Source organism: Podarcis filfolensis, assembly GCF_964270895.1.
Source record: "Podarcis filfolensis genome assembly, chromosome: 6".
NCBI lineage: Eukaryota > Metazoa > Chordata > Lepidosauria > Squamata > Lacertidae > Podarcis > Podarcis filfolensis.
Window position 1 is genome coordinate 80068100 of NC_139609.1, and position 72089 is coordinate 80140188.

Sequence of the window (72089 nt, forward strand, 5' to 3'; positions counted from 1 at the left end):
AATATTAGTTTATCTCTACATCCATTTTCAAGGGGCCTGGAAAAGATGCAAGCTGGATTGCAATACAGTCTCTCTTGAACACTGAGATGTCACAATAAAATGTGGCATGTGCATTAGCTTAATTCCATGAAGACTGCAAAGCAGCTCGGCCTCTGTATGAGATTGGTCTGGGTTTAATGAAACTATTGTATCTGAGGTTTCTGTAACATTGTGATTTACTGCTAACAATTTTACTAAGCTTTGGACATAGTAGCTCATGGTACTGTATTTGACATGGGCAAATGTTAAGGTTAGTTTTTATGGTCTGAAAGTAACCGTATCATGAATTTAAGGCAGCACTTTGTTAAGTAACCCACAGAAGAATCATGTATTTCCCAAAAGAGATTCTGGAATTATAAGAACAAAGAACACCTGGCTCACGATCCTGGAGAAAATTACCCAGGCCACTTCTCTGAACAATAAGGGGCAGTAAGAGTGTGCACATGTTCTTTCTAACAGAAACAGGTTGGCCGTCTTCAGTGATTATAATGTTCAAAGTTCAGATGCTATCTCATGGAATGTAATGCGGGGGTGGGGGTGGAGAAGATTGAAAAAAGTTGACTTTTAAAAAATAGCTATCTGGCAAGTTGTTTCAACTAAACTGTACATTTAAGGCTTGTCTGTGGTTTGTGCTACATAGAACCTGCAGGTTAAACATTGTTTTGATAAATAATGTGACATCAATAGTCTCTTGGTTCTTGAATATGTATTCTTTTTACTGAAAAAATCATTCATAAATTAACATACAAAAATGTACAAACACATGGGTAAATAAATGTAATGACACAAAGGATTGCTTTGCTGAAAATTGTGTGTGTTTTAAAACACTATAGATTTCAGTGCAAAAATGTACCCCTGGCACCTCATAGAAAACATAAGAGCAAGCTCAAACAATAGGATGGAAGGAAGCTACATGTTGTTCAATGCTACCTTTTCCGAGCAGGTGTTTGGAAATGCATGGTGGTTGCTCAGCTGGTAAACTCTTTCAAGAAGAGGAGCTGTTTTTACAAAATGTGGTGGCTTTAAAACAAATGTTTTAGCAAATAAAGACCCACATGGCTCATACAAAAAAAAATAACACGCATTTTTATCATAGTGTTCTGCCCCCAGCAGTGTTAGCCAACCGTGCTGATAGAGATGGGGAGCACTGGCCTTGTTGAAATTTCAGCTGCCAAAGTATGTACAGTTTTTAAAATGATTTTCTTTTACACTATAACATCACATGCGCTTGACATTTATGTTTTCAACAATTACATTTACTATATAGTATTTGACTTAGCTGATAAGAATAACAGTGCACATTTCAAAGATATTCCACATTTTAAAAGAGGAAAATAAAACAACTTGATTGGAAAGAACAAAATAAACCAAAAGCCATTGATTAAGGAGTAAAACTGACCCTTTCATGCTAATCTTTAATGCCTTTCTGAGCAGAGGTAATTCCTTTTCTTGTTCAAGAATAGGGGTTCTAGAGGGATGGCAATCTACTCAAAAGCTTGAGGATTTGAAATGCCACACAGACCAATATCTATTCGGGTATATGTAGATGTGATGGTGAATTCAGACATTTTGAAAATACATTCCTCAACTGAAGCACCATTAAATAAAGATGTTGTTTTCTAGATTAAAAAAAAAAGAAAGACAAGCAAGAAAAGGGTATGTGTCTTATCCACATCTGAAAAAAGTCAAAATTTAGAAGTCTTTATTGCTATATGTGCCATAAAAAAATAAAAAGACACGCAAATCCTTACCTCTGCAGCAGCCATGAAGGGTTCCCCTTATGAAATATTTTAAAGCACACTTACCAGCATTCTCAAGAGCAGACTTGCTGCCTTTCATATGGGCTGATAAGACAGACACAAACACACGTGCGAGCACGCACACACACACACACACACACACTTTCATAACTCTTTTGAGACGTAAGAAAATAGGCTTGGTCAGTCACACCCACAACAAATGTATATGGGGATCATACATCCACCGAACCAAAGAAACTAAGTGTAAACTATGCAAGTTAAACAAATTGAAGGCAACAATGCAATAAAAGAAATTAAAGTACTTCTCAGGTTAAGTACTCACAATCTGCGTCTATAAATATATATTAGAGCAATCCAAGAAGACATTTACCAGGGTTATAAGCCCTAGTAAAAAAAAAAAAAAGTTTGTACATACAGTATGAACAGGTGGATTAGTTTTTGAAAAATGAAACAAAAAGGCACAAATCTAAGATGCCCATTTAAACAAAAACCACATCTGTGAAACTGAATGAAGGATATGGACCAAGCACCTGTGTCACAGAGACTCACAATCTGCCCCCCTGAACTAATCTCAATGCCCTTCATTCTTTTAATTATGATTTGGAGTCTGGATATATTTATCACAGTATTTGTACTTGTGCAACACCTTCTCAGTTAACTGTAATAACCAAGAGTTCTAACCTACAATTTTAACCTAGATTAGTTCAGTGTACAGTTTCATTTACACAATAAATATATCAAAATACTATAACTTCCCCACGCCCAAAGTTCAATTACAGGAATCACTGTAGACTTTGCAAACTTAGTCTGAACCAAAAATGTGTGGATATGAGGGGTGAGTGACGACCTACAACTTTTTGGAGAACCTGTCCCTTGCAAAGGCGAAGCTGATTTAGAAGCATTTCTTCCTGTGTTTAGCTTCCACTATGAGATATATGGCAGAATGTGATCAATCAGCATAAAATTTGGAAAGGCTATCCAACCACAAAATGCACGAGACTGGTCTTTGTTCATTAATGAATGGAATCCCTACTTCCAAAGTCAGATTCCACCCCCCAAATAAGCACTGCTATGGCTTCCATTTGTTAAGCTTCGTAACTTACTAGCAGAGTCCCAAACCTGCAAACAGACAGGTAAGTAGCTCTGAAGAAAATTACTCACATGAATGTCATCTGATGTTCTGAAGTGTTTGCACAGGTGGGGGCTTACATAAATTATCTTATGTTGTAAACCTTCAGCTTCAGTTCGGGATCATAAAATAGTTATAAAAAACGCAATTTCTACAAGCTTATTTACACCTGCACTTCTTTAAGAAGTGATTCTGTTGTGTGTGTATGTATATATATTTATATACAGTATATAGTCTTCAAGCAGTTCAGTTAAAAAAAACCAATAGAAACACAAATGTAGAAGAATGATATCATTGTTAAGTAGCAGTTCATCTCCCATTAGGGTCATTGCCTCCAGGTAAGCTTCTGGCACCCAAAGTCAAAAAGCCAATGGCGTCACAGTTTGGTATTGAAGATTAAGGAGATGGAATGCTGGAACAAAAGCAGCAGGTCACATCACTGTTCTTTAAAAAGAGAAATCAAAAAGCAAGTGAAGTCCAAGCTCGCTGCACAGTCTTGAGTGAGTTTATAATCTGACGATCTGTGTGCGTGGAGTATTATTCTTCAAAATTACTGTGATCCTTCATTAGACACAAGATTTTTCTTGTCCAAGAGATACCTACAAAATAATATGTTTTCTTCTTTTCATCTTCTCAGTATTCATTCACCAGAGCCAGCTCTGGCGTCAGGTTGACAGTTATGTTTTTATACAAGGCGTCATATGTAACATTTGGAAAGTAGTTCAAGTTATTGAGGCCATCTAATTCTTGCCTCTCTTTGGACTTCCTCAGCAGTGCATACCTATTGGAATAAAAAGTTGGGAGACATTAAGGTAAATATTCAAAATTGAAGAGAGAAATTAGTGTATTTCTACTAATAGGATGCTTAGTACGATAGACTTCTGTCCCTAAACATATTAAAACCATTCAGAAAGTAATGATCATAAGTAGGAAACTGGGATTTCAAAAAGCACACTGAGAAATATTTTTAATTTGCAATTAGATTTGCATCAGACATATTGTGGCATGAAATGCAACATAATTTATTTTCAAGCCTAACCTCCTAAAAAAATCTATTCTGCACAACTGCAAGACTGCTGCTTTCCATTTTTCTATATTGTGTACAGGGCTGCCACAAATACCAGGCCCAGAGCCCTATGTTCTTAGCTTTCATTTAGAAAAAGTAAGTCAATCTGACATACCTAAAGAAAGTTATAAAACAGTGCAGAGATACATCTCTAGGGCTTTGACCTAGACAGCACTATTTTGACCAGGCAGCACTTTGACTAGACAGCACTATTTTGACCAGGCAGCACTATTGCTAAAGACAGTAAAAATACTTCATCGCTGTTGTTAAGCAATCAGATGAAAGAATGTTGACTACCCCCACCTAGGACTTGTGATTGAACGATTTGGCTATGCTCCTCCAAACACCTCTTTGAACCATGCTGCAGATTTGTTAATTGGGGCAAATCCTCATGAGAGTTTAATATAGCCTGGGGCTATTTTCAAGGCCAGGGCTTAGCTCTGAAGTCATGTGCAGAGCGGCCACTCTCCAATGGGCTTCCCATAGGCATCATGGTGAGAAACAGGAACTTGAACTAGATGGGCTTCTGGACTGATCGAGCTGGACTTCAGTGACGCTCTGTCCCACATATTTGGAGTTAGAGAGGAAAGGCTGCTAAGTTGAGGGACATTACCTGCAGGCAGGTTTAATTCATGGCTACTCTGACTTTAAATGTTACACACAATCTCTGCCTGCCAACTGCAGCAGCAGAATGAAAGCTGGGAAGTTAAGTGAAATAATGCATCAAATGGCTCATCAAGGCAAAGGAGAGATTGGAAAACAGCCCAGAACATGCACTGCAGACTCATTCTATGCTTGAGTGTGCAGTTAATTTAGAGAGCATGCTGCAATACACATACAATATGTGTGTGTGTGTGCTTTATGCAGGACTGCCCTTGTATCTGATCTGGAAGCTGCAAGAAGTGCAGAATGCAATGGACACGCCTACACACAGGAGCAGGTTACCAACAATATGCCACTCATTTGCTGAAAGAACTGTACTAGTTGCCTATTTGCTACCAGGCCAAGATTCTTGTGTTAATTCACATAGCCATTAAAAAAACAAAACAAAAAAACCCTTAGGCCCCAAGTACAGGCAACTGCCCATTTACTCAGGAGTTGCATTCCGAGGAACCACACGTTTCTGCAGGATGTAAGCCCCCCTGCCCTGCCAAAAATGTTGGGTGTGTCAGTGGTCGTACATGTGTCAATTGCACACCAATGGGGAGTTGCCTGTACCTTAAGGACTTCCCGATCCCTTACACTCCATCTCTATCACAGAGATCTTCTGTTAGGACACATTTGGTTGTCCCCCATCATCTTTATGTTCAGCCAGCCTTCACCAGGGACTGAGCCTTTAGTGTGGCAGGCTCTGCCCTTTGGAACTCCTTGCCAACGGTCTGGCAGATGTCATTCCTATTTTGGAACTTGAAGTTTTTACCTTGAATTGACATGCTATTTGTGTTTTTATTGTAATTTTTGTTAGGAAACTGGCATTTATTATTCAAATAAATAAATTATACACACACAAACTGTATAACACTTAAAAATTTCCTGTTTACTTCTTTATCACAATTTCTGTTATTTAATAGCAATTGGCATTATCCTGCAAGAATAGCCACTACCGACAAAGTTGCCAAGTCATCCTCAACATCTTTTTCTTAAAGCAAATGTACAAAATATCTAGCTGCCTGTTTGTGGAAAGGGGTGGGGAAAGCCTCATTCAAGTGGAGAATACTGAACTCATCAAGTTATTTACATTTAAGTGCTTGGATCGCTTTTAGATTTCTGAATGTCATGGTTCAGAATAAAGTAGCAGAGGCATGTTTTAGAATAAAATAAGAGAAACATATTTCCCAAGTGAAAGCATTAGTAAATCCTCATTTGTGGCAAGCCTTGCTAAGGCAGAGAAAACCATATGAGCCTCTGTCAAGTATTGCAATGGCTGCTGGGTTTGTACCCATGAAGCTGCCTTGTACAGAATCAGACCATTGGTCCATCTAGCTTAATACTATCTATACCAACTGGCAGCAGCTCTCCAGGGTTTCAGACAATGGGTGTCTCCCAGACTTACACGGAGATGCTGGGGATTGAAAATTATACGTCTACATGCAAATCAGATGCTCCATTGAGCTATTAGCCTTCAATATAAATTAGTCAATATAAATTAGTGTGTCAGCTTCTTCTGCCCAAGTCCCATGCAATGAATATGTATAGCAAAATAATGGCATAGCTATATTTCAGTGAGGCGTGGGGGAAAAAAATCACGTGGATTGTCCATGATCAGAAGTTGCATTTTATACATGCACAGCTGAAATTAATTTTATTGCAGCTGGCATACTGACGTTTCTGGTGATGTTACAGGGCTGGTTGAGCTCTGCACAAGAATCCAGAATCTTCAATCTTGGTAATCCAATTGAAATATTGGGCAGGTTTGGGCAAGGGCTGAGCAAGGTATTTTTATTCTATTTACATTAATTGGGCAACCAATGTGATTTCTGGAATTGAGACACAAGGTAATTGTATATGAATGTCTGGGTTGGTAGGTTTGATCCAGCACAATGGAAGTTCCTAGTGCCACTACATATATTTCTGTGATAGACATAACACGTCAGCTATATGCTAAAATCATCTGCATCTCTCAGGATGGCTAAGCATGGATTCAAATGCTAAGGAATCACAGAGGTGCAAGCCAATATAATCTGTAACACCAGACAACGAAGCTTCAGATCCACATACATTTCTGAAGAAGTGTGATTATACCAAGCTTAACTATGGTGCTGGAGAATGATGTTGAAGAATGTAAGCAACAACACCCCATATATGGTTTAAAGTATCACACTAGAAGCTTTTAAGTCACTTGACTCCACCCTTAGTTTTTAAGGTGGCAGAGTTTTAGTGTTTGAGATCAGACAGGTTAGCAACAGACACATGCGTGAAGTGCCAGGAAATCTGTACTATCATGAGTATTTCTCTGATAAAATTTGACTTGCCTTCCTAAAAACTGCACTTCTCCTCTGTGATGATGAGGAATAGACTTGTATTTCCCTGTATCTCCTTCTGGCCGAGTCACCAAGTAGCCTGCATAGTGCACTCTGGAGGGGAAAGAGGAAAGAGAAAAACTTTTTAGCATTTTTGACTTCAACATTTGCCAGGACTGCACGATCTGAGCAATAACCCCCACAATATGGTTTGTAAGCTAGTGCTCCTGACAATCTTATGTAACCAAAATGATCATATTTACACCATGTGCAGGTCAAACACTTAACTGCACATCATACTTTAGTTAGGAAATACAATGGGCAATCGGGGGAGGGGGGAGAGAAGCAAGCGTGTGACCCTGAGACAGAGCAGCCCACCACCCCATCCAGAACTGCTAAGTAAAGAAAACCCATCCCACAGGATATAAAAATGTTACAGATCCTGGAAGATCTTCCTTAAAATTCATGCAGAGGGGGGTGGGAGTTGTCTAAATGTTACTCTGAAAGACTGGAAGTCACGGGAACATGGCCAAATTACACAGAAGGGAAATGGGCAATGCCTATGGGCAGCTTATACTGCCAAGATAGGTGTGTGTCCCAGAAGAAGAGTCACCAATCCTCAAACATTCCAAAGCTAAGCCAGCCCTAACCCCCATGCCACAATATTTTATATCATAATTCTTGTTATTTATCTGGCACAGTGGGAATTGGATAGCCTATGGGGGAGTCATAACACAATTAGAACTTGCATGTAATGCACCCCCTCCCACCTATTTTGCATGCAGTTTACCTGTTCCAAAGGTCATCATCTTCTCCGCCCCAGCCCCAGAAGGCATTTGGAAAGCCATTGATTTTTTTAAACTGTTCCACTGTTAAGCCACTCACTCCTCCAAAGAACTCATTGTAAGGGAGGCTGTATAAAAAGAAGTTTCAGTCAAGGTTACTATGAACAGAACTTAATACAGGTAAGAACAAATTTGGCTTCCTTTTCATTGCCTGTCATAAATAGCACTTTTCTAGGATGCAAACTGACACAGAAGTGTCTGCCTCTGCTTACTTTAACCATTTTAACTTGAAAAGTAAAGCACATGATTGTAGTTACTTACAGATACATATATTTATCCAGCTTTGCTGCAAAGTGTCTTGGCATCTGCCCACATCCATAATAGTTACGGTCATTTTCAGGTATATGGTCCACATCATGGAAGATTAAACAATCCCAGTCCAAGTCCTTCATTGCTTCCCGAAAGCCAACATTGAAGAGCATGGCGCGGTTAAAGGGTTGGTTACCAGCCTGAGAGAGAATCCCAACAAATTAATTACATGTGTTCATTCATTTGTTTACAACACTAGAGATGGAGAATTCTGGTTCACATTTAAGTGCTGACCTAATTCATATCACTTAGTATAATGCATGGATCAGAATACAGATTCTCAAAATTTTGCAACGGTTTTCAGCTCAAAAAAAATGAAACATGTAAAAAAAAGGTGGGTGTTTTGGGATAAAATTAGAAATGCGTATATTGAGATAAATATATTTAAATATGTTGCAAAAGAATACATATTTATGGATTTAATACAATTTTAAATACATATTTTTCTTTTCTTTTTTAAATCACAGATTGTGCAAAAAGTGAACAGACTTCCACATGTACATGTGTGAAATCGACATTGACTGGAAAAAACCCTGATGTGTCCATCCCTACCAGGAACTTTAGGGATGCAAATCCTATGTTGTACCACTCAGCTATATCTCATCAATTGCCAGTGTGAGGACTACAGCAAATTGGCAGAGTTCATGCTTTACAAGGTTTCAGGTTCAATCCCAATCATCTCCAGTGAATAGAAATTCAGGGACTAGGTGTTGGTAAATACTTCTGACTGAGATCCTGGAAATCTGCTGCACACTAGGACAATTTTGAGCTAAATAAACCAACCATGTGGCTCAGGCTGACAGAAAATTTTGTTAGAAAAACACAATGAGTAGCTAGGGATAAGTAACTGTCTCTCTTTTTCATAGAATAACTGCTTAGAACTAATTTCAGGAAAGACCTGAAGAAAAATACAATGTAAATCAAGGCAGAAAAATATTTAGAAGGTATACAAAAGATGTAAGGGCTTTTGGAATTAACTTGCAACACTGCTTGAACAGGTTAGGTTTCTTCTATATCCCATTTGCCCAATACTACACAGACTGGCCAGTTTGGATTTGTGGCCTGGTCATTTTCTGCAGCCTGGGGGCTAGAAGCTCTACAGGTCTCATAAATACACTACAGATATATATACTTACTTTCTAACAGTTAATTACCTCCCAGATTGGATGAACAACTAGAGTAACTGCAATTTACTTCAGCTTGACAATTACTTCGACAATTTTCTTCCTTTTCTTGCCTCCCCAATAAATTCTGCTTGCTAAATAAACATGGGGCAATTTATCACACTTGTCTTTTTCAGTCGCATAGGCTAAGAACTACTAGTGCCAAGCCCTGAGGAGTTCACATGCACCTTTAAGGGCAGCATGGCAAATAAAAAATGGTATCTCAGTTACTTGCAGAGAGTTTAGTTATAGGAGCATTTCACTGCTGCACAGCAATTTAATATGAAAAGTTCATTTCAAAACCAAGGCCAAAATCAGCAATATCAGCTAAAAAGAACTTACGGGATGATTACATCAGTTTTCAGAGCAAAGTGTGACACCAGAAAATAATTTAAGTTTAATGGTACATGTTTCGAGAGGTTTCATAAAAACCTGCTGGACTGATTACAGGGTAAAGTGAAGTAGTATTTGGGTCCCAACTGCTGATCACAGAAAGAGGACATTCACTACCACACGGGGAAAGCTAACATGGCATGTATTTTGGCATCACTAACTGCAGGCACATTCTAGGCACATTTTAGGGATTTAATACAGTATGCAAGAGCCCTATGGAAAGCACAGTTTACTGTCTTTCTCTCAATGCATATTTTGGAAACAAAACCATTACTAGGTCATCTTATTTCAATGTATGTTCTTCTGAAGAGAAATTAGATGGGGGGCAACAATACACACAAACTAACTTACTTGCTCAATAACATAAAATGCAAACTGTAAACGTTGGTGTTGCAGCATTGGAATAAGGTGTCTAAAGAGGACTGGCAGATGCTCATAACGGTTGCGGAATGGGATAAGGATTGCCACCTAGAGACAAAAAAAAAATGACCATTAGTTCTTTCTAGATCTTGGAAGCAACCTAAACTTTATCGGTTCACAGGCTACCAGCACAAAACACCAAGGACATGTAATAATAATAATAATAATAATAATAATAATAATAATAATAATAATAACTTTTATTTATATCCCGCCCTCCCCAGCCGAAGCTGGGCTCAAGGCGGCTAACAACAATCAAATAATCAAACAATCAAATAATCCAACATTCTAAAAACATTTCATTATAAAAATTAATTAAAATCAAATTAATGGCAACCATTAAGCAAAATTCTGTGCAGGTTGCCAGAGGAGGGAGTCAGGCTGGACCCTGACCAAAGGCCTGGTGGAACAACTCTGTCTTGCAGGCCTTGCGGAAAGATGTCAGGTCCCGCAGGGCCCTAGTCTCTTGTGACAGAACGTTCCACCAGATTGGAGCCGCAGCCGAGAAAGCCCTGGCTTTAGTTGAGGCCAGCCTAACCTCTCTGAGGCCTGGGACCTTCAGGATGTTTTTATTTGCAGACTGTAGGTTCCTCCGTGGGGCATACCAGGAGAGGCGGTCCCGTAGGTACGAGGGTCCTAGGCCGTATAGGGATTTAAAGGTTAAAACCAGCACCTTAAACCTGATCCTGTACTCTACCGGGAGCCAGTGCAGCTGGTATAGTACTGGATGAATGTGATCTCACAGCGAAGACCCCATAAGGAGTCTCACCGCGGCATTCTGCACCCGCTGGAGTTTCTGGGTCAGTCTCAAGGGCAGCCCCACGTAGAGCGAGTTACAATAATCCAGTCTGGAGGTGACCGTTGCGTGGATCACAGTGGCTAGGTCAGGGCGAGAGAGATAAGGAGCCAACTGCTTAGCTTGGCGGAGATGAAAAAATGCCGCCTTTGTTATAGCTGTAATCTGCGCCTCCATAGAGAGGGAGGTATCGAAGATTACACCCAAACTCTTAACGGACGGTGCTGGCACTAATTGCACCCCCGCAAGAGATGGGAGTTGCCCCCCCAATCCCATATCGTCCCGTCCCAGCCAGAGGACCTCTGTCTTCGAAGGATTTAACTTCAACCGGCTCCCACGTAACCATCCAGCCACAGCTTCCAAACATCTGGTCAGTGTGTCTGGGGCCGAGTCAGGATGGCCATCCATCAACAGATAGAGTTGGGTGTCATTGGCATACTGATGGCAACCCAGCCCAAAACTCCGGACAAGCTGGGCGAGGGGGCACATAAAGATGTTAAAAAGCATCGGGGAGAGTATCGCACCCTGAGGCACTCCACACACCAAGGAGTGGCGCGGTGACAATTCCCCCCCCCAAGCGCCACCCTCTGTCCCCGACCAGAGAGAAACGAGCGCAGCCATTGAAGGACTGTGCCCTGGATCCCCACGTTGGCAAGGCGGTGGTCCAGGAATTCGTGATCAACCATGTCGAAGGCTGCTGACAGGTCTAGAAGAATCAGCAGCCCCGACCCGCCTCGATCCAGCTGCCTGCGGAGATCATCTGTTAGGGCGACCAGAGCCGTCTCGGTCCCATGACCAGTGCGGAAGCCGGACTGGAATGGATCCAGAGCCGATGTTTCATCCAGATACCTACCAAGCTGTTCAGCAACCTCTCTCTCAATCACCTTACCCAGGAATGGAAGATTCGAAACCGGGCGGTAATTGGATAGATCTAAGGGATCTAATGATGTTTTCTTTAAGAGCGGGCGCACCACTGCCTCCTTCAATTCCACTGGAAATATCCTGGTGCCAAGGGACAAATTGATGATATCCCCCAGGGGGGCCCGCACCTCGTCTGGACACGCTCTAATCAGCCAAGACGGGCACAGGTCAAGAGGACAGGTGGTGGGCTTTCCAGCTCGGAGGAGTCTGTCCACATCGGCTGGGGATATCTGGTCAAAGTGGTCCAATACTGGACCAGAGGACAGTCGAGGGGCCTCCAGTTCCTTTATTGTATCCAAATTGGCAGGGAGGTCATGGCGGAGCAACAGGACCTTCTCCGCAAAAAAGCTCGCAAATGCCTCACAGCTGTGTGTCAGATTGTTATTTAAATTTGGCTGTCCTTCATGGGACGTTAAAGACCTAATTATACTAAATAATTGCGCTGGGCGAGAGCTAGCGGAGGCAATGGAGGCCGAGAAGTAAGACTTCTTAGCGGCCTTCACTGCCATCTCATAGGTTTTCATAAAAACCCTATAAGATGTTCTTGAGGCTCCGTCACGGCCACCCCGCCATACTCGCTCTAGCCGTCTGAGGTCCCACTTCATTTTCCGAAGCTCCGCAGTAAACCAGGGAGCCCGGTTTCTGCGGGGTCGCAGAGGGCGCTTAGGTGTGATCTCATCGATGGCTACCAGGAGCTGGATATTCCAGCCCTCAACAAGCTCAGTCAATGTGTTGCCAGGGGGAGCAAGGTCCCGCAAGGCTTGACGGAATCTATCAGGGTCCATCAGCCTCTGCGGGCGAGCCCAAATTGGCTCGACATCTAAGCAGGGTGGGGGTGGAAAGTCAATCCTGGCTTTCAGAGCGTAGTGATCAGACCATGGCACCTTCATCGAAGGAGACATGATCACATCTATACCAAAGATCTATGCCAAAGATCAAATCCAGCGTGTGGCCTGCTTGATGTGTGGGGCCTGAAACAAACTGGGAGAGCCCTAGTGTCGCCATGGAAGACACCAGGTCCAGAGCCTGTGAGGAGGGAGTGGCATCAGCATGGATGTTGATGTCCCCCAATACCAATAGGTTAGGGTATGTAAATCAAATGGATACAATCTTCAATAATAAAATCTGCAAGAATGGGCAACTGGCTAAACTATCCTCATCCCTTGAGAATTTGAACCAGGATTTCATAATCCTTCTAGCGTTTTAAAGCCTGCTGCAATTCAAACTTTTGTTATGTACAGTCTTACCTCTGGATACGAATGGGATCCGTTCCGGAGCCCCGTTTGCATCCAGAAGCAAATATAACTAGCGATGGCACGTCTGCATGTGCACACATCGCTTTTCGTCGCTTCTGCGCATGCACGTGACGTCATTTTGAGCGTCTGCACATGTGCAAGCGGTGAAACCCAGATCCGTTACTTCCGGGTTGCCGCGGAGCGCAACTCGAACGCACTCAACCCGAAGCGCATCCAACCCGAGGTATGACTGTACTCAAGAGTTACAAACAGGGATTTCAGAATATTAAAGACATGACCAGACAGCTCCATGTTAGGGAGCAGGATGGTCTGAACCTATTTAATTCTTTTACACAACAACAGAAAGCTTCAGCTGCCACAGGTACACATTTAACAACATAGACCAGGCTAGACTGTGCAATTCATATAACCCGAGAAAGAGAAAGTTTGTACGGGTGTGCACCCACCAGAATATCTATAGCTGTGGAAAACAGTCCTTTCTAAACTAATTTCTTCTTCAGGACTAAATTAGATGTGTTAAAAAGGAGGCTCTTTTCCCCATCCCCCGTTACTATAATGGGGAATGTAAAATGGCTACAACTTGTTTTCTTTTCACAGAAGTAGATTAAATGTGCAAGCTCAACAGTCCCTCCAGAGTGTATTAAGCCTCCCAAAACTGGGGGCAGATACATCTGAGGGATTTTGTGCAGGCACTTTGGAAGTCTGTTTCTTTAAAAAACAAAGGGAAAAGTATTTTTCATTTTCTGCAGGAATTGGATGTAAGTTAGCTATGCAAGCCTATTATTTTCCTTATGGTATAATAATACTATTGTTTGGGAAAGATAAGCTTCAGCTTTCCCTGTCTTTAGATTACCTTCCAACGAGGCAAACAGTCTTTAGGCTTCCAGTGGCCTCCTAGTTTGATAGCAGGGTCTTGAGAGAAGAATTGGTGGATCTCTTCCATACTGATTTCACTCATATTTACATCAATAGGGCCCTCTGCGTACATAGTTAAAAAGCAGGTTATGAGAAAAAACAAGTACAGCTCCGATTGAGAATATGCTTTTACAATTCTTGAATTTCTTTACCCCATTATATTGCTGCACAATTCAATTCTTACATTTTCATAACTCCCAGTATGTCAAAAGCAATTGATTTCTATATATATATGGGGTTATAATTGATTTTGAGGTGTGCTTAATATGTTTTGTAGAACGTTGACTTCTCATAGTAAAGGAATGATGCAGCTGAAGTTCAACACTTTGAATCAGGGGTCAGCAAACCTTTTCAGCAAGGGTCCGGTCCACTGTCCCTCAGACCTTGTGGAGGGCCGGACTAATTTTTTTGTGGGGGGGGGGGGAATGAACGAATTCCTATGCCCCACAAATAACCCAAAGAAGCATTTTAAATAAAAGCACACATCTACTCATGTAAAAACACCAGGCAGGCCCCACAAATAACCCAGAGATGCATTTTAAATAAAACACGCTGATTCCCGGACCATCCACGGGCCAGATTTAGAAGGCAATTGGGCCGGATCCGCCCCCCCGGCCTTAGTTTGCCTACCCATGCTTTGAATTTGGTCTTCATTGAATTCAACTGTAAAGTGTTAAACAGATAGACTGTCTCATCAGGTTTAGGGTAACAACATGGGAGGCACTTATCATGGTTACAATCCTTATCCCTCTCATGGCTTGTTGGTATGTTTTAAACAGATTTTATATATGTATATGTATATAGTTTAAATTCTATCTCTGTTTAATTGTATTTTAATGATACATTTTTCTGTGTTTTTAGCTGTACTTGTTTTTATCTGTAAGCCATCTTGAATCTCATTAGGGAAAAAGGTGGGGTAATAATAATAATAATAATAATAATAATAATAATAATAATAATAGCAGCAGCTTGCATTTAAAGTTTTTAAGAGACTCACATAGCAAATGTTCAATGTGGTATCTAACCTGGTCCATCTAACCTGGTCCTTCAACATCATTATCTGAGTTCATGTCTGAATCTGAGTATTTTAAGACCAGCAATACATGGAACATGCTATCTCATCTTTGGACTGAATTAGTGTTACAATCTTCTCAATCGCTCAACCAGTGAAGGACTCATTACTACTAGAAAATTGAGAATTCTTGAAGAACAATGAAGACTTCAAATACACCAGGAAAATAAAGAGTACCTCCTACTTACTCATCCAACTGGCTCTGAAGCCCATAAGGATGATGAGGGGCTACGAAATGAAAGGAGTGATGAGAAAGTAAGGCAAATTGTTCTGCAAGTCCTTTGGTACTTACTCATAGAAGGGAGTCTTTCAGGGCAGGTATGGTTTGGAAAGTATGTAAAGTCTTCGGGAAGAAAGGTTGTTGTTTGCAGAAATGTTTCACTGTGGTTCAAATCAAGAGGATAATCTGGGAGGTGGGAGGAGAGAAAAGAAGAGTGCTATTTAGGCTATTAACTTTGCAGTCTCTTTTATTCATCAACAATATCTGTCGCTAACCACAACATTTAGAGCAGGGGTGAGCAAACCTTTTCAGCAGGGGCCGGTCCACTGTCCCTCGGACCTTGTGGGAGGCTGGACTATATTTTTTTTGGGGGGGGGAATGAACAAATTCCTATGCCCCACAAATAACCCAGAGATGCATTTTAAATAAAAGGACACGTTCTACTCATGTAAAAACATGCTGATTCCCGGACCATCTGCAGGCTGGATTGAGAAGGCGATTGGGCCACATCCGGCCCCTGGGATTTAGTTTGCCTACCCATGATTTAGAGTACTTCGCTTCTTCACCATCAAGTGCTATACAACACAAATAAGCATGTTCCTAGCATTTAATTCTATATTAAGCAATAAAACTATGGAATTATTAATGGGTTACAAATCTATAAAGCAACTAAGGCACTGCTGACAGTGTTTTCCCAGAGAAGCCATACAGTTCTCTCATACATTTGAAAAATTCCAGCCACTCATTCTAAGGTTTGTCATGCTGCATCTCTCATTTTGTACAACCTCAGTGCCTTGAAAAATAAGTTTTCATTATTAGTTTTAAAAAATGTGATGCACAGAGTTAATTAATTCAACTATGTAATAACTGTTCTGGCTGTTATCCTTTGCCCAAATCTAATCTGGTCAGGTAGGCTTTGCTCCCCTAAACCAGACTCCTACAACTGCCTTGTTCCCTTCAACCACAAGAACCTACTAAGACACTTACGGACACCTAGCTCAAACAAAAATTTTGCTTTACACGATGCTGCAGCTGAATCTTAAGCTGTGCAAATTCTATGCACAGTTATGGTATTCTTGGTTTAACAGGAATAAGTCCCAAGGTTCTTCTGGGGACAATAGCACAGGTACAGCCTTGTGCCTCTCTGCCTAATCTTCTCCATCTATTTGGTTCCCCCCCCCAACTCCATCTCTGTCCAAGGGCTGTAAGTTATGCCTCCCCCCCCCCCAGTCAGTTGAACAATTCACAGAGCATTTTTTTAAAAAAATGAAATGTCAAGTCACAAGTGCTTATTTGCATTTTCAGGGAATAATTCACTAGCCCCAAGCTATCAAGTGAGTCAGTAGGGCCTGCAAAGTTAAGACAGAAAAGGTATTGCAATTATAGTCTAACATTAAAAATTACCCCTCCATCATTTCAACTCATGCCATAAAGATCAGCAGTCATAAAGCTTATTGTATTGGAACATAATACAACAGAAGCTGACATGCAAATCAGCAATGACAATCGAGAGGACACCATTAGCATCTGGATGAGTCAGCTTATCATGCCTATTTGTTATGGCCATTGCCATATTTAAATAAACAAATTTCTATTAAAATCAGGCAAGTACATGTTGTATTTCTGCTTGCTTTGTTCTACTCATCATACTTTTCATGAATGTTACTATTTTAGTATAGCATAGGGTTCCCTGCTAACACACTGAAAAATGCTAGAGAGTTCAATATACTACTACTAGCAGAAGCTTCATTTAATTACTGGGATCTTGCACAGAGCTGTTGCATTCAGGTTCTGCCTCCAGGTTTCCCATTGACATCTGACTGGCCATTGTGAGAACATGATACTAGACTAGACAGGGTCTTTGGCCTGATCTGGCAGCGTTCTTATGCTCTTTCCATAAATAAGATAAACCTTCACTCCATTCATATTCACTGCAATTCTACCATTCTCCTAAGTTTTAGCTTGTTTGTCTTTTATGTGGATTATTCAAATGTAGCTGGATGACAGTCCTTCCCAAAATACAACATCAATAGTGCATCCTAGGACCAAAGAACCCTTGGACCAACTGCCTGGGTTGCATGCCAGGTTTCATAACTTCCTCAAGCCATCTAAAAATAGCATTAGGAAAATGAGACAACTGGCATTTACAAAGATGACTGGCTTAGTTGTGTAATCTAAAAAAACTGTGACAGATGTATAAGGTTATTAAAGGTTCCTTCTTCCCATATGCATAGGGAAATCCATATCTTAGAGCTCCTCCTTCATTTATCCTCCCAGAAAGAGAAAATCTGCAGTAGTTTCCACCTCTTGGGTGTGGTAGTTAAATGGAAATTAAAATGACATTATTATTGCCAAACAATACCGAACAAATGAGACCAAGTTGATTTTGCAACCAACTGTGATTCAAGGGTTGTGTGTCAGCCCAAAATGATGACAATTTCTATGAATGTAAGCTTGATGGTTTGGGGTTCAATATAACACTAACAGCAATGAGAAGACCAGTGCAGTACCTAATTCCAGCTCAGAGTATTTGAACAGTCTAGGACTTTGAACAAATAGACATGTAAGGTAAACAGAATTTTCTGGTTGTATATCTGCTTTGCTTTTTGCATCATCATCAGTTACTGCAGAAACAATGAGCCTACTTCTCCCCATACTTGCTCAATGTTCTGGGAATGTAGTGAAACTAGATGGCTTTTCCTAGGTTTCAGAATGAGTCAAACTAACAGGTCTCCAATGAGCTTTTGGCCTAAAGGTAAGGTAGGCTATACCTTCTTGTAGATAATGAGCACTCAAGTTGAGATACTGTTATTTAACTGACTACAGGCATCCTTCTAAGGGTCCACAAATGGAGCCCAGGTCCAGAAAAGAAACTATTGAGTTTGTTCCCACAGCTAGACTGGCTTGTTTTGTCTGCGGTACTTCAGGAGAAACGGAGGCGCACCATGGGAAGTACTGAGAAGCATACACAAGCATGAGGCTGGTTCATATAAAACCATGTTTGTTCTGTACTATAACTTAATATGATGTGCAAGCAAGGCTAATGTGTTGTCCACTTTAGCTCATTCAGTGTGAACTGTTCATATAGCAATGAGCAGTGATCAAAAATGTTATTTGGCTATGTATTTGAGACAGAAGAGTGTCAACTGTGTCATCAGCAGGCAAAAACACTGCAGTGGGCTACTGGTAAGACTACTAAGTGACTTGGGTAACCATCCAGAAGATGGCATAAACTGCAGAATCACTTCTGGGTTTTTTTCATAGAAACACAGGAAGCTGCCTTATACTAGGCCAGACTATTGGTCCATCTTGCTCAGTATTGTCTACATTGACTGGCAGCAGCTCTCCAGGGTTTCAGGTAGGTAATCTTTGCCAGCCCTGCCTGGTGATGCCGGGGATTGAACCTGGGACATTCTGTGTATCCTAGGCGAAACATTTGAAAAAAAACCTCTGACAGATCTAATGTATTAAATAGATGCCCAGCTGAGAAGAGAGCTATAATGCGCAGCTGAACTCCTGGCACCATATGTGAGTTCATTAAACATAGGATATAGGCATTTTATTCAGGTCATAGTAGAAACGGTGTTAGTTAAGTGAAGTGTGTTATATATTAGTAACAGCCCTGTGATCGAATCAAAGTAAAGCTTGTAAGGTTAAAATTCAAGTCAGGAACACAGATGATTACTATCCAAGATATTCAAATAGAAAACAAGATACTTCAGTATCCTTACAAATGCCACTATCATACACTGGTTCCACTGGAAATCTCAATGCAACAGCTTTCAGTCTACGGTGTCTAAAAGCTGTTCAATGCTTCTTGGGATAAGGTCAGGAAAAGGGAAGTTCCCCACTCCTACCTGAGATGGTCTTTTTTACCTAAGGAGAAAGGTTTAGTAAACATACCTGAGTCATTCCCACTGCTGTTCCTCTTGGCATAGGCACTGCGGACCACCTGTTCATAAACCTGAGCTCCTATTGTTCTCATGTTTTCACGAATCATGATGCCTTGGGCTTGCATCATGAAGAGGTAGGTGTTCACTGCAAGAAAAACGAAGGTTCAATTAGTCACAGCCCTTTTACAGAAAGAAGACAAGTTCTAAAATCTTTTTAAAATTATTTCTTTGCCACTGGTCACTACAGAATGTGTCTTATGTATATTGCTTCTCAATTGCTGTGTATTTTAGATTTGTGATACATAGAGGTTTTTGTTTTGTTTTTGCTTAAACTCACATGCACTGGAACAGGTTTGTGTGCTTTGAGGTGAAGAAATTTAATAAAATTAGTGAAAGCAGGAAGAGACCACAAGGGCCAACCTGCAATGCCAATACTCTGCAGGAAGGTCCATCTCTTCTCACCCTTTAGAAAATGGGCAAAACTAGCTAGACATGCCTCCCTGGGCAGGAAGTTTTTTAGGGTGGGGGTGCCACTACCAAGAAGGACCATGAAGTGAGAAATAAGGTAGCACACATATGCTACACAGGGCACCAAAGACATCAATTAGGTATGCTTTACAATCATGCTATGTAGTGAACTGTGAAGACTAGATGCGCATTTTGCCACAGGCTATGCAGGCAGGGAGATAAGTAGTACTGGAATTTTTTCAGATGTGTTCAAGCACAGAGTTTGTTAACTCCAGGCCATTGCTTTTATTTTGACAGAAGTGGAAAATAAATTCCATCCAGGCAGAATGTGCAATGTCAATGCAAGTTGACAAAAAAAACCAAGTTTTTATTCAGTGAAGGGCTCTCCTATTTGGAAACAAAGGCCCCTTGCAAGTTTACACTACAGAGGAGAATGTATGAAGAAATTGTTCTAATTATTGCATATTGGAAAAGTCCAGTGGGGTGAAAGCCCTGATCAATACTTATTTTCACACTAAGGTTATTTAATGCAACACACACAAAGTGAACCATGTATTTCAGATACTAATGTATGAAAACTGTATGAAAACGCCCTTGATTTTTACTTGATGCAGTACTAAAAAGTTGGCCTGCAAATAAAAAGAAACACAATGTTGGCCTTAAACACATACATCAGAGAGTACCACACAAAGGGCTAGACTCTAGATTGTTAGTCAGCAAGAAAAGACTGCATCAAGTTAGATCTGAGGAAGCTCATAGATGATAAATTCATTTGATTGTGCCACGGCTCATAAGAGGAAAGCAGGGAGTCACTTTCTCAGGAAGATTCTTGTCAACCATCCTGTGCAAGACGCCTACAGTTTTCCAAACTACAGTAAGCCCACAACTTACACACATTTAATTTGTGCTCGTTCAGCTTTATATACTTGGCAAAAAAATTAAAAGGGGGCCATCCAGGAAAAAAATACTTTGGCAATCTCACCTGCCATTTGAACCCAATGTATTTTGACTATACACACTTTTGGCTTTAGATGCAATCCCCACATAACACCCACATAGGTTGCAGGCTTGTGGTTGGTAAAAAAAATTCTATGCTGAGCTTTCATACTAGGTCATATGGGAAAGGAGTGGTACTCACATGAATGCTCTTCCATGAAAAAAAAATATATCCATATGTTCAAAAAAACTAGATGTTAAAGGAAAGAGTTCTAACATAGCCTTCTCCCAGACAAGTTAATTTTATATGGACGGAGTGGGGGTGGGCTTTGGAGGAAGATTCAATAATGTGAGAGCAGTCTGACATGGTACAGCCCAGATAAAATATTCTGATACAATCTTCTGCAACATGCTTTTTTGAGAAGGCAGATCCAAAGCATTCCTCATGCACCCTCTATTCCAGTATCTCAGCAGCAGCAGGGAGGGAGGGAGAGCATCTAATCTACATATAATTGTGCTAGGCAGTGGATGATGTACAGATAAATACACCAAAACAGCTGTCATACAAAAACACCTAACAAATTACTAGAAATTTCAACCAAGTAATGCCAAGTTATTATCCAAACAGTGTTGCCTGAAAACTTCCTTTAAGTTGAAGATAATGAATCTAAATTACTGGGTGGGCTCCTGGAGGCATTCAGGGCTTGTTCACAAAATATTCTTAATAACTATATTTGAATATTCTGTTTAATCAGACATTATCCTTCATCAGACGTTTTGAAAGAATATTTGAGTTTGCTTTTAATGGCCAACTCACAGATATCTGTCTTGCTTTTAATGCATTTTTACAATGCCACTGGTAGCCATGGTAGAAATTTAGTAAAATTGCATTTCTTATTAAAATCTTTTAGACCTTGCAGGGTAGTTTTTATAGTCATGTAAACCAAGGGGGAAGAAGGACTCCTCTAACACATGAATATGGCAACTATAAATAAATTGAATCAACAATTAGCATTATGGTATAAAGTACACAAAGAGTGGTAGCGGCATCCTGGCAACAAGGAATGGACAAGCACAAATATTCAAGTATTTAGAAACAAACTCAGTCCCATTAAAATGCTGCATAGCAGGGGTGAAAGTACAGCATTTCCACTTAAGCAGAATACAGACACGAGTTATTTTTATTTTTTCAAGGAATAAACTTTACCAAGCTACCGGTACTTCTTTCACAACAGCATTTCCACTTAATTATATTAATCAAAATGATTCCATGCTGTGTTATTTATAGCCTTACCTTGGCTAAAAATTACAGTATAGATGCTCTAAGTAAATAAAGGGTTTTCACTCACAGCTGCCACATTAGATTGGTTGAGTTAAAGAAAGCTGGACTTCATAATGTTCAGCTCAATTTGATCAGATACTTCTATAAAGCAGCTTTCTATGAGATGAGATCCATGGTAAATATTCATCTGCTTTAGAGGGCCTAAAGGTCACCTGAACTCTCTAGCCCTACCCACATCCTTCTGAAAATTTGCAGGTTATTTTCCTAGAGGCACTTATATGATATATTTCATTTTCATAATAAAATTGTTCACCACTAAACCAGAGAGGGGGAAAGAAGTTACTTAAGAGTTTTACAGCTTAGGAGATACCACAGAGAATTCCCTCTACTGCATCAACCCCACTCCTTAACTTCTGAGAGCAGTAGAGCTACCTAGAGGACTTCCTCTGATGCTCCTAACTCCCAAGAGAGTCTGTCAGGAAGGATGTACTGTACAGGTGTAATGATGTATAGGTAAAGGTAAAGGAACCCCTGACCATTAGGTCCAGTCACGGACGACTTTGGGGTTGCGGCGCTCATCTCGCTTTATGGGCCGAGGGAGCAGGCATACAGCTTCCGGGTCATGTGGCCAGCATGACTAAGCTGCTTCTGTCAAACCAGAGGAGTGCACAAAAATGCCATTTACTTTCCCGTCTGAGCGGTACCTATTTATCTACTTTGACGTGCTTTCAAACTGGTTGGCAGGAGCTGAGACCGAGCAACGGGAGCTCACCCTGTTGCAGGGATTCAAACTGCCGACCTTCTGATGGGCAAGCCCTAGGCTCTGTGGTTTAACCCACAGCACCACCAGCGTCCCATCTAATGATGTATAAGCAAGAGCCAAAAAGAGCAATTCCATTTAGGTATCTATAAAATATTTGTACTCTCTCAAAAGCTCAGACAAGTTTGTTTGTTTGTTTGTTTGTTTGTTTGTTTGTTTTAAAGCACCTACACATTAAGGGGTATAGACTTCTGCTCCTAAAAGGCTCAACAAAAACTTTTCTATCACAGACTTTTTTTTCAAATAATCATAGCTTAAATATCAGGACAAGGGTCCAAACCTGAAGAAGCACACAAATCTTGGTACCTCTCAGGAGTCAGGACAAGAGACAATTACATATAACTCTCATATTTGATTAAGCTGATGGGTGCAGCAAATGCATACAAGGAAGGGAAGCAAAACCCAATATGTAAATATTTAGTTCCAAAAATAATCTGCATATCCACATTATCATAGCAAATGGGATGTGCAAAATATTTTTTTCTGGTCTGGGTTGTTTTGCCCACTGCACATTTATGCATCAGAATGTAATGGTTTGCAACAGCTACCTCCAAAAAGCACTCAGCAGAATAATTTCCACATATGTCATACAGTTGGAAAATACTCTAGTTGATAAATGAGATTATCTGCAGATTACAAATTATTATTATGCAGATTAATGGGTTTATCTAGCCTGGTGGATTTTTGAAAAGGGTAAATATGAGATCCAATCCAATTTTAGTGTGGTGGCAAATTTTGACATCTGAGCCCCTGCAGACCTAAAAGCAGAAGATTAGCCTGCTGAGTGGCAGTAGATTGCCAGCTGCTAACAAACAAAAATCTTTACAACTCCATACACAAATAGTTGCGGACAAAAATGCAAAACATTAAACACTTGTGCACAGTCTTTAGAAGTGGTTCTGATGGCACCCACATTTCTTCATAGTCAGTCATCAGATGGCAGTTTGTCTCAAGTTCTGATAAACTCTCAGCAACCATGAAGCACAATCCAATTAGGTTTTGCACACAAAATATTTAGAAACTGGTGGTTACGTCAGTCACTTGCAAGAATGTATCACTGTAGTCCTGTCTGCCACAGGAAGAAGACATTGTTGCTCTGTGGTAGATAATGTGTTTTCCTATGCAGGAAGCCCCTGGTTTATTCTCTGCTTTCTCCGGTTAAAACGAGTCTCAGAAGGGAGGGCAAAATCAAAAACCACAATGAGATACTGCCCAAAATAGACAGTACTGTGCTAGATGGACCTTTAATATAATTGTGCATAAAGCAGATGCATACGTGCACGTCACTTGTCCCATTTTCAGACCCTGGGATCAACCAGACTCTCAGACTGGCAACTGCAAGGCTTGATGGGCAGTGTAGTCATTGCTGTTTCAGCAGCCCCAGCACTCATGCCAACTGGGGCAGAAGTTGGGAGGAATAACCATTTGCTGCACCAGCTCTTACTGATGCAAGGGAGAGGCTTGTATCAGGCTTGTTGTCATCATGTGACAGCAGCAGGGTCAGTGCAGGATCCAGTAGATCCTGGGCTAACTTTGCCCCACAAATACCCTATTTAGGTGGTTTCCACTGCCTACCACAGCTATGCATGCTGCTGGTAGCAGTTCCTGCCTGCCATTTAGGAAGGCACATTGATGTGTAAGTGGAGCTGGGCAGATGGACTCCAGCAACTAGAGGTGGTAGACTGCTCTGCCCCATGCCACAACAAATCCCACTCCTCACAGAGGAAACTTCAATTGCAGAAGTGAAAGCTCCTACACCATTCCACATCCCACTGTACTGCTGTTTATTATGGTTGTTGATTGTAAATTAACTTCCTATAGAAATCCAACTCTTGTAAGTCACCCTGAATGCTGCAAATGCAGTAGAAAGTATTTGGAACAAATTAATAAAATTGGCTTGCTTTCTCAGTACACTTATTCTGAGGTCCACTTATGACATGAAATTCAGACTTGAAGCCATAACAATGTCACATTATTCCAACTTGTGATGGATATAAACAACAAATTTCAACTTTCTAGATGTTGCCAAATTAACTTCATAACATGCCTGGCAGTGGGGAGCGCGTCTCAAAGCATCTCTATATACACAGATTAGACACCATATTTGAAAAAAACTGTAGTGCAAAATACACTGCAAAATGTAGAAATTATAGTGTTACAGGTAAGTGTTTCATTCTCATTTGGAACATAGGAAGCTACCATTTACAGATTCAAACCAATGACCCATCAAGCTCAATTTTGTCCAGAATGCTGATTGTCAGTGGCTCTCCAGGGTTTTAGCCAGTGGTCTTTCCAAGCCCTATGTGGAGATATTGGTGGTTGAACCTGGGAGCTTGTGCATGAAAAGCATGTGCTGCATCACTGAGCTATGCTCCTTCCCTGTACATTGTATGAACTCTGAAGTACTCAGAACTTTCTAACTTTGCATGGTGCATGAACAGGCTTGATTCTGCTTGCTGTGTGGCTGAGCAACTACAGAATGGTTTTAATGGCACGTAGCCAATAGATAGACAAGATATTTTCTTCTGTTTTTAGAACTGGACCAAATGATATCATCTGAAGTCAAATTATGTAATTTGAAATTCAGTTTGTATTTTGCTATTCAGCAGAGATAGCCATGCCTAGTGAGGTGAGGTGAGAATATTCTCTGCTAGAAAATTTTCTGGAGAATATTCTCCACAAACTGTAAATTCTAATGTAAGAACCAGTTTTACAATGCACATTTAAAAAAATCTAGTAAATAATAACTCAAGCTGTGATATTGCCAGCGTAAGCAATGAATAATGTTTTTTTGATCCAGTTACATTACTGGGCATTGTATCATTCACCATCGGCAGTTCTGAAATGTGAGCTACAGAAAACTTTTTTTTAGTTTTTAGTTTTTAAAATGCTATTCGTTTAATCTGATGAACATTTGAATTCATATGTATTTCAACTATATGTAATAGGCTTTTTTCTATTTTGGTGTGACCTTATTCTTAGCAATTCTATACCCTTGGCCATATGGTGATATAATACACACACACACACACACACATATATACAGAGAGAGAGAGAGAGAGAGAGAGAGAGAGTAGCTTTAATGCTTTATACACTTAAAGTACCTAGGCCTATATAATTATGTGTTACAGCATGTGAGGTGGCCTTGATTTAAACAGTTGACCTTTCTGTATTTTTATTTAGTGCCAGTAACTGGTTTTTGCAGTGCCATTCAATGGTACAAGGTGCCATTTACCAGAGACTGACATACTCAAATATGGCAAGAGCCAGTGTGGTGTAGTGGTTAAGAGCGGTAGACTCGTAATCTGGGGAACCGGGTTCGCGTCTCCGCTCCTCCACATGCAGCTGCTGGGTGACCTTGGGCCAGTCACACTTCTTTGAAGTCTCTCAGCCCCACTCACCTCACAGAGTGTTTGTTGTGGGGGAGGAAGGGAAAGGAGAATGTTAGCCGCTTTGAGACTCCTTAAAGGGAGTGAAAGGCGGGATATCAAATCCAAACTCTTCTTCTTCTTCTATTAATATTTTTATTAAAGTTATATCATTTTCAATGCATTAAAATGAATATTCTATTTTAAATGAAAATTCTCTAATATTCTCCAAAATATTATTCTTGAGAATTTAACATCACTAGCCATGTCACACTGCATCATATTACTTCAGCTGAGATACTTGGATATTCCTCCACTGAGAAGTTACAGTACACATGTAACAAAGCTTATATAAAGGTTGGGTAGACCTGTCCCTTATAATGGAGACGGTACAGTTAATACAGACTGCAGAAACTGATGTAATGGGCCTGAAGAGAATGTTGTTCTGTAGCTTCTAGGCATCTTCATAAGAGCTTGAAGTTGGAGTAATTAGCACTCCATTAGAAATCTCACTCAATAACATATTGCCTGATTTTTGCTTCCTTGAATCTTAAAAGCGCCATTTCAGATGGCATTTTAGCAATTCTTTGAATAAATGGGTTAATACAAAATCTAAGAAATGTCAAGGGCCAAACAATAAGGCAAGTCTTTTGACTATGTCCGTAGGTAACAGTGTAAGTCACTGAATACTGCAGACATTTTAAGGACCTTTAGATCTGGTAACCAGCTTTTGACCATTCTGACTACTTCTATTCCATGCCTGAAAGTAAACTTTCCTCATTAGCAGCCTTGGAGACAAGCACACCAAAGCTCTGCGAAGCAAGTGGGAAGGTTCACTGAGTTAATATAAAGCATAAGACCTTATCTTGTTTGTAAGGTTGTGCAAGCTCTGAGAGAGAACCGCCTGACACTGCATGGGTACAAGGGCACATACTTGGCACATACCTCTCTGCCAAAGTCACAGGAAAAGAGCCTCATCACACTACAAGTAAGATTAAACCATCTGATGCTGATCCAAGGAAAGACGTGGTGTTTCAGAAAGATTCCTAAGATACTTAAGTGAAAATTTAAAAATCTACATTTGTAGTGAGGAGAAGATCTCTTTGATTAAATACAAACAGAAAGGACTCATAATAAGGATGCTTCACTGACAAAATCAGTTTGAGCACCAATGACAAGGGGGGCACAAAAGTTTGGCTTCTGGTACAATTGTGTCCTAAAGCACCTAGAATTGAGGCTGGAGATTTTCACCCAGCAGAGAGTTAATATCACTAGTATCCGGGGGCGGGGGGGCGGGGACATGTCTCAGGAATCAAAAGAGGATTTGCTGTAAACCGAATGCAATTGCAACATACATATATATTCCTGAAAATCCTTGAAATGACTCAACAATGTTTCTATTTCTAAATCTGCTACCAAGGATTGCACATGTTATCCTTTTCATTTCTCTCATCCTATCCAAAATACAAATTTATAAAACAGGCGGTGGTCAGTGGTAGGAGGGTAGCAGGAATGGACACAGCACAAGTAAAATGTTCTACTCATAATAATCACCAAGCACAGAGTGCCTGTAAATTCTAGAAATTTCTGTGTCTTGGAAATCTCACTTTTCTCTTAAAAGGAACACATGCGGCCAAAACCTTGGAAGTTCATTGACAAGGATCAGACATGCACTACAACATCTTGGATATCATTTCTATACACAAAACTTTATTTTGAATAAATCTTTGGTCTGCAAATACTTGGGAGCTAGTTGGTAAAGTAGTGGCCCTTAATGTTGCTGACTGGTAGATTCCCAACATATTAACACTGGAACATGAATACTAGAAAAACATTGTATACTTATTTGGTCTTCCCTAGTCACTCACTCACTCACTCACTCATTCACTCATTTATTTGTTTTGGGGTACTTTTACTCCTTTTGTATAACCAAATTTCTCAAGGCATCTTGCAGTATATTTAAGACGCAGAAAAATAAATTCCAAACTTGCCAGGAGCCCCTTCCTAAAAGCACATTACCCAAGAAATAGTTCACAGCTTAAATGACATTTAAAAAGGAAATGTAACCACAAGTTACAGTCTATTAACTGCTGCGCTCAGACAAGTATCACATAAATCTAAACATAGCACCCAATTCTACTGTTCTGAATATTCATCCCACATCTGGCCAAGAAGATGACATCCACATAATGATTGTCTTTTTAATAAGTATCTGCTTTCTTGCAAGGTTTTTAAACACAAAGTCATTAAAAATATTTAAGTAAATAGGTGCAAGGAAACAATATATATATATATAGTACAAGCTATCTCAAGAATTCATGTTAGCAGTAATGATTTACCTTTATTTTTTAAAAAAACTTACTGAAATCAAAACAGAACAAATTCTTCATACGTAGTACACATAGCCTCCAGAAAAATTCTAGTATGTTCATGGTTGCAAGTCCTCGCTCAGGGCTTGGAAGAATGAACTCAGGATCTTAATCTGGATTAAGATTCTCAAAACTGCTATTTCCATCTGCCTCTGAACACTAGTCACATTGGAAAATTAGATTTGCTTTATTACTGGACCAGAACCTGCTGTACTGCTTATATAAGAAAATGAGCTCAGACATTAGTGACAAATTTACTGTTGTTGTGTTCAGTCTAGGAAGGTGCATTTGGTATTTTACTCTGCATTATTTAAATCCCTTCCCTACCTAGATTCAGTTTTTGTTGCATGAAGTACACACTTTAATTTGTCTAGCTGTTAGTGAGCCTTTATTTCATTTTCTTTGCTTGGGGCTGCTTTAATTGCTTTCAACTCTCTTGTTTTCTCAAGGGATTCCCATTTACATACAGCCACCTCCTTAGTGGCCAGGTGTGCCTGTGTCAGGTTTCAAACCAATTACAATTCTAGTACCTCTACGTGTATTTAAACAAAGCAACTCCACAATCCTTGAACAGGGTTAGAATACAGCTTTCACCAAGCCACACAACTAAAGTTCAAATACCTGAAGGCTATGAACCTATCTGCAGCCTTTGCCTAACTAACATAGCAATCCTATGTACAGGAAACCACTGAAACTTATACCAGTTTCAGTTAAGCCAGTGCAATAATAAGTGTGCACTCTTGTTCCAGAAGCACATATACACACAAATAGCATGTTAGACTTTACTTACAACATATTGGCCAGAAAAGGTAGCCACTACTAAGCAAAGCAGACCACTGATTTCACTCAGTGCTTTGTCCCTTTATTTGAAAACTGACCCACTGAGATTATTTTTAAATCCCAAAGCCATCTCCTTCCTTCCTACCTCCTTTATTAAGACATAGTCGTGCCATCACATGGCAACTATCTGAAAGCTATTTTAGAATGGTAAGGTTGATTCATTTCAAGTAAAGCTGTGAGCTTATCCTTTGATTAAATTCAGAGCTTAATCCACCTAAATCTTGTTAGATCGCAACTAAGTCGCTTGACTTATACGCTTATAGGTGTATAACTACACCAGCTCGTATTTTGCTGGTATGAAAAAAAAAATCACAGATAATTTTTGTGTCTAAAACCACAGCTGAGAAAGCTATCTGTATATTGGCACAAAGGAGAAAGTGCTGAGCAGACAAACTATTATCGCAAACAAAAATTCTAATAAAGGCTGAAATAGGATAAAATATTCAACTTAAGTGCAACAGGGTAAGCTAATATTGATTAGAGCATCTGACTGTGGTTTCTTTTAGAGACCTGCAACTGTAAATTGAATGTATAAAATACAACCAAAAAGATGCAATGTTCTTACTAAAACAAGCAATGATTGCACAGATATTTAAGAAAAAGGTATACAGCACAGACTTAGTATTGGCAGAGTTCCCAAAACTATGTGCCAACAACTTGGAACACAATCCTTCAGCTCCTCCATGATAATATGACAGAAACTATTACAGATAACAATGGCTCTCAAAGTGAACCATTCACAGTGGGGAACAGGTGTTAAACAGGGTTGTGTTATCGCCCCAACTCTATTTATTATTTTCATTGCCATAATCCTACACATTGTCAAAGGGAAACTACCCACCGGGGTAGAAATCATATATCAAACAGATGAAAAGCTCTTTTAACTTGAACAGGCTGAAAGCAAAGCGTAAGGTTACCGTAACTTCCATCATAAGAGCTTCAATATGCTGATGACAATGTAGTGTGTGCACACTCAGAGGATGACCTCCAAACCATCCTAAATATCTCCGCAGAAGCTTACAAAAAGCTTGGCCTATCGCTCAACATCCAAAAAACCAAAGTGCTGCACCAACAAACACACACAAAAAAACCCCTCTGCAGCACCACAAATCCAATTCAATGGTGTAACATTGGAAAGTGTCAATCACTTCTCCTACCTGGGCAGTTACCTTTCCACAAGGGCCAACATTGATGGCAAAATCCAACATCACCTGAACTTGGTGAGTGCAGCTTTCTCCCGATTGAAGTACAGTGTGTTTGAGGACTAGGATATTTGCAGGGAAACCGAAATGCTTGATTACAAAGCTATTGTACTACCAGCCTTACTGTATGCTTGTGAAACATGAGAACATATAAACCCCATCTCCAACTCCTCGAAAGATTCCATCTCTGAAAAAATGCACATATCACCTGGGAAGATAGGTGAACTAATGTCAGTGTACTGGAGGAAGAAAAGATCACAAATGTCCAAGCAATGATTCTTCATCATAAAGTTCGTTGGACTGGTCATGTTTTTCAGATGTCTGATTATCGTCTTCCAAAGCAACTACTCTATTCCAAACTTAAACATGGAAAGCATAATGCTGGTGGACAACAAAAGAGGTTTAAAGACTCTCTCAAGGCAAATCTTAAAAAATGTTGTATAAACAACAACTGGGAAACACTGGCCTGTGAGAGCTCCAATTAGAGCCTTTACCAAAGGTGTCATGGACTTTGAAAACACTCAAACGCAGAACGAAAGGGAGAAATGAGCTAAGAGGAAGGCACGTTTGACAAACTCTCACCATGATCAACTCCTGCCCAGAAACATATGTCCCTGTGAAAGATGTGTGGTTCCATAATTGGCCTCCAGTGTCACTTACAGACTCACTGTTAAGACCGTGTTCATGGAAGACAATCTTACTCAGCTAGGAGTGATCACCAAAGAAGAAGACAACACAACGTAAGGGAACATGATCAAATTAATTTATTTTGAACATACACATTTTATTCTAAAGTGCCTTGGGAGGTTTATACCAAAAGGTGGCATATAAATATATTAGATAAATTAAATAAGCTTTGCAAAATGCTTAAGTTTTATGTTGGTCATATTGTCCCAGACATATTGCAGGAGCTAACAATCTCATTTCACTTTGATAGCATACAAAATTTATTCTTGCCATAAGGAGAGGACAGGATCTTCTGACATTACTCTAAACTTGAGACCTAGCAAAATTGAGCAGGGTGAGTCTTAGCTAGGAGAGGGATGGGAACTTGTCACCTATCCAGTAAGCTTCAGGTTTGAGAAAGGAGCAAGAAGTCTCTCAGCTTTCCAAGTGCCACTGAGGCTTAAAGCAACATCCAGGAGAGCTCTTCCCATACTTCAATGCTTCTGAACTTACCCGGGCATTGTGAAGAGTCCTCATGATTTCCAAGGAACACAAGGGTGGGAACCACCCTCAATTCTGTGCTCTTGCCAAATAAAAAGTGTACTTGCCAGGCACAATCTAGCAAACACATAGGTGCACAACACTTGCAAGTGTTGGTGAGAAAAGGCTCAGAATGAGGGTGAAGACACTTTTCCTAACTAGATAGCCTTGTCTTTTGCACAGGATGGTCATATGGAACTTCCTCTTGCAAATCAACAGAGTATATTAGCACTCCTACAGCAGTTGACAATTCACTCACTCAAGAATGAACTTTTCATTCAGCAGCACCAGGATGAAAACTAGTAGAAAGTGATTTTATCAATGCTGATAAGAGCAGGAACTATCTACCTATTCTCTTCTGGTACAGTGGTACCTTGGTTTTCAAGCATCTCGGAAGCCGAATAGTCTTCTGGAACCTATTATGTTCAAGAACTGAGATACCACTGTACATTCACATATGAGACAAGCAAAGACAACAACATAACATGGGCTTAAGTAGATCTCTATAACTTGCATTCTTATGATTTGGAGAGCTTATTGCCCTCAAAGTTTTTTCCTTTGCTATATAGACCAGTTTTTCCCCTCTTTGAGTAGCCATTATGCCAAAAATGTTTGTTTTTTTTAACCATGTATGACAGCTGTTTTGTAAGCCAAGTAATCTTTACTACCAGTACGGAATTCATGCAAGCATATAACACTTAAACCTAGTCAACAACTACTGGCACACTAAAAGAAATATAATTAGTCAATCATGTTGGTTTAGTAAAACTGACAGGAAATACATTGTTTGATATGCTATTTGATATATATGTACAGTTTCTGCCAGAACTCATCAGATAAGGCTAAAGAACAAATAATAGACAGGATATTAATGCATTGGTTATATATTATTGCAGATAAAACAGATTTTTTAAAAATGGTATAAAATGAAGAATACTTTAAAATGGAGGTGGGGGACCTCTTTGGCTCCATGAGCCAGATCCTTGGCAGGATCAGCCTTGTGGATCAAATCTGACATGTGGGCAAAGCAACACACACCTCACAATCCTTTATGCAAAGTTTTCAGACACCAGGCAGCCAGCTGGCAGTCGGACACTTGAGAACCTGCAATGCCTTCAAAGCCCCTTCACTGTTTGTAAGCAGTTTAAAGATGGCCTCAGCACTCTTGTGTGAGCCTCCAGAGCATCAAGCAGGGGCTGTCTGAAATCCTTAAAAATTTTAATCACTTAGTCATTTTCAACTGCAAAGTGATATCTCTTATCACCTTGAATGAACCAGACACAGAGGAAAAAGAATGTAGTTGATGGCATATGCAGTTATGCTTCAAATATTTCTTAAGAAAGCAGCAATCTGCAGATAATCTCATTCCCCTCTTCAGGCATATACTAGATGGAAATCTTAAACTAAGATCATCCACTTTAGATGTACAATACAGTCTTCAGTTACAAACGGGTGAAACAATCCCATTCTTGTTTGGCTTTTCAAACCAGGACATCTTTAGCAAAGACTTTCCTGCAGAGCAGATGTGCATAACAGATGACAGCACAACAGCACTGCAGGAGGATTTCATTGCTTTCTGCTGCTCTGGAGGCTGCTGCTGTAACAATCTTCTCTGACTCAGCAGCTGAAGGGGATGCTGGGAAGGCAGCGACATAAAAAAGCCGTACATTATTAATGTGGACTCTGGCAGTGGGCCATGAGTCAGAAAAACACTGAGAAACACAGGGCTGTGGACAGAGAGGCAGCAAGGCCTTTGCCTAGTTAAGCATTTCACACCATTCTGTTTACATTTCCCATTTGGATTCTGGCTGCACTTCACATTTCTGTCTCAATAATTGGCCAAAGGTGTGGGGGACGTAGTGGAAAAACTTCAGGGGAAAAGAGCACTCAGAACCCTTAAATGGGGCTTCTCGCTTCTCCGTGTGCTTCAGAGGGTCTTTTCACTTCTCTCAGTGCACACCATCTTTACTATGGCTGTGGGACATGAAACCCAATTCCTAAAGCATCCAACAGAGCTTCTTTATCTGAGTAACAGTGAAAACGCATTGTTTCCCACATTCAATATATTGCTGGTCAGGGACTTCTTGTTTATGCTATTTATGCTTAAACTCAAATGTAGCTGGGACACTGAAATTGTGTTTCCCGATATACTACTCTATCTAAAGAATTGCCTTCAGCTCTGGATTTCTCACTACCCTCCCAGTCTTACTTGACAAGCCATTATTACATTTCTGGCTAAAGGAATGTGTTAACACACACTGAAGTCAGCTTAGAGATGGTATTTAGTACTTGCATGTTTAGGCCCTGATGGGGCAGTAGGTGTGTAGACAGCTTCCCAGATCAAAAACTACGGTATACTTCTAACTTGTTCCTGTCAGGGAAATGTTCTAAAGGTGGTTTCATTGTAGCCTAGCTTAGTATTGATTGTTTTTACATCATGAAATCTCCATGGTTCCTGGAATTGGGTTTACAGACATACTTCAAGTAATCTATTATTAGACCCTGCAAACTATTGTGAGTATAACCAAGTTACATATTAGGAGAAGGGGTCTGAAACTGTAACAGTAAGTGGCTTGCCTAAGGCCATAATTAATTTATGGTGACGGTGAAACTTGAGCTAGTGATCTTTCCTCTCTTGCTGTAGTGCTATGACTTCCTTGCCCTAAAGATCTTAGTGATTAGCTATTGACATGTACTTAGACTACATTTTATATACCGTTTCAAAGGAAGACTCAGTGCTGATAATCAGCTTCAACGAGGAATGAACAATCAACAGCGTGCAAGCCACTGCATGTGCAACAAGGAGCCAAGGACAGGTTTACTATGATACAGGGCAATTTAACACTGCAAACACCACCTTTGGAATGTATTTATGATGCATTTCTAGAACCATCAGCAGCTTTGTAAATGGCGATGTGGCCCAAAGTCTACAATTGTGTTCCTTACAAGCATGAAACCTTGGCAAAAGGCATTTAAACAGTTTTAGGACCTCTTACATTTGACATCAAATTTTCATAACACACACGTTAAGTGACTTCGCTTGTCTACAACTTGTTTAGAGAGAGAAAATAAATCAACTAAGTAAATCCTCATGAATTCAGCCCTAGCTTTTTCCACTGAACTTTTCATTGAGAGGCTGTACATCAGTTAAGAAAATTCTTCCAGTTTTGGTCCCTTCTGATGTCAGTGACAACTGGCCAAATCTTCCCCTCTATACATGGTGCCAAGAATTCTGGAATCTAAAAATAGCTGTCTAGTGTATACTGAAAGGTGCAACTGGAAACCCTCCAAAGCTAAATTACACATATTTTCAAGATGCTGCTGAAGACTCTACACATTTTGGTTTTGGCTCAGTAATCAGCCATTATTTGTGGTCACCACTACCCTTCCCTGAATCCACAGAGCATTCTCTGACCATGTCCCAAACTCTGACATCACTTTCCTTTTCCCCTGCCCTTTTTCTGCCATCTAGTTAAGAAATTAAAAAAACAGATATGTTATCAATTTGCGTGGTTAGATTTTTTAAAAGTTAGACCTAATACTTTAGCTGACTTCTATCTACAGATGTTCAGTTATGCTACATGTTCATGTATATACTATGTTATACCATGTTCATGGAACATAATCTTTCTCGGCTATAAGTGATCGCCAAAAAAGGCAGTAAATTGTTTCATGCTATATTATTATTTTGTTTTAAGTATGTAAAAAGGCAGACTATAAATGTTCTATAATAAAAAAATTAAGTTGTTAGTATCTTGCATTGTGCTGGACTTTTGGGAACCTCATATTGTTTCTGCCCAGTATGCCAATGTTCAGCACAATGATACTCCTACTAACCTCTCTCCAAGTGCTCTCCCTTTGGGATAGGTTTTGCTTGCACTGTTTTTGACTTTTCTAAAGCACAGAGTGACAATAACTCAAACAGGAGGATCTGGGGTGCAGCTAGGCATCCTGGCTAAGGCAACCCTGGTGAATTCATATTGTACATTTTGCTATCTACCTTTTGAGTGGGTGGGGTGAATAAAGCTTGCCTATACCAAGTTGGAAAGTTATGTTTCCATATGGAAATGACAGGTAGATAACGAATAAGAGGCCATGGAAAGTGGACGAGAGTTTTGCCAAGAGATAGCCCACTGACTATTGCAGCCCCCATTCATACTTTCAACTAGCAAAAGGTAAGGGTAAGGCAAATAACAGCTGGTTGATTAAGTCCAGTCAAATGTGACTATGGGGTGCGGTGCTCATCTCGCTTCAGGCCAAGGGAGCTGACGTTCGTCCACAGACAGCTTTCCAGGTCATGTGGCCAGCAACTAACATATTTTTAACAAACCATCAGCCTGTTCACTATGTGGGCTGTAAGCTTTTAAACCAGACTTTAAATAAACCCACAAAATTAAAAACATGCAAAACATGTTTAGTAGCCTAACAGGCTGTATTTCAATGTTGGCTGAAGTATAAAGGAATCTCACTCCTCCACAGCCAGCATGTAAACACAAGCTACTTGCCTCTCAAGAAGGCTAGTAAAAAAGCCTTATCTCCTCTGCCAATCCACTGCAAACCTGCTTGGTTAATATGATGGCCATAGAGAAATGGGATTTCATTCCTCTGCAGCTAAGCTAGCATAGCTAGCACAGCAATTACGTGAACTGACAAGAGGAGGGATAGAGAGATTTGACCCTCCTCCATCTGCTTAGTCGCCTGCAATGAATTCCACATACTTGTATGCATGGAATTCCTGGTTGCCTATGGCTACCAGGCAAGCTGTTAAACATGGCTGTCTTAAACAAAACATCAAGTCTCATGGGATTCTATTCAAGATGTACTCCATATCTTATTCCCTGCTCGGCAGGATACTGAAGCTTCATTTCATGAGTGAAAGGCAGGAAGGATTTTTTTTATATGGACAACTCAAAACACAATAGTCAAGCCTGGGTTTCCTCTACTTACAAGAGGATATGTTATTTTGCTCTCTGCTATAACTACAGTATCTAAACACTCCAGAGCTCTCTCCTGTTGGGAGTCTGCTGTATAGGGAAGCCTTTAATTGCTCCTGGGACTGTGCCAGAAAAAAAAGGATCTTGAGTACATTTCTCCAGAGACACCTCTGAGGGGAAGATAAATCTAGAGAGAGATGTATAGTATAGCTTTTTCTCAAAAGCAACACCAGTTCCAGGAGGGAGCAATAATAATTGAAAATGATGATTTATCTGATGCACCATTTTATCTGAGATTCAGAACCACCATTTAAAAAAAATAGTGGCACTAATCATATTTGAAGAACTTAAAATTTGCTTCCCAAACAGAGTGTTGTGGCACAAAACAAGGCAGAATGTCACTTTCCTGACACAAACCCAATTAACACAGTATTGCAAATAAAGACTTCAGTTTCTATTCAATATTAATAATCCCCAAGGTAAACCCACTGAAACTAATGCTGATTTAGTCCTCTTAATTTAAATGAGTCATCTCTAAGTAGAACTTAGTTGGATAAAATCCTAAATTTTCCAGCTTATGAAGGTTTTCAGTAGTCCACCTGCCCACATACCTATCTTGATAACTTGTGGCCTAAAGTAAAGAATAACTGCTTTAGTAAAGCTTCCCTGCTTAGTTGCCTAGAACCAATTAAGCAAGTGACCATTTACAAGCATGAAATGAGCTCAATGAAGTTTCATAACTCTATTTTTATGAATTGATAGAAATTTTTTATAATAGAATGGAAAGTGTTACATCACATAGACACCATGCATGCCTTCTTATTCCCTATCTTTTTACCTTTGGTTTCCACAACGTCAAAACTTGCATACATGATGTATGTGTTGTTTGGATAAGCAATTAGCCCTTTATGCAACTCTGAGATTAGTTGAAGTCTCTTGTGTACAAGGAGACAACATCATATGCAACTAAACAAACCTAGCAGGAAACCAGTATTCAGATCCCTTTGTAGAAAAAGGCTGAAGTAAGAGTTACCAATGCCTTGACATGATTTCCTTTTGCTACTTATGGCTGTACAACAGAGGAACATGTGGAAGAGATGGCCTTTTATGCCACAGCAGCATATTAAGTGGCCAGAAACTCACATCCGGAACTTATGTGTGATTTAATGCTATGACAAAAATGAATTAAGTTCAAGAAAAATTTAAGATGTACCGTACATACTAAGAGATTATGAAAAGCTGTGCTAAAAAGAAAGCTTTCAGAGTTAAATAGCAAGTGGACTTCCTATATGGACTCCGGGATTCAGTGACCTTGGGAAAGAAAGCAGGAAAATGCTGATGGCATCAACTCTGGCAGCATTGTCTATATGAAAAGGAGCAGCAGGAAGTCTGTGTAGAATGAACTGGATGGCCTTATGAACTCATAAGGTGAAAAAAAAATGTGATTAAAGATTTTAAAAATGAACTCAGGGAGATAACAAAACATTTTTGCCATCAACAGGAAGCCGATCTGTCAGAAGAGGATGTAAAGGAAACAGGCATCTTTGGGTTACGAACATCAATGTGATACAGCTATAGGTGATCAATGCGGTTCTAAGACATATTGCACAAAGTCTTTCAGGACACAAACAATCAGATTGATGTAGAAGGGACTACTCTTGAGTACTGTGTTCCATTTGAAGAATAATTCTAGACTGAGAAGTTTAGTGTTTTGCCTACATAAACCTTTGCTAACCAGGTTAGAAGTATTATCAAAAGTTGCTTTTTTTTCTTTTCAGGATTGTCAAAGACTTCTGGGAATGCCAAAGAAACACATATAGCTTAGCAACATCATGCTTTATCACTTTACCCAACTTGACGCATCCCCTGACAACCACTGAACAACTTCCAAAAAAAAAAAAATCGATTAAAAACCCAAATTCCTTCTTTCTGAAAAAGGCAACAAGCAAACAGCAGTGTTTGGACTGCTGGAGAAACTCATTCCTTTCTCTTGATATAGTATTTCCACAGGTTACAAAAAATAATTTTATCAACTTGTTTATCTTTAATATACTGCCTTATTATATTGAAGACTAAACTACATGTTTGCAGGAGACATTGTTTTGTTTTTACTTTAAAGGGAACCAGAGGGGAAGTCAGAATTTAATCACATCACTGGGAGAGGGGACATCTAAGACTTCCCACCATATCATTTCCCCCTAGTCTAAACCCTTTCTCTCAAAACTGATGTTAGCTTAGCCAGAGGTAGGGAAAAGCACACCATCCTCTGATGCCAATGTCTGGTCAAATTCAGAGGACTTCACGGATGTTTCAAAAACACAGTTTAGCAATAAAATCACATATATCCCATGTAACATTTAGTTTGGCTTCAAGTTAGATTTCCAATTCTCTGTTGAAGCTGATAATCAATTTAATGCATGCTCTTTATATCAGGGTGGCCAACTTTTCATACCAAGTCGACTGCAAGAGTACTTTGACACAGAACCTGCAGGCTGCCCACTGCCTTGTCACATGAGGCAAGAGGGAGTGAACAAGACCAACATCTGATGCCTCCTCCCCATCCTCATGCTACTTTCTGAAAGCAGGGTCAGCGGGCTTCGGAAAGGAGGCATGAAGCTTTGGCACAGTCCTAGAACCCTCCCATCTCCTCCCCAAAGCTGGGGGGAAATGGTAACTAGGCTTTGGGAAGGAAGTCAGAGGACTCTGAGACCCTATCAGAGCACTCACACCTCCTTCCCAAAGCCCAATGCCTTGCTTACCCAGCTTTGGGAAGGTGGTGCAAGGATTGAGGGGGCATCAAATGGTGCTGAGTCACACCAAAAAAGGCACTGCAGGTTGCATGTGGTCCTTGGGCCATACGGTGGACCATCCTGCTTTACATGTTGAATTACCTCCCAAGGAGAAAGGTACCTCAAATTACAAATGAATTTCAGACTCTCATTTCCCATTTCAACCTCAGTCTCACAGCGTCAGATTCATATAATCTGTCTCTATTGCTTTAACTGATGGATCCAAGGTGGTCTTTAAACATTATTAAACAGTGTTTGAAATCCCCTGGGCACCCGCTGCAGAACAAACATACAAACTTCCAGTTCGGGGGGGAGGGTGACCCACACAAGTTGTGTGATTTTGCAAAGAATGAAAAGCATAAAACATTAACTGTAACTGGCCTAATGAATGCAATATATTCTTAATGTAATATATTGTTTGGGTGTGAGGGACTAGACTTTCTTCATGTTTAATACAAATTTCTGAACACCTTTACTACCACTGCTCCAACATGTTTGACCACATTCATGGAAGACAATCTTACTCAGCTATAAGAAAGAAGATATGAACCACATTCAATATTATCATCAAAATGGCCACCATTCAGCAGCAAGGAAGAAAATCACTGTTAACAAGCAAACTGGCAGTGACAGGTTGAAATAGCACCAAGGATGTATAAAATTGATCCATTATATCAGGTTGTGTCAAAACTGAAGGTTCTACGTGATAGCTCAATCTCATATTTTCCAAAGAATATTTACAAGCCTTGCATTTTCAAGAGATGTTTTCACCACTGTCTCATTTAAATCTGATCAGAACAGACTGAACTGACAAAGAGCACTTAAAAATTACCACTGCAAGGAATCCAAGCAAGACTTAAAGGACCAGGTGTTCAGAAAACTGAATGTACAGTTGCACCCATCAAGATCTGTATGCATAAAAAGCAGTGACTGGTTACTTATTGCTCTAGTTGCATATAATATAAAGACACACAAACCATATTAAAATGCCCCATTGCATAGATTTTTGTGAGATTCCAAACATAGTTCTCCATTCAATACTATCATTTTTAAGGGCTTTGTTAACTATAGAAAGGGCATTCTCCTGTGGCACTTCCTAAGTTATTGGGCTCCCTAAGTTATGGAACTCCCTCTCCACAGAGGTGTGGCACACCTCTTTATAACAGCTTTTCATACCTGAGATCCATACATTTAGGACCCATTTTACTTCCATAAATGTAAAATTGTTATAAACTGTTTTTGATATTGTGTTTTAATTGTTGTAACTTGCTCTGGAACCTTAGGGTGAAGGGCAGGTAATATATTGTAATATTAACGCTGTGCAGCAATTAATGCATTGCAGGGGGGTGGAATTGACCTTCAGGATCCCTTCAAACTCAATAATTCAATGATGCTATGGGTCAAACTGAAATAAGAGATAAACATATCCAGTATAAAAAAGATTCACACGCAAGCAAGGCTTTATTGCCCTCTGAGATCCTTGCTTGATTTGTTTTCAATCAGGATTAATGTCCAAATGTTCAAGCAGTTACATCTTGATTAGCTTCATAGAAGCCAATATGCAAGGAATACAGTCAGAAGTCCAGTTCATAGATCAGGCAGCCTATTCAGACAACATGGTAGGGGGAATCATAGAATCATAGAATTGAAGAGTTGGAAGGGACCAGAAAGGTCATCTAGTCCAACCCTCTGCAATGCAGAAATCCTGCCCACAGCTATCCCTGGTTGGGCTTAAACCACCAATCTTCTGGTTAACAGCCAGACACAATGACCCATTGCACCACCTGAAGGGGAAGAAATGTCTCAGGATGTAAGTCAAATTCAGAGCAACAGAAGAAACAAAAGAGCACATGCAACCACTAGATATGGCCTCTCTCTGTATTTAAATGATGCAAATAGCTCCACCTGTTAAAATGTCAAAGCTGTTACTGGACATGCATAGTATCAAGATGGTTTTTCCAGCAGCAGCAAAAGGCTTTTTTTAGAGAGAGAGATGCATGTTTACCAGTCTCTCATATATACAATAAGCAAACAAACCTCTTTCATAAAAGAGAACCTCTCCAACTTCTGTGTTGCTGACACTAGCACTACTCCTAGCAACAAACTATTCTGATCACTACAATACTTGTTTGCACCCAAAGAGGAGGCAAACACGGCGTGTTGTTTATTAAGTGTTACTGTAATGAAAACATGTTGCATGGTTTGGTGATCTTCTATCAAACTTTGCTTAGTAGCAGAAAAGGCGAACTATTCCCTCAACCTTATGAATACCACCAGAGCCACTCCTTTCGTACAGAGACTAATCTGGAAGCAAAGCTCTAAACAGAATGACATGTTATCACTGCCCCATTGCTTTGAGCAATAAACCCATTAAAGCTGAGGAGTTATGGAGCCAAGCAATATTCCATTTAAAGACTGACCCTACGATTTGCAGATCATGCACTATTCAGCAGCCAAGAATACAAAGTCCAGTCAGCAACAGTATACAAGGTCACTTCCACCACGTGGAAGGGGTGTATATTAGAGGATTGATCACCTTCATTCAAACTTGAATGTTCTACACTTGGGATTTTAAGGAAAATTGACATGGTAAATTAAAGGCCTTATAGTAAACTGCATTTTTAACCACTGCAATGTGGATCCACTGTATTGAAGATATTAAGTATAAAACTATTTGTTAAATTTGGTAGCATAATGAGGCACAGGCAGAAAGAAAATTGGGATCTACTTGTAGATCTAAACGTTTTGCTGGAGATCAGCAAGGACTTCAATTTCCAATTGTTTTCCAATACTACGTTGCATTATATGCCAAGCTGCCTTTGAAGATGGAAATGATAGCTAGTACAGCCTTCAGCAGCCGGACTGCTGACTGGGAACAGGAGGGCTAATTTTATAAGACCAATCTTGGCCTGGAAGCATCAGCTTCTGATTACAGTCGTACCTTGGTTTTTGAACAGCTTAGTTCACGAACAACTTGGAACTTGAATGTTGCAAACCCGGAAATAGGTTTGTGAACTTTGACTCTGAAGCCGAACATCCGGCGCGGCTTCTGCTCGGCTGCAGAGTGCTCCTGCAGTCATTTGGAAGCTGCGTCTTGGTTTCCGAATGTTTCAGAAGTCGAACGGACTTCCAGAACGCATTCTGTTCAAAAACCAAGGTACGACTGTAGTTTTCTGCCTCAATTCAAAGTGCTGATTTTTACTCATTTATACAGCTCTGGATCACAATACCATAGGGATCTCCTCTCCCTACAATGTCAGGGGTGCCCAAACTTTTTTCAAAGAGGGCCAGATTTGATGAAGTGAACATGTGAAAGGGCCAACCAAAGTTGATGAGCTTTTTTTAGGATTGCAGTTGCTAAGCTTTTTTTTAGGATTTTACCCCAAGACATATCCTGCTATGGGGGCCAGCTAGCAGGCCGGATTAGGCCCCCAAGACAGACTTAGGACATGCCTGCCCTACATGAACCTACCTAGACCCTGAAATTGTCAATTTAGGCTCTTCTTTGTGTGCCCCCTCAGATGGGTGTTGAAAGTGGCAACCTAAGGACAATAGAAGAATGGAGACTGAAGCTGACTGACTATGCAGAATTGGACAGATTAACAGGGAAAATTAGATATTTTCAAGACCAAAAGTTCATCGAGGACTGGGGGAAATTTGTTGAATATCTGAAAAGAACATGTGATGTGCAAACAACACTGGTGGGATTTCAAGAAGCACTGTGAAAGCAGAGATACATTGTTAAAAACAAATAGGAGTGGGAGGGAAGTTTAATGGCAATATAAACAGAGGAATGCGTAAACTGAGAAGTAATTATGGATGATTGTCAGAGAAGTCGAAGGAAGTCTAAAAAGAATCAAATTTGTGAAAATTTGTGAAAATTTGACAGAATTGTATATTTGTATTGGAAAATAATAAAAATTATTTATATAAAAAAAGGGGCAACCTAAGGACAGGCTTTTCAGTGGTGCCTCCCCAGTTGTGGAATATTCTCCCCAGAGAGATTTGCTTAGCACCCTCATCATCAACTTTGAGGTGCCAGGCAAGGATGTCCCTGTTCTTCCATACATTTGGCTCTTACTTGGGGTTATACAGTATGATGATACCCAAGCCTATACTGGTGTTCATCATCCTTTTTATGTTATTGCAGGATAAGCACTTTTAGTCTTATCTCCTTTTAAATTTTTATATTTTTAAATTTTTGTATAATGTATGGGTTTTGAATTACAAGTTGCTATGAGACATTTTATGTATAAGTGATGAATAAATGCTATTAATAATAATAGGTTTGTCTTAAAATAAGGAAGGCCTAACTATCCATATTTCTTGATCCGATCCAGGAAGGATCCCCTCCTCACAGGCAAGAAGCTAGTCCAAAAACACTGCAAGATCAGAAACACAGCTCAGAAAGATCTTATATTTATAGATCTGCCCATCACTCACTACCCGAGTAAAATATACAAAAGTCTGCAGCCAGTTTGCATAATGTACAAAGATACAATTTGCATGAATATGACATCAGGTCATGATTACAGATACATTTTCATGCATTCTGTAGCTGCATACATATGTATTTCCATTTTTTTAAACCCTTTATTCTTCATAGAGATAAGAATGAGCCCCAGATTTTTTTCTTATGATAAACTGCAGCCCAAGCTTTTGAAGAGCCGACTCTTTTCAAATTGTGGGACAGAACCCTGCTGGGAAACAGCACCGGAGTCAACTAGTGAAAGACAATTTTTCATATGTCCCTCTAAGTCAGGAAATGAAAACAGCAGCAGTGTTATATAGCTCAAGTGGTGAAAAATTAGCTGCACTTGCTTACAAAAGTGAAATGTGTAAACCAGTCCATCTGGCATTTCCCATGTTCATGCAAAATGGTCACCATGCATACTGGCTGGCCTGGTAGATGTTCACCATTTCCTGAAACAGACACAGGCAGCCACCCTGCTGCCTATATGTAGAATGCAGGAGCTGTTGTAGCCTACAGGATTCAAGGTGTGCTTCTGAGTGGGTGCAGGAGGGACAACTCCATCATGTAAACATGCATTCAGCACACCCTAGACCCATTAAGTCAACCCCACCCAACTGAGGCAAGGGTCAAGAGAGCAAGAATCTGGTTACATCATTTTGGGAGTGCTATCAGTATCACAAGGCTGCATGAACTGAAATTTATCCCACTGGGGAGGAGCTGCATTGGAAACTTCAACTGGAGTTGCCACAACAGTGTTATCTAAGCCTAAGGAACTACAAAGCTGAATGACTTTATCCTCAAAGTGCCATGCTAGGTATTCCACTGGGAATCTAAATACATGCGATAAGAAAAGGAAGATGTGGTCCACGTGAAAAACTTTTTCTAATTCACTTAGTAAGATTTTCTGATAACCAGAATATTGTCAAACAATGACCAGCATGTAAAAAAACCTGCAGCTTAGCAGCTACTACGTATGCGCAAGCGGCAAAACCCGGAAGTAACCCTTTCAGGTACTTCTGGGTCACCGCGGGACGCAACCTGAAAAAATGTAACATGAAGCAAACATAACAGGAGGTATGACTGTATATGAAATAGCTGTAGCCCTTATGTACTGCCAATACCACCTGAGTACAGAAACCAGGCTTGGCTTTAGACTGAGAGAAAGACAAGGGAACAATGGAACAAGTTGGTTCTCTTAAGATAAATTTTAACTAGTCCAAACTTTGGTAGAAAATTAGTGTATACAACTGACAACTGTTTGTGTAGCCTACTAAGACTATGATATTTCTCAAAAGCCAGCCAAAGGTTTCCTAACTACAAGTGAGTTCTCTCTCTTTCTGAAATCTAGGTATCAAGCTAGGAAAATAGTTTGCATTACACATTCCCAGTCAGCAATTGCATGAAATGTATTCAGTTCACATTAACACAGTTCAAGAAGGATTGCAAGCTTGAAATAATTTGTAAGAAAGGATTAGGGTCCAAGAGAAAACCCAGCTAATTAGGCCAATCCCCAGCTTGAAGACAAGACCCTCTTCCCTGATCCACTAAATGATCACAAGTGGGCGGTGGGGAGGGGGAGAGTCTGGTGCTTTTTATTTATTTTCAATATTTCACAAAGTTGTTAGAGCTTGCAGAATGAGACTAAAGTAAAAACATGCACTGGGTAATAAAAACATGATGGAGCTTTTAAAAAACAAACATGAAGTGCAGGGTAGAAAATAATTTTTTTTTTTTAATCTATTGCCTTTAGAAGGCATGGGGAAATAATTTGACCACCTAGGGCACAAGTACATTGAAAGTAGGCACTGTGAGCTCCCTATGGAGGTCATTCTGTTCTGGGGTGCCAAAACTGAAAAGGTCTTTTTACTCATAACCACCTGTACCTAACCTGGCAGGAACACACAAAGAAGGGCACCCACTTACTTACTCAAAGAAGCCCAGGGCAGCAAACAAGCAATAAAACAATTTTTAAAACATATTTTAGACATCTAAAAAATGTATATATAAAAAAGAAAATTCATTGTTAAGTGGGTACATGTGAAGAAAGTACCGAATTTTTTGCCCTATAGGACGCACCGGCCCATAGGATGCACCTAGTTTTTTTGGGGGGAGGGGAAATCAAGGAAAAAAATTTTATTTCCCCCCCCAGGTTTGCGCAGCCATCGCCAAGCTAGAAGAGGGAGACGGAGCGCTCCATCTCCCTCTTCTGCCTTCAGGGACAGCCTCTCTAGCCTCCGTGGGGCAGCGGCTTGACCCGCTGTCCCCCGAGGTTGTGGGGCTGGCGGGGGGGGGAGAAGCAAGCTTGCTTCTCCCCACCGCCAGCCTCCAGATCAGGTCGGGGAATAGCGGGGTGGCGGCGCTCCGCCTCCCCGCTATCCCCCGAGCTTTTGGGCTGCAGGCTGCTGCCCGCAAGCCTTGCGAGCCCGTGGGACCTCCCGCCGGGCTTGCAAGACTTGCGGATAGCTTCCTGAAGCCTGCATTCGCCCCTTCATTTTTGGAGGGGGAAAAGTGCGTCCTATAGGGCGAAAAATACGGTAGTTATTGGTTGCAATTTAACCTACTTTTCATCCATTTGGATGGGTGATAAAATAGTTCCTTAAAGATGCATCTGTCACACAAAAATTACTAACAAAAGATCTTATGAAAGCAATTTACAATCAAACAAATTCAGTGCAGCAATAACAACATACCAATGGCTGCACTCTAAAAATATATTTAACTCCCAAAAGTTTGAAGGAGAGAGCAACATTTGGCACCAGAAACCTGTCAATGTAGGGGACAAATGCATTTCTTTTGGGCAGGAATTCCACAACCAGGGTACTACTACAGTGGTACCTTGGGTTACAGATGCTTCAGGTTACAAACACTTCAGGTTACAGACTCCGCTAACCCAGAAATAGTACCTCAGGTTAAGAACTTTGCTTCAGGATGAGAACAGAAATGGCGCTGCGGCAGCAGCGGGAGGCCCCATTAGCTAAAGTGGTACCTCAGGTTAAGAACAGTTTCAGGTTAAGAACGGACCTCCAGAACGAATTAAGTTCTTAACCTGAGGTACCACTGTACAGAGAACTCGCTGTTCCAAATTACTGCCAGTGTGCTACACTAATTAACTGGACTATATGAGAAGGGCTTCCCCCGCAGCTCTCAAGGTTTGGGTTGGCATTTTTCAATAACATTTTAAGCTACCCTGAACATAGGAAATGACCTTAAACAATTGGTCTATCTAGCCCAATGCCGTCTACTCCTTGCCCAATACTGTCTTGCGCTGCCTGCTCTTAAGGATCTCAGTCGCAAGTCATTCTCATTAAAAGAAGAATTTGTGCTCTACCAAGTTGCTAAGCACAGTACACCATTAAACCTATAAATACAAACCTGCTTTGCAGAAAATGCAGACATGCAAGCCACAATATATGGTTCATGGGCAGCATTTGGCTTGCAATTCATACATTGTATAGTCCTGCTTTAAGCACATTATATTCTATTTAATGGGGGAGAATCCCCTTCAGCTCCCTTCAAACTCCAATTCTAGATGTAAACTTTGGAAAACACATGATGTGAGTTAGCTATTAAACTTAGTTATTTTGCCATCATGAATTATTTTGCTTATCCATTTCAGGACTCTGAAATGTCTACTGCAGCACTAATTCCAGAGAGTAACCATATTACTCTACTGCAGTAAGAACAACATTTTGTGGTATTTTAAAAACAAGCTTACAGACTCCATGCATCACATTTTGTTTGTGACCCTGGAAATATCCCTGTAATATATTTCCCCTACTAGAACTGACTTTGCCTCAAAGTACATAGCCTGAGGAAGCCAAAGCTCACTGCCAGCAGCAGCATCAATATTGAGAATTATATTAAGAAAAGCAAGTCAAAACTTTTAATGAATAGGAGTCTCTAAGGACAACACATCTAAAATAAAACCATGGGACAGAGAGTTGAACTATCTTATGATACTGTAGGAAAATGTAGTTACTATGAAAGGAATTGCTCTTCCATATATATAACAGATAAGTCTATAATTTAGACACCATTGATAGTCAACCCAAATTAGAATTCAGCACTGCCCCAACCCTCTCCCTAGAAAATGTTGATGTCTTCAGTGGAGAGCTTCCAAGGACCTGTGCAGCTATGGGATAGGATATCCACCTACAATCCAAGTTGATTGGGGGACATATTGCCTTCCCAGACCCCCTGAGACTATGTCTGAGGTAAACAAGATTACCCCATTCTTCTTCACACTCATGAGAATGGTAGGTGATCTCACTAATGCACTGAACAGTGGCAAGTTGGTGAATTCAATAGTGTGGACTGTTGAACACATCTCACATTACATTTTTGAAGCTATAAGAACAAGATTAATAGCCCAGTCCTATGTATGCTTTTCCAAAAGTGCCAGTGTATTCAATGTTTACTCCCAAATGCAAATATGTACTGAAAGAATAATGCATACAGGACTTAATGTTCATTTAGCACAATATGTGAGGCAATGCTAACAATCAAGTCTTCCTGGTGTTGCCTCTCTGGGATAAGATTGCCTTTACCATATAATAAAGACTTTTCAGTGTTGGTACTATGCTTACAGAATGTCTTGCCATCTGAGATCTACACCAGGGACATTTTAAAAGTGCCAATATATTTTTTAAAATAGATATAGTTAGGCAGGTGTGTTGTTGTTAAAAGTGTTGGTTTTGTAGCAGATATTAGACTGTTTGGTTATTTCCTTTGCCAAGTATGACTATTATGAAGTGTTTATTATTAGATTGCTGTAAAAAAGGTGTTTTTTATTTTTAAAAAACTAATCATTTTCAGTGCACATTAATAAAAAACAATTTCCTGATAGTTACGCAAACTGATAACTTACATGGCCTATGCAAACTGGGAAGAAAAATCACAACCTTGCTAAATTGAACTGCTTGCCATCAAGTTTCAGTGGCTCTAACACTTTACTGAGTGCAAGGCACAGTGATTCAGATTGTTTTCAAACTACAGTACTCTTAACAAGCAATAAATTCATTCTTAGGTTTGTGCAACTGCAGTATCACTAGTTTACTTAAAGTAACCAATGACTAATGCATTCAGTATCAATTGACATTTAAGCTAGCTACTCTGTGTGACATTAAACTGGCAGATATGCCTGCCATCTCCTCTATAGGTGAAGCTATATCCTAACTGTTGCTGGCCAGGGGTTGGGGTTGTAGGAGTGTGGGAGGCAGTGTTCACCATTTTTTGCCTTTCCAATGCCTTCAATTGGGTGTTTAATTTATGCTGGCATTTTTGGTGAAGCGCTTCGGACCAGAGAATGAATTTAGGACGACATGTAACTTTGTTTATCCCTCTCCTCACCTGTAACATGCCCATTCCCCACTCTTTACACCAGCATAACTTTTGCCAGAGGGTTTCTCCTCATGGTAAGTAGATATGCCAGGACAAGTTATTTATGTTGCTGAATAGGGGCAAGAGAGCAAGGGGGAGAGAAGTGCCACATCCTAACATCTCCCAGCTAGCAAATCTGAGGGTTAGGATTGCACCACACTACTGAAGCCTTTAGGTTCAAAAAGCTAGGTTTATTACATTGTTTTAAGGGTCAGGTGCCTCATTGTACAATAAATGAATATTACATGTTACAAATGACAGGCTTCATACTGCAGGGAAGGTACCGAAATCAGTATTCGTTTTATGTTGGTTTGGGGTTGGATAGTGAGTGGGGTGGGGATTTGTTTTGTTGGTACAATTGTTTTTGGTTTGATTTGTTTTTTTTATTTTGTAAATGGAGGTTGGTTTGAGGCTTGGGATCGCTACCGTAGTGGGGCGAGGGAGGTATGGCGGTGGGGGCAGATGTCATAGGCGAAGGGGATCGAGATACGGATATGCTCGTACCCCTTCCAATCTGCGCCCCATCCCAAGGGACGAAGGTAGGGTGAGCAAGGATTACTCACCTCCGTCACTGGTGTTGTGCAATGCCAGGTCTATAGGCAACAAAACCGCCACCCTGCGAGACTTCTTCACCTCGCAGGGGGTTGACCTGGCTTGTGTGACGGAGACGTGGGTGCGCGAAGGGGAAACTGTTACCTTACGACAGATGGTGCCACCGGGTTTCTCAGTCCTCCACCAGTCGTGGACTGTGGGCCGGGGGGGAGGGGTGGCATTATTAATCCGGGAAGATTGTTCTTTAAGGCTCTACCATCGCCATCGATTCCCGGCATTGAATGTATTGGCCTAGTATGGGGCTCCGAGGTGAGCTTGGCTGTCTGGCTGGTGTACCGGCCACCTAGCACACCAGCAGCCACCCTGTCAGGCCTGCTGGAGGCGGTGGCTGGCTGGGCCTTGGAGTTCCCTAACCTATTGGTATTGGGGGACTTCAACATCCATGCTGATGCCATTCCCTCCTCACAGGCTCTGGACCTGGTGTCTTCCATGGCGACACTAGGGCTCTCCCAGTTTGTTTCAGGCCCCACACATCAAGCAGGCCACACGCTGGATTTGATCTTTGGCGCCGGTATAGATGTGATCATGTCTCCTTCGATGAAGGTGCCATGGTCTGATCACTACGCTCTGAAAGCCAGGATTGATTTTCCACCCCCACCCTGCTTAGGTGGCGAGCCAATTTGGGCTCGCCCGCAGAGGCTGATGGACCCTGATAGATTCCATCAGGCCTTGTGGGACCTTGCTCCCCCTGGCGACTCATTGACTGAGCTTGTTGAGGGCTGGAATATCCAGCTCCTAGCAGCCATCGATGAGATCGCACCTAGGTGCCCTCTGCGACCCCGCAGAAACCGGGCTCCCTGGTTTACTGAGGAGCTTTGGAAAATGAAGCGGGACCTCAGACGGCTAGAGCGAGTATGGCGGGGTGCCCGTGACGGAGCCTCAAGAACATCTTATAGGGTTTTTATGAAAACCTACGAGATGGCAGTGAAGGCCGCTAAGAAGGCCTACTTCTCAGCCTCCATTGCCTCCGCTAGCTCTCGCCTGGCGCAATTATTTAGTATAATTAGGTCTTTAACGTCCCTTGAAGGACAGCCAAATTTAAATAACAATTTGACACACAGCTGTGAGGCATTTGCGAGCTTTTTTGCGGAGAAGGTCCTGTTGCTCCGCCATGACCTCCCTGCCAATTTGGATACAATAAAGGAACTGGAGGCCCCTCGACTGTCCTCGGGTCCAGTATTGGACCACTTTGACCGGATAGCCCCAGCCGATGTGGACAGACTCCTCTGAGCTGGAAAGCCCACCACCTGTCCTCTTGACCCGTGCCCGTCTTGGCTGATTAGAGCGTGTCCAGAGGTGCGGGCTCCCCTGGGTGATATCATCAATTTGTCCCTTGGCACCGGGATATTCCCAGGGGAACTGAAGGAGGCAGTGGTGTGTCCGCTCTTAAAGAAAACATCATTAGATCCCTTAGATCTATCCAATTACTGGCCAGTTTCGAATCTTCCATTCCTGGGTAAGGTGATTGAGAGAGCGGTTGCTGAACAGCTTGGTAGGTTTCTGGATGAAACATCGGCTCTCGATCCATTCCAGTCCGGCTTCCGCGCTGGTCATGGGACCGAGACAGCTCTGGTCACCCTAACAGATGATCTCCGCAGGCAGCTGGATCGAGGCGGGTCGGGGCTGCTGATTCTTCTAGACCTGTCAGCAGCCTTCGACATGGTCGATCACGAACTCCTAGACCACTGCCTTGCCAACGTGGGGATCCAGGGCACAGTCCTCCAATGGCTGCGCTCGTTTCTCTCTGGTCGGGGACAGAGGGTGGCGCTTGGGGGGGAATTGTCATCGCGCCACTCCTTGGTGTGTGGAGTGCCTCAGGGTGCGATTCTCTCCCCGATGCTTTTTAACATCTTTATGCGCCCCCTCGCCCAGCTTGTCCGGAGTTTTGGGCTGGGTTGCCATCAGTATGCCGATGACACCCAACTCTATCTGTTGATGGATGGCCATCCTGACTCGGCCCCAGACACACTGACCAGATGTCTGGAAGCTGTGGCTGGATGGTTACGTGGGAGCCGGTTGAAGTTAAATCCTTCGAAGACAGAGGTCCTCTGGCTGGGACGGACCGATATGGGATTGAGGGGGCAACTCCCATCTCTTGCGGGGGTGCAATTAGTGCCAGCATTGTCTGTTAAGAGTTTGGGTGTAATCTTCGATACCTCCCTCTCTCTGGAGGCGCAGATTACAGCTATAACAAAGGCGGCATTTTTTCATCTCCGCCAAGCTAAGCAGTTGGCTCCTTATCTCTCTCGCCCTGACCTAGCCACTGTGATCCACGCGACGGTCACCTCCAGACTGGATTATTGTAACTCGCTCTACGTGGGGCTGCCCTTGAGACTGACCCAGAAACTCCAGCGGGTGCAGAATGCCGCGGCGAGACTCCTTATGGGGTCTTCGCTGCGAGATCATATTCATCCGGTACTATACCAGCTGCACTGGCTCCCGGTGGAGTACAGGATCAGGTTTAAGGTGCTGGTTTTAACCTTTAAATCCCTATACGGCCTAGGACCCTCGTACCTACGGGACCGCCTCTCCTGGTATGTCCCACAGAGAAATTTACGGTCTGCAAATAAAAACATCCTGAAGATCCCAGGCCACAGAGAGGTTAGTTTGGCCTCAACTAGAGCCAGGGCTTTCTCGGCCGCGGCTCCAATCTGGTGGAACGCTCTGTCACAAGAGACTAGGGCCCTGCGGGACCTGACATCTTTCCGCAGGGCCTGCAAGACAGAGCTGTTCCACCAGGCCTTTGGTCAGGGCACAGCCTGACCCCCTCCTCTGGCAATCTGCACAGAATTTTGCTTAATAGTTGCCATCAATTTGATTTTAATTAATTTCATAATGAATGTTTTTAGAATGTTGGATTATTTTGATTGTTGTTAGCCGCCCTGAGCCCAGCTTCAGCTGGGGAGGGCGGGATATAAATAAAATTTATTATTATTAGAAATTAAATATTACTAAAGTTTGCACCCAACATTATAAGGGGAACATAAACCTGCAAATTCCTTGGAAAGCACTACAGTAATAAAGAAATGTTTTTCAAGAATTTGATCATGAGGTAGAAGCCATTTCTTCTCCATGTGTCCAGATATGTCATATCAGGATACTAACATAAGGATTTATAGGCTGTTACTGCCTTGAGGTAACTGTTTATTTACATCTGTATTTCCCAAACTTCTGAGTTCACTGACCCATTTATGAGCATATAAAATTGTCATTGACCCCAACCAAAAATCTTAATATAAATGAAATCAGGTCAAGAAATATCAGTAAGCAAACACCTTTTAATCAATCACCACTATTAGGAAGCATAAAATGTACAATATAAGGAATATTATTATAATCTGGAACCACCTTATTAAATGCTGAGATTCCTCACTGGCAAGGGAAGGGCACTCTTTATATATTCCCATTCCCTTTACTTCTGAAGCTCATAGTTCCTAACTATTTTTTTCAAACTATGTTGTGAATTTCTTTCCCACCCAAAGAGCCTTTTTCAGCCCCTAGATCTTTATTCATCCCCTGCACAGTACCATCAACCACTTTGGGAAACACCAATTTAAACGGGTCAGATCATGGTATCTAACTGAAATAATACCAAAATTCTGTCCTAAAGCTTGTATACAGGAACATTCACATACTCAGCGAACCATTTCTGTTATATAAAAGAAATTGCTATTTAGCATTAAATGAATACATTCTTACTGCAAAACCATCCAAAGTATCCCTCAAATTTCCTAATTGTATGTAAATTCAAACACAGCCAAGACCTAAATAAATACTGTTATTCTCAAGAGGAATGATCTGATCCCAAACTCCATTAGACAGTAACAGTAGCAATGTGGCAGGTGATCGAAAGTATAATAAAACTTTGTTTCACTCTCACCAGACATAAAAAGACCGCAAACATGACAGCACAGAAAGTAAAATCTGCAAGGAGATAGCAATTAGATGAACTGCAGTAATTTTTGCTTAAGTGAACAGAAAAAATGTCCCTTATAATAGATGTTTAATAATAGGTATTTAACAACCAGCAGAATATGAGCTTAACTACATAAACAGCAGTACCTTGTGGTATTTAGGAGCGAGGCAACCAACATCACTAATTATTCATTCAATGCTTTTTACTTTTTACTATCACCACCAAGCATTTGAACCTGCTGCCAAATCTCTACCTGGAAGGCCCAACCTGCAAGTTTTACCTATGCTTTTTAACATATCCATTTGGGAATTGGCCAACCAGACCAATTACCTCCATTATGCCTTTACCGGAGGAAAGGAAGAGGAAATCTACACTCAATCACTCTTCACAACCTCCCATGAAAATATACCTAACATCTTCCTTCTGTTTGTATGTAGAAGGGGAGAGGATAAAATGGTGAATTAGTCAAGGTCAGGATACAAAGGGGGGGGCGGAGAGGGAGAGAGGGAGAGAGGGAGAGAGAGAGAGAGAGAGAGAGAGAACACAGATGAAGGAAGAGATAATTCATAGCCAGGAGGGAGGAACTCGTGTCAAAAGACTATTCTTAAAGCACACACAGGGATATACCGAACCCACAAATTAACGAAAAGCCTAAAAAAAAATACTTGCAAGAGTGTCTTGCCTACCAAAACGCACGGACTTTATGTTTTATAAAGACGAATAACACTGTGGACATGCTGCAATATAGATCCACACCAGAGACACGCTACAACAACGCAAAGTATACCTCGACCCCCCCCTTTTCCTATGCTGGAGCAAAGGAGAGGGAATGAATGCCTCGGATTCTTAGAACGGAACCGGGGAGGGCGAGAGGCGAGGGCGGGAAAAGCGGACGGCGAGGTGTACTGGAGACGGGGGAAACTAGCCAGGCCCAAGCCAGGCGGGGGGGGGGGTCAGTGTGTGTGTGGAGGTGGGTTAGGGGTATCCTCTCGAAGTTTCTGTATTTGCATATAATATTGTGGGGTGGGGCTGTAGGCTACGAAAATGTGCTGTTTTACACACAAATCTCAAGGCACACACCTTTGGAGGGGAGGGGGCGAGATATGGCTGTGGGGGCGGGGGGGGGATGCCTGAGATCCCGCCCCAAGGCTGCGGCAGTCGAGACCACGCAGCTTGTCAGCCGGGCCTGAGCAGCATTGGGGGGGGGGGCTGTTCGCTCCACATCACCTCCCGCCCGGCAGCAGCAGCAGCACCCCTAAACATCCGGCTCGCCCCCTCCCCTTTCCCGACCGTTAGGAGGGAAGTGGTTGTGGGAGGGGGGAGAACCCTCCTCGCCTTTCCTCAAAAAAATAAAACACCCACCCACTCAGGCGAGGGGGGGGATGAAGAGGCGACCCCCCCCCCCACACACACACACTGCTTCTCCTCACAGGAAAGAGGCAGGGGAGGCTCTCCATCTTGGGGCTTCCCCCCCCCCACACACATATATGAAGCAGCCGTCACCCCATTTTATCCCCCCCCCCACACGGTCACTTTCAGGTCCTGAGGCGACTGGCCGGGAGGGCGGCCCTCGAGAACGCGCCCGCGCGCGCGCGCTCCCCCCCCCCCACCACCACCACCCTCGTTTCCCTCACGGATTCTCCCTCGCCCTTCTCCTCACCGATGCCGGGCGCCACATAGACGAAGTAGAGGAAGGATGAGGAGAGCGAGAAGAAGAAGAGGGCGGCCAGCAGCGAGCGCCGAGGGAGCCTCCAGGGCCTCCGAGGGCTCCGCTGCCACCGCATGGTCCGGCCCCGCCGCGCCCCCGCCGCCGTTCGCGGGAGGAGGAGGAGGAGGGCAGCCCGGCTGAGGAGGAGCGGGAGGGCTGAGGCAGGCGGCGGCGCACTGAGGCTGCTCCTGCTGCTGCTGGCTGTGGAGCTGCGGCGGCGGCGGCTCCTCCTCTCCCTTTCCCTCAGTCGTCTCTCTCTCGCTCCGTGCGCGCCTCTCCTCGGCTCCGACGCCGCCGCCGCATGAATGAAGAGCCGGCCTCCGAGGGCGCCTCATAAACACCCTCCTTTCCCCCCCCCCTCTTTTCCCTCCCCCGCTTCCTCCTCTTTCTTGTCCTCCTCCCTCGCCTCCCCTTTTCTCCTCCTCTGTGGTCGCGGCCGAGGCTGGAGCCGGCGGCGGAGAGAGGCTGTAGGGGGCGGGGAGTGGGAGGCGCCAGCGGGAGGCGGAGCCAGGCCCTAGCCGAGAGCGACTCACCTCACGGCCCAAAACGGAGGAGCCCGGAGGCGGAGGCGTCGCCGCTCTCTCGCTCTCCCTTCCCCAAGCTGACCCCTGGTGTTACACCGGTAACTTTTGACCTCCCTCAGACATTTTTTTTTCCTTCCCTCATAATCAAATTTAATTATACAATCTATTAAGGTACAGCCTTTCACAAGCGTCGTCGTTGTTGTTTTTTAATTAAAAAATGGCATCAGGTATACACGCCATCCATGCATTTAAAAACGAAAACAAAAATACAACTATGCTTGGAACAGGTTGTTTACCTATTAACTATCATCTTCCTTTTCATTATTCCTCTGCTGCGTTTAATACAGTACTGGACATGTCAAGGGCAAACACGTAGGTTGACGTAAAAATAAAAAAATCCGCACCTAAGATGTACGCCTTGCTGCCTTACTCAATATATTGTTATATTTTTCATTTATTCGTTACATTTGTATACCATGCTTTGTCTGAAAGATCTCAGGGCAGTTCGCAGCATCAAGGTATATAATAGAAACAAAATACATAAAACACACAAACACGTTTTGATTACGTTTATCATGTGTTTTGTGCTTTTTATATTGTACCTACGGGTATTGGGCGGCACACAAATAAATAAATATATGCAAAAGGATATAAGAGGAGCAGTGCTTCTCTGGCAAGGTTGGCCCTTCATCCCGGTGACACACCAACTGTATGATGTGTGTTATACCCCGAAAAAGCAATGTCTAAGTGGAGAAGTGTTTGAAACATTGTGTTTCCAGACGTCGCTCTGCCTTGACCTGTTTTCTTTAAAGAGACCTCAGTCCGAACATCAGCATCCTGGTCCAGGGATAAGAGTTCGTAGTCAGCCTCCTCGGTCTCTGCTAAGTAGTCTGAATGTAGGAGGAACTTGGTGCCCTTTAGTCAAGTTGCCTCAGCAAGCTGGAATGGAGCATGTTGCTTGTCGCTGGATTTTGGTTCGGAGGAACATATTGCCACTGTTCCAGCTGCGTTGGCCTTCTAATACGCTCCACCCTGTATGACCTTTCTGTCTGTGTAAAAGGTCACACTCTCAAATTGGAGGCCCAATTCCTTTTCTATCAACTCTGCCAGTTCTACTGCCAGCATGGCGCCACACAGCTCAAGCCTTGGCATGAAGTGTCCTTGGAGTGGTGACAGCTTGGCTTTTCCCAAGACGAAACCCAAGTTGAGGCAATCTTCAGCAGGCTGATGGCCTCATCTGGAGTGAGTACAGACTTCAGTCCATCATCCATGTAAAAGTCTCTTTCAATAAATTGGTGCACATCTTATCTAAACTTCTCTTCTACAATCTTTGCAGTTTGGTACGGTCCATAGTTTGCAATAGCAGGGGATGGTCCATTTCATGCAGTATTCCTGGATGTCTGCTTGTCACTGTACCATAAGAAGCGCAGATAGTTACGGTGGTCTTCTCTCATGAGAAAGAAGTAGAACATTTGTTGGATGTCAGCCATGACAGCTATGCCTTCCTTTCTGAAGCGGAGGAGACCTCTGACCAGCCTGTTGGTCAGGTCCGGGCCGATGAGGAAAGCCTTGTTCAGTAAGAAGCCCTGGAACTGGGCGCTGGAGTCGATCACTACTCTGATCTGCCCAGCTTTCTGTGGACGGTACACACCAAAGAATGGGAGGTACCAGAATTCTTCATTGTGGTGAAGGGTTCTGCATGTACGTTCGCTAACATCTTGTCCATGAAATCGACAAAATGGCTTTTCATCCCTTTTCCCTTGCCTCATGTGCATGTACTACCACTCGGTAATGTTTTTAGAGTCTCCGTCAAATTCCAGTAATTAACAGTTATATCTGACTTGGTTCTTCATAACTTAATCAGGAAATACTGCTGCAATTTGTACAGACCCAAATTTGTGAAAGTAACGTAGATCTTTTTACCATAATGAATATATTTAAATATCTTGTCTCACAGTGAAGCATTGGATATATACCGTAGATATGTGAAGAAAGCTTGACTTGTTTTTTTTTTTAATAAGTTGGCCTCTCTTTGTTTATCACTGCTAACTGTCCTGGTATCCAAATCTTTCAGTGGCTCGTTTTGTGTTCTTGTTTATATGGAGTTGTGTCTAAATTTTTTACAGAGTTGAAAGGGGTGGACGCCACTACCAAGAAGGCCCTCTGTCTGGTTCCCTGTAACCTCACTTCTCACAATGAGGGAACCGCCAGAAGGCCCTCGGCGCTGGACCTCAGTGTCCGGGCTGAACGATGGGGGTGGAGACGCTCCTTCAGGTATACAGGACCGAGGCCATTTAGGGCTTTAAAGGTCAGCACCAACACTTTGAATTGTGCTCGGAAATCACAATTTAAAATGACAAAGAGAAAAAATAAAAGCAATTTAAAAACAAAAACAGAGCCCTCTCTGCCCAGCAGCCGTAGTAGCACTCCTTTATGGAGCCTGTCAGGCCCCGCCCCAAGCCAGGTGGAGAGAAGCAGGGCAGGGCCCTTCAGGCTCCCAGCAGGTCAGTCCTGGCTCTGGACACCAGCGCACATATTGAGAGTGAACTGTATCTGTTTCCCACCCAAGCTGAAGAGGTCAAAGAACTCTGGTCTAGCCAGGGTTCGGTTGCTTTGCCCATCCAATACAATATACATCTTCACAGCCTGCTCCGGTTGCCCTGCAGTGAAAACCTTGGCCAGGCTTACCTGATTGCAAGACCAGCCACCATTTTCCACACCACAAACCTGAGTGCAGCGGACACCCACTTCTGTCCTGGCTCATTCGCAGCTGGTTTGGGCGTCCTTTCCACTGCCGCTGGAGCTGCTTCAGCTGAAGAACCTGAAAAGTGTGCCGGAGGAGAGCTATTTGGGTGTAAGTCAGTTGGGTGCTTCTCCCTGCTACATTCACGACACCTGAACTTGGTCAGACGGTCCTTTGCCATGTGGTCCTTGGTCCTTTAGCAAGGCTTACCGCTCTCCCAGTGGCTCCTCTCTGAACACTCTGCATTTGTTCAAAGGGTGTGGTTTCTTGTGCAATGGACAGGCTGACTCCGTCGACTTCTCCATCTTGGGCTTGCTGGCATTGTCTAACACGTCTGTCTTCCTCACTGAAAGCACTACATTGGGTGTGATGTCCCTAGTGGATTTATTCTCTTTGTAAGAATCTCCATAGAGGGACGCGGGTGGCGCTGTGGGTTAAACCACAGAGCCCAGGACTTGCCAATCAGAAGGTCGGCGGTTCGAATCCCCGCAAGGGGGTGAGCTCCCATTGCTCGGTCCCTGCTCCTGCCCACCTAGCAGTTCGAAAGCACATCAAAGTGCAAGTAGATAAATACCTTCCAGCGGGAAGGTAAACGGCATTTCGATGCGCTGCTCTGGTTTGCCAGAAGCAGCTTAGTCATGCTGGCCACATGACCCTGAAGCTGTACGCTGGCTCCCTTGGCCAATAAATAGAGATGAGCGTCGCAACCCCAGAGTCAGTCACGACTGGACCTAATGGCCAGGGGTCCCTTTACCTTTACCTTTAAGAATTTCCATAGAATCCAGCCAAGTCAGTTTGTGGGTCATTTCTTTCTTTCGTGATCTGTGTGACAAATGGAAAAACGGTTGTGAAAGGGGGATAGGCACCACCATGCTTTTCTTTGTAGGTGGTGACCTCTGTACCCCACCTTTCGTGTAGAGGTAGCAGAAGCTTAGCTGTGATTTCTTTCTGGGACATGTGTTGATCAAGACACGCAAGGCCAGGAAGCTGTTGATTTCTTTTAGCTGCTGCCAGCCTGAATAGTATGTCTGCCAAGTCTCACAGTTTGATCCCTCATAGTCAATTTTGGAAAAGATTGAAGTCATGGCGCTCCTAAACTTGCTGGAGTGCTAGTTTTTGTTCATCCACTGACCTGAGGAAGAAGGCCCTAGCCATGTGGTCAAAAGGGTCAGTTCCTTCTCTCAGATGGCTCGCAGAATTTAGAATATTAAAACCGCAATAGCAGTTTTGAGCCACATGGTAACACTGCTGCCAAAAGTCCTTGACTCTCTTAGCTGTGGCAGAAAGGATAGGAATGTCTTCCTTAAGAAGTTTGCTTTTTTTTTAACCCCTGCTTTTAGCTTCCCATGCACTTCCATGGAATTGCAATGGAGAAGGCTTCCTGGGTGTGGAGAGTTACAGAGTTGCATAAAAAAAATTCCTTCCAGTAGCACCTCAGAGACCAACTAAGTTTGTTATTGGTATGATCTTTTGTGTGCATGCATCATATCAATAACAAACTTAGCTGGTCTCTAAGGTGCTACTGGAAGGAATTTTTTTATTTATTTTGTTTCCACTACAGCAGACCAACAAGGCTACCTACCTGTAACTAGAGTTGCATAAGTTTGCAGAGAGTTGCTAGGAAAAGCAGGATGCACTTTTCTTTGATGCAGAAAATCCCAGGGCTAGCAAAGTTGCTGGCTGAGACTTTAAAACATTGTTTGCATTTGTAAATTGCTCTGGGAGACCAACAGGGCTAGTTTCACATGTACAAAGGGAAGGCTGATTTGTAAACCACTTTCTTCTTTACACATGCAAATTCTTGTTAGAAAGACTGTCCTTACTGTCCCATCTGGAGATTTTGCTCTTTCTGGATAGTATTAACAAGACTCCCCAAAGCTCTCATACATGGATTCATTGAAGATAATCAAGGCACATGTAGAAATATTACCCACATTCCAATAAGCTGTTCTATGGCTCTGAATGAAGATGGTTAGAAGCTTTCTATGAAGTTCTCTGTGGAGCTCTGTAAGGACAAAGTGCATTCGCCCTTCTTCTTGGGTTTGCGATAACTAGACTACCACTAGATTACAAAGGAGGAAGGGGTGTTTCTTCCCGCTCTGGCCAGAGCCAATAGAAGGGAGATATTTTCCCACTCTCTGGCAGAGCCAATAGAAAGTAGACTATTGCTGTGCCTACATTTCCCAACCTGCCTTGGGGTCTAAAAAGGGGGAAAGGCACTATCTTTTCTGAAAGGGGCAGCATTGTTATTCCTTCTACCTACTACTAATACACAGATTTGCTATCACTAAATAACTGACCGGGGTGTGTGTGCAGAACAGTTGGGCTGCCCTGATATAGATATTAACCAGCCAAAGGCTTGGTTGAAGAGGAATGATTTCACCTGGCACTTAAAGGTGTATACAGTGGTACCTCGGGTTACAGACGTTTCAGGTTACAGACTCCACTAACCCAGAAATAGTGCATCGGGTTAAGAACTTTGCTTCAGGATGAGAACAGAAATCGTGCTCCAGCGGTGCAGCAGCAGCGCGAGGCCCCATTAGCTAAAGTGGTACCTCAGGTTAAGAACAGTTTCAGGTTAAGAACGGACCTCCAGAATGAATTAAGTTCTTAACCTGAGGTACCACTGTACTTGAAGGTGTCCCCCCAAACCTCCCTGGGGAGAAGATTCCACAAATGGAATCTAACCCCACGTTGAAGTTTCCATGGGACTGAAGAGCACTCTCCGAGCATCACCCTCTTGAAACAATCATCTAAGTAGCACTGGAACCACAGCAAAGCAATGCCACCCACACCTAACTCAGACAGCTGCTCCAGAAGGATACTGTGGTCGATGGTATCGAAAGCAGCTGATAGGTTGAGGAGAATTAACAAGGACACATTTCCCCCTGTCTCGCTCTTGACAGAGGTCATTATACAGGGCAACTAAAACAGTTTCTGTGCCAAAACTGGCCTAACCCCAATTGAAATGGAGCTAGAAAATCAGTTTCATCCAAGACTGCCTGAATCTGATCTCCCTCCCCCGCCCCCCGCTCAAGAATCTTGCCCCAAAAGGGGGAAAGCAACTGACCAATAGTTTGTTAGATTTTCCAAGTCCAGGGAGGGTTTATTAAGGAGTGGTTCTATCACTGCTTCCTTCAAGCAAGCAGGGACCACCCCTGTCCCAGCCAGCTGTCCCTTCCTTGCTAGTTTTTATCAGCTAAAACGTGCAAGGGTCCAGAGTGCAAGCTCAACAACTTTTGGGGTGTCCTGATTTTTACTTGTTGAAATATGGCAACCTTACTTTTGCTGCCTTCGCTGCCACTAGGTAGTTCGATGAAGAACCCTCACCAGTGTTTGATTGTGTTCAAGCAGAGTCTCGCTCCACTCACATTCTGTTGGAAAACAATGTTTTAATGTACTCTGCTCTGGAATCAAATTTTGTAAACTTCCCTGGAACCAAATCTGATTGAATAAGCATAAACATAAGCCGTAAGTATTTCCTACGAGGCAAAATAGCAGCTGCCGGGGTGTGGGAAGAGATTTACAGTGGAAAGTAGCATGGGAACAGGAAGGGGGATAAATCCTCATCTGAATACCCGCCACAGGATGATCATATATCTTAAATAGTCTATCTATTTAAGCACATATCTGAAGGAAAGGGCTGGCTTTGCCAGGAACTCAGTTCTGAAACTGCTGCCTGTGAAACTGCTGGGAGGTGCTGTTTACTTCAGCATTTATTTATCAGTTACCGGTACATTTCCCCCTGCATTTCCTGCAAGGAGCGCAGGGCAGTGTCTGCATCACCCTCCTGTTATCCCCATAACAACCCAGTGAGATAGGTTAGGCTGAGTAATCGTGACCTGTCAATGTCACCCACTGAGTTTCATGTCTGAGTGATGACTTGCACTGGGATCACGCATGCCCAGAAATCCAAGTCCGGCCCCTTGTCTCCTGTGTGGTGTCTGGGTTTGGATGCTGCCAAGCCCGACCTGGCTGCCTGTTGCCAAGAGCATTGTCTGGCCCCGGCAATATGACTCGTAGAGGTGCAGTACGGTTGTTAGAGGAACATATACACATGGGCACTCAGGTGGAATTAAAGGCAAGCAGAGACTTAATTGCTACTTTATACTGTGTTCCTCTTTTGACCTGGATTTCCAAATAGTGAATCACTAGGGCATCGTTTTCGTACCGGGTTCACTTTGACCTTGTGCAACCAAGGGCTTCTGAGATTGTAGACTGACTTCAAAAGGAACATGAAGGTATAAAACAACAGTGTTGAGAAGATGAAAAGTAATTCTTAGCTAAATTCATGTGGCAGGAAAATCTTCTGTCCAGATGTGTAGCAGTAGAGCCCTGTGATATAACCAGTTTATCTAGTGATAAATGTGCCCTACATGATGTAGGCCTTTTTTAAGGAAGTGCTTCTCTAGGTGGGGTTATCTAACTTCCCCAAATGTCCAGCCTGCAATATATACTGGTAGTTTCACACTCTGTAGTTCTCTCCAGCAGCAGAGAGCTGCAGGACAAATTTACAGGAAAGATTCCTCCTTTTGGAGGTAATACCTGTTTCATAGTTTTATAACTGAGCAGATATGATGACTGGGGTGCAGAAGCAAAGCACACAGCAGCCTGTGCTAGATTCACAGCACTATCACTTTCAAGGCTGATGCAGCATTACTACAGCTGGGTCCAGAAATTTAGGGATGTAGTGGTTAGAGTGTTGGACTAGGACCTGGGAGTGCAGGGTTCAAATCTCCCCTCACTGGATGATCTTGGGCCAGTTACTGCCTCTCAGTGTAACCTCTCTCACAGAGATCACATGACAAGAAAGAGAACCATGTATGGCACCTTAACTTCCTTGGGGTGAAAATTTGAATATAAATGCAATAAACACACAAATTATGCATCTCCCATCCCTAGTTTGTGAGGGCATCTTTAAATCAATTCCCCAGGCAATAGCAGTGATATAGAGAATATTCCTAGAAGAAAAAGTGGCTTGGGGCGGACAGGACTGTGGATAAGTGGATAGTATTAATGCAATATGCTCTGTTTTTGTGTATATAACAGCTGGGTGAGTGTCAAGGTGAGAAGGCAGACAATCAATGAGAACAGAGAAACAGAAAGGCAGAAAAAGTCTTGTGGGGTTGTTGTTTTTTTACAGAGAAGAGGCAAGTGGTGAATAATAATGCAGCCAGAGACCACTGTCTTTTTCTGCCACTCCTGCTTCCTTTTCATTCGACATGCTATTGCTCTGATTCAATTTCTTCTGCACTGTGAGCCCATTTTCCTGCACTCTACACCATTTGCCTTGTACGTCAGTAGAGTTCCCTTTCACATTATTAGCTAGGAAAATCACCCACTGGCCTTTGACTAACATCGCAGAGCCAAACTAGATGCGATGTTAAATGCATCTTTGCATTTCACAATGCACAGATTTTTTTAAAAATGTCACTTGCATCATCGAGGGAGGGAGGCGATAATAATTATCAGGATCACAGCAGCCACAGGAGAGCAATTTGACCTTTTCTTCCTTTGTTTTGGTCCTTGAAGAAAATCCCTCTCCTGCAGATGGCATTTACACTGGGAGGACATCCCCCTTCAGTGCCACTAGCAGCTTCAAGGGAAGGATTTTCCTCGGGACTGAAGCAGAAGAGGAGATTGTTATGTTCCACTCTCATGCTTGCTGCAAACTCAATAACCCACTCTGGATTGTATTTGCACTTTTTAAAACCTCTATGTTAAATGCAAATAGGCATTTAATATCACAACTAGTTTGTCGCTCCAAAGGAGGGAATGCAAAAGAATATTTTAGGAAATATTTGGATTTTTTTGGATTATTTTTTTTTTGCTCATCTCTTCCATTTCACACATTATATTTTAGGTGTACCCCCAAAAAGGTAACACACAGATGAGACATGAGGTTTCTATCTTCCATACAGAACAACACAGGAGAGAGCAGGAAGCGTGAGCTGAACACCTGCCCTCTAATGCTGTGTGTGTCTGAAAGCCTGGCATCCTTTGCCCCTCCCCCATATCTGTTGGGAGCATCTGGGTTCCTCATTGTTGAGAGGGCGGAGGAGACCGAACGCAGATCCAAGTGTAGCATGGCTTCAGTGGTCAGCTCCAGAGGCGTAGGAAGGTCAGGTGGTACCCGGTGCGGAAAATTTCTTGTCACTCCCCCCCGCCATTGATTTTAAATTTTTTTTTGTTTTTTGCCTGCAAAAATGGTTTTATGTTATTTCATATTTTCTTACAAAGGAATGTGGATTCTGGGCCTCTGATAACAAGTAGGCGACTATGGACAGATACTTAAATCTACAGGATGGATTGTGTTTTGGCTCGTGTTGTTTTATTTATTTAATAAAATTTCTCTTTAAAAACCTGCAAAGTGGTTTACCAAAAAAAAAAAAAAAACCCACAGCAGTAAAATCAAGAAAAATCAGCTGCATGCAGGGGGTGGGGTGAAGGCAAGGCAAGGCCTAATCTACTTGGCGTAATGTCATTTTCTTCACAAAGGCTAACTTTCCAGAACCCGGGAAGCCCAGCGGAGGGTAAGGCAGAAGGGTGGTTCATAAAAAACTTTTTTTTAAAAAAAAAATGCCTGCTCCAAAGGTCTTATCTTCCTAAACTAGGGATTATATAGCTATATCTGAAATTCCATGCATATCAGTTAATATCTTGACCCTGCTCCACTGAATTGAAATTTCAGCCTTCACGACATAGGAAATTGGCCAAGTAAACAGCTATTTTCGTGGAGGAGTGTCAAGATATTAACTGATATGCATGAAATTTCATATACAGTCATACCTCGGGTTACAGACTCTTCAGGTTGCGTGTTTTTGGGTTGCGTACTGCACCAAACGCGGAAGTACCAGAATGGGTTACTTCCGGGTTTCGGCGCTCACACATGCGCAGAAATACTAAATTGCGCTTTGCACATGCGCAGAAGTGCCTAATCGCAACCCTTGCGTGCACAGACGTGGCGCTGTGGGTTGTGAATGCTGCGGGTTGCAAACGTGCCTCCCGCATGGATCACGTTCGCAACCTGAGCATCCACTGTATAGCTACATAATCCCTTGTGTAGTAAGATAAGACCTTTGGAGCAGGCATTTAAAAAAAAAAGTTTTTTATGAACTGCCCTAATAGGGCAGTAATTGTTCCTTGATAATTTGTAACCCCCTCTCCACGATGGCACCTGCGGCGGGCTCCCCCCTTTCCTACGCCCCTGGTAAGCTCCTCCTGAGCACGAGAGGAGGAGCCACCGGCCATAGAACCCATAGAGCTCCACGCTCAGCCTCTCCTGATGATGCGATGTTGTGCATGCACCGTGCTCATGATGTCACACTCAGGGCATGTGCTGGGCGCCCTCAATCTTGGGTGCAAGTCGGCTCCCCTGCCAGCAGATGTTTGCGCTGTACATCTAGGGGATCAACCTCTCAGCATAAGCAATACTGAAAAATAAAAATGCTGGGGCTGCTTTGTAAGATCTTGCAGCTATATTGCTTCACACAGGAGCTAGAGTACCTGAAGATAACCAAGGAATTATATAGAAGCATTCCTACCCAGGGAATTCCTTACAGCCTCTAAGATTATCTCCCACCACTGATCAACTTGTTAGATGCAGTCTTGTCATGTTCTACAGTGATACCTCGGGTTAAGTACCTAATTCATTCTGGAGGTCCGTTCTTAACCTGAAACTGTTCTTAACCTGAAACACCACTTTAGTTAATGCGGACTCCTGCTGCTGCTGCGCCGCCGCTGCACAATTTCTGTTCTCATCCTGAAGCAAAGTTCTTAACCCGAAGAACTATTTCTGGGTTAGCGGAGTCTGTAACCTGAAGGGTATGTAACCTGAAGCGTATGTAACCTGAGGTACCACTGTACTTGGGGCGAAAAAAATTCAACCAGATCTTGGTACCTCGGGATGCGAACGGGATCCGTTCCGGAGCCCCGTTTGCATCCTGAATAGAATGTAAGACGCGACGGCGCATCTGTGAGTGCGCGGGGCGTGTTTTGGCGCTTCCGCACATGCGTGTGGCATCATTTTTAGCGTCTGCGCATGCGCAAGTAGCGAAACCCGGAAGTAACGTGCTCCGTTACCTCCGGGTTGCCGCGGAGCGCAACCCGAAAGTGCTCAACCTGAAGCACATTCAACCCAAGGTATGACTGTACTGTGGTTCTTGCAATGGATGAAGAAAGGGACACATCTCTGCTTGAAAACAAGACAGTTCAGTGTTCTTTTCCATAACTGTATGTTCTGAGCATGTGCAAAACACCTACCCATACAACTAACCAGCTCCTGGCTGCTGGACATTTGTGAGAAAGGCTTGCAAGGGGTCCCCAAGCACACTTAATTTTTAAAAGCAATGGGTGGGGGGAAAATGGGCTGCACCTCTTACTCTACATGCATGCTTTCTGTGTGTTATGTGTGCTGCCTGGATAGCCTTGACATCTTCATTGGAACTGATGTCTGTAAAAAGCAGAAAAAAGAGGTACTCCTGTCACTTATCAAACTCAGTAGCATTCCTGCTTAATATCCTTGGTTTATTGTGCACCTTTTACTGCATGTGAGTGAAGGTAGTACTGGCTCAGTATTAACAGACCTGAACAAATATTTAATGCATTCTGCTGCCTTGTTAAACAGACAGCTTTAATGAGAAGCATTAATCGAGCAAATGCTGAGCACAAGTCTTTAAATGTCTGACATAATTTGAGCTATGGGGAAAATGGCCACTTATGCACATCTGTAAGTGGCAAATCTCATTGGGCCTGTCTATAGCTTAAAAGAGGGGTGGCTAACCAGTGGCCCTCCAGAATGTTGTTGGACTACAACTCTCATCAGCTCCTACCACTGGACAACCAACAACATCTTGCAGGGCCACAGACTCCCCATCCTTGGCTTGATTTTTATTATGATTACGAATATGAATATGATTTGCCCAGGGTAAGGTTACAACATTTAAAACAAACCTCTACTAGCGACTGTGTTTTTGTTAGGACAATCAGCTGCTAAAACAGCAGAAATGCAGGATACGTAATTGAAGGTGAAAGTCTGCTATCAATGTGTGTACACAGTACAAGAGACCAGGTCCCGGCCCTAACGTGAAATGTAAGTTGCTGCGAGACACTTTTGCAGAAAGTGATGAATAAATGCAGCTCACAGTAACAGGATAAGACATCGGTGGAAGGGGAAGAAGATGAATGCAGGCGATAAGAGGGGAGTTGAGGAGGGAATTTAAGGAAGACAGATTGCCTCACACTTGTTAGATCTTTCTGGACATATGGAGGAAGGAGGGAGAAGTGGCAGAGTCAGCTGAGTGAATGAAGAGATCTTCAGTTGGCTGAAGGTTCTGGAGAAGCAAAGGTCGCTGTTTGGGGATACAAGAGTGGTGTGATAAAGGCAGGAGAAGGGTAACGGAGAGCTTTGAAGATAAGGACACAGAGTTTGTGCTGAATCCAAAGGTGGACTCCAGAGAGGGGAATCACACGTTCAGAGCTACAAAGGAAAGTGAATGATTTGACAGCAGAGTCCGGGATGGTAATAATAGTAATAATAATAATAATAATAATAATAATAATAATAATAATAATAATAATTTATTTATTATTTATACCCCGCCCATCTGGCTGGGTTTCCCAAGCCACTCTGGGCGGCTTCCAACAAAACACTAAGATACAATAACCTATTAAACATTAACATCTTCCCTAAACAGGGCTGCCTTTAGATGTCTTCTAAAAGTTTGGTAGTTATTTTTCTCTTTGACATCTGGTGGGAGGGCGTTCCACGGGGGGGGGGGGCGCCACTACCCAGAAGGCCCTCTGCCTGGTTCCCTGTAACTTGGCTTCTCGCAGGGAGGGAACCGCCAGAAGGCCCTCAGCGCTGGACCTCAGTGTCCGGGCAGAACGATGGAGGTGGAGACGCCCCTTCAGGTATACTAGACTGAGGCCATTTAGGGCTGCACCCAAAGGGCAAAAAGGAATGATACAGTGAAACCTCGGGTTACAGACACTTTAGGTTACAGACGCTTCAGGTTACAGACTCTGCTGACCCAGAAATAGTACCTCGGGTTAAGAACTTTGCTTCAGGATGAGAACAGAAATCATGCAGCGGCGGCATGGCAGCAGCAGGAGGCCTCATTAGCTAAAGTGGTGCTTCAGGTTAAGAACAGTTTCAGGTTAAGAACGGACCTCCAGAACGAATTAAGTTCTTAACCTGACGTACCACTGTACATGGAGAAAAGTGCTGTCCTTTCATGGGTGGCATTTTATTTCCTTATTAAACTGCTGGCTTTATGTACTCAGACACATGTGCCAGTCAGTTGTGCTACTTTGCCCTGGTGCAGCAACTTTGCCCTGGTAATTAGCAATATTGCTGAACTGCATGATTCCATTTTCATATTTTTTTTTTTGTTCCAGCGCTTATCGCGGCTGGCAATGGCTGATGCAACAGGAGCAGGTTTGCACAAACAAATGCTCATACGCATGTGATATGAGCTGCTGTTGCTTTTATTTAAAACCAAGCAAATGGGGAGGAGGGGAATGGCTTTGACAGGGATAACACCCATCTGTAATACATTACCTGTTTCTTAGGCTTCAAGTGACTGTGAGGATGTAAGCTGAGGAAGGTTAAAGGGAACAAATTGAATGAGTAAAGTCTGTGGGGAATAAACAGGAACAAAACATAATGGAAAAGATCACAGGAGAATGCTGCTCTAGGGATATTAATGCACCGTAATGGCACATTTTCCTTTTAGTATGTCTTTGTATTAGTGTTCGGAATCTACCAAACAGTCTATGTTTATATAGCTTTCTTCTGAAAAATCCTGCTTGGCTCTACCATTTGGCTTCAAATTCGACATCTTAATTCTGGTCCTGCATCTTTTTTATTTTATTTATCTTCCTTTTTTAAAAAAATAAATAAACACCCTTATATTGACATGTTACATACAAAAGTCCTCTCATACACATGTTTTTGGCATCTGTCACAATGGAGTATGCCACAAGTGACCTCCCTGGGATGCATGCACATATTTAAACAATATTCCCTATATTGCGAAGGACCCTCAAAATAAAAATGCATTATTTAAAAAACCAAAACGTAAAATGGTGAAGCATAATTTCTAGTATCTATGAGGGTGTGCATATGTGACTAGAATGATTTTGAAGGACTAAATCCTCCCCCCCCCCTTTTGGCAAGCAACTGGGGGTTTCTCACATTCATTATTCTAGCATCCTTACATTTGGCTGGAATCCGAGAATTGCAGATACCTGGGTATTGTGCTGGAATCATATTGCCATTTCTGTTTATATCCATATATAGAATAATATAGAATAAAGTCTTGCCACTCACTCAGAAAGGAGTCTTCTTTTATTTGGCCTCTGCCTAAAAGAAGTTTTGGGGATAACTTTTCTGCTAGCAATGTTATCCTTACTTGATTATGACATTCTTCTTTAGTAATCACTTCTGGTTTAGTAAACACTCCTAGTTATTCGTACTCATCAATCTTGTGATTGACTCTTTAGCAATGCTAAGTTAAGCAGCGAGATGCCCCATTAGCTAAAGTGGTACCTCAGGTTAAGAACAGTTTCAGGTTAAGAACGGACCTCTAGAACGAATTAAGTTCTTAACCCAAGGTACCACTGTACTTCTTTGCATTTAATTCCCATTTGACCCCACTGTTAACAATGTTTCCCTTTACACTCATGTAGACTCAACAACCAAGAACAACTGATCATGCAATTTTTTTAAAAAAAATAATATTTATTAGAGTTTCAAACAAATCACAAAAATGAAATAAAATAACAAAACAAAAAAGAATAAAAAAATAAAAAATACAAAATACAAAGAAGTAAAACCAATTAAAAACAAATCAATCCTTCCATGTCTTATCTTTCATTTGCTTGTTTCCCTGACCTCCTCACACCTCCCTTTTTTGTATTCTAGTTCAATAGTTGTTTCAGCAAATCCTTACCATTTTTTCCTTTATCTTAATAGTTTACCTTAATATATTGTAACTTTACATTCTCAGCTGTTAACAATCCATTTTTACATACCCCTTTGTAACATTACTGCTAAAACCACATAACTTCATTCCAACATCCTTCTAACATTCCTTAATTTTACAGTATTTCTGTAGATAATCTTTAAATTTCTTCCAATCTTCTTCTACCGACTCTTCTCCCTGGTCTCGGATTCTGCCAGTCATTTCCGCCAGTTCCATATAGTCCATCAGCTTCATCTGCCATTCTTCCCGGGTGGGTAAATCTTGTGTCTTCCAATACTTTGCGATGAGTATTCTTGCTGCTGTTGTATACATGAAGAAAGTTCTATCCTTCTTTGACACCAATTGGCTGACTATGCCCAGGAGAAAGGCCTCTGGACCATATTTCTAAATATTTTTTGACTTCTATCCAACACTTTTCATAGTTGTCTTTAAATAAATTCACATTCTTGGCTGTCATATTAACCCCCAGGTATTTCACTTTCTTAACCAATGTTAGACCTGTCTCCTTCTGAAACCTCTCTCTCTCAATCACTGTTAGATTTTTCTCTAGAACCTTGGTCTTTAACTTATTCAACTTAAATCCTGCAACCTGACCAAATTCTTGAATCAATTCCAATACTCTTTTAGTACTAGGTTCTGGCTCCTGTAATGTCAATATTAGATCATCTGCAAATGCTCTCAATTTGTACTGTTTAGCTCCGACCTGTATACCCTTAACCAGTTGGTCCCTTCTAATCATATTTAAAAGAACCTCCAGGACCGATATAAAAAGCAATGGGGAAATTGGGCAACCTTGTCGTGTCCCTTTCTCTATCTCAACTGATCATGCAATAACACATTTACAATAACAGATTGGGGTGTTGTAAACAGTATTCTTCGACCTCGGGTCCAGATTTTGTTGGACTACAACTGCCACCATCCCTAACCATGGTTGGAGCTGATGTGAGTTGGAGTCTAACAACATGAAGGGCCAAAGGCTGGCTATCTGTGGTTGGAAGCATATTGTTATCATGCCGGTTACAGAGATCAGATGTACTGTGTTGATCTCAGAATTCATGTCCTCTAGTAAAAATGGCAGACGAGGAATAACAGTCTCAGAGAGACTGGAACAGTGCAGAGGACAGAACAATGTGCACAACAGGCTCAAAATCCATTCATGAGATGGGCTACAAAATCATAAGCATCTTCAGTGACCATTGTCTCCTCCTTGTTGAGAAATTAAGACTCTCTTATAATTGCTATTGATAAAACTATTTTATCTGGAAGCAGTTCCCTTATGAAAACTCTGGGGGCTGGAGAGTAGAGCAAGGTAGATGGAAACAACTGCCCCCCTGATGGGAAACCCAGAGTCTCTCTCTCCTCAACTCTGATCTGA

At 42.1% G+C, this 72089-nt stretch overlaps 1 protein-coding gene across 3 annotated transcripts; it reads right to left on the bottom strand.

Annotated features, from left to right (window-relative positions):
* Positions 1 to 734: 734 nt before the first annotated feature.
* B4GALT5 (beta-1,4-galactosyltransferase 5) lies at positions 735 to 58969 on the bottom strand. Of its 3 annotated transcripts, none has more exons than XM_083618996.1 (9): positions 58733 to 58969; positions 19168 to 19302; positions 15337 to 15450; positions 13911 to 14035; positions 10016 to 10132; positions 8061 to 8248; positions 7745 to 7867; positions 6967 to 7068; positions 735 to 3709 (listed from the first exon to the last, which is right to left on the bottom strand). In XM_083618996.1, the coding sequence occupies exons 1-9, from the start codon at positions 58746 to 58748 to the stop codon at positions 3562 to 3564; spliced, it is 1068 nt and encodes a 355-aa protein (XP_083475122.1). In that variant the 5' UTR covers positions 58749 to 58969; the 3' UTR covers positions 735 to 3561. The 3 variants fall into 3 exon arrangements, with proteins under 3 accessions (XP_083475122.1, XP_083475121.1, XP_083475123.1); XM_083618995.1 differs by lacking the exon at positions 58733 to 58969 and adding an exon at positions 55413 to 55938; XM_083618997.1 differs by lacking the exon at positions 58733 to 58969 and adding an exon at positions 55413 to 55910 and having other exon boundaries at positions 15337 to 18163; positions 18221 to 19302.
* Positions 58970 to 72089: the final 13120 nt, after the last annotated feature.

Bases quoted from the DNA above. Each gene is read 5' to 3' on its own strand.
- B4GALT5 (XM_083618995.1), bottom strand. From the start codon at position 55,536: ATGCGGTGGCAGCGGAGCCCTCGGAGGCCCTGGAGGCTCCCTCGGCGC. The intron at 7,868-8,060 runs GTAAGTAACTAC...CTTTTTATACAG, and splicing joins CTGGATAAATATATGTATCT to CCTCCCTTACAATGAGTTCT. The intron at 3,710-6,966 runs GCAAGTCAAATT...TTATTCCAATAG, and splicing joins GAAGTGCAGTTTTTAGGAAG to GTATGCACTGCTGAGGAAGT.